General features: G+C 37.6%; 1 protein-coding gene across 5 annotated transcripts; it reads left to right on the top strand.

Annotated features, from left to right (window-relative positions):
- The first annotated feature begins 15,652 nt into the window (after positions 1-15,652).
- Positions 15,653-57,731, top strand: MMADHC (metabolism of cobalamin associated D). Of its 5 annotated transcripts, none has more exons than XM_080798077.1 (8): positions 15,653-15,782; positions 16,310-16,369; positions 21,485-21,629; positions 48,265-48,482; positions 51,844-51,949; positions 52,500-52,630; positions 56,389-56,475; positions 57,214-57,731. In XM_080798077.1, the coding sequence occupies exons 2-8, from the start codon at positions 16,361-16,363 to the stop codon at positions 57,406-57,408; spliced, it is 891 nt and encodes a 296-aa protein (XP_080654203.1). In that variant the 5' UTR covers positions 15,653-15,782; positions 16,310-16,360; the 3' UTR covers positions 57,409-57,731. The 5 variants fall into 5 exon arrangements, with proteins under 5 accessions (XP_080654203.1, XP_080654207.1, XP_080654205.1 ...); XM_080798081.1 differs by having other exon boundaries at positions 15,696-15,782; positions 48,265-48,392; XM_080798079.1 differs by having other exon boundaries at positions 15,721-16,055.
- The last annotated feature ends 14,358 nt before the right edge of the window (positions 57,732-72,089 follow it).

Consider the following 72,089-nt stretch of genomic DNA (forward strand, 5'->3'; position numbering starts at 1 on the left):
CCGGTTTAGCCTCTGGAGTGATGTCCCTCAATGGAGCAGACTTTCAAAAGTCCTGATTTAGTGCTCCGTTGCTCCGCTGCTTGCCAGGAGCCGGCGCCTCCCCCCGCAGTCTATCTTCCTGTCGCTTTGGATTCACTTCTCCGCCGGTCCTACCTTTCAGAAAGTGGTAGATTTTCTGTTTCTAGAATTGCTATTCTTCTTCTCTTCGATCTCCTGTTGGATTTGTAGGTGTTGGCAATGGTTTGATAAGCTATCTAGCTGATCTCCTGCTACCTGATGTAGTCTCAGCCTGCTACTTCTCCGCCATCTTGACTCCCCCTCCACATATTTTTTTAATTTTTCTTTTGATTTATTCCTTGACTTTTTGGTGGTTCAGGAGGATGTTGTTTAATTTTCACATATTTGTAAATTTTCCAAATTATATTATTATATTTGAAGTGTCCAGAATAAGCAAATTCATAAAGATAAGAGGTAGATTAGTGGTTGCTGTGGGCTGGAGGGGAAAGAATAATGGGGAATGACAGCTAACAGGTATGTAGTTTGTTTTGAAGTTAATTAAAATGTTCTAAAATTAGATAGGGATGTTGTACAACTTTGTGCATATACAACAAATACTGAATTATGTAGTTATAAGGGTGAACTTCATGGTATATGGATTATAACTCAATAAAGCTGCTATAAAAAAAAAATTAAATGCCCTAGTGATTCAACTACAAAAGATACTGAGTAGGACCAACCTCTGAAATAGAAGAAAAGCCAGAACAGCATGGTGTCACTGAGGCTGAGAGAAAAAAATAAGTGTTTCAAGAATTACAGAATGGTCAACAAGGTCAAATGCTGTTAAGCAACTGAGTAAGAAGATAATAAAATTACTGCTGGGGGTGCCTGGGTGGCTCAGTCAGTTAAGCATCTGACTCTGGCTCAGGTCATGGTCTCAGGGCCCTGGGATGGAGCTCTGTATTGTTCATCTCTGAGCTCAACAGGGAGTCACCTTGTCCCTCTCCCTCTCCATCTGTCCCTCTTCCTGCTCATGCTCTGTCTCTCTCCCAATAAATAAAATTTTAAAATTAATCAATTAATTCACTGCTGGATTTGATGACCAATGCCAATAAAAAATAATATATTTGACTTCTCTTTGTGATCTTTACCAATGCAATCTATTAACAAATATTACTACAAAATATGGCAAAAGTACTACCTTTATAGTATTTGTCAGCTTTCTAAATTTTATTTTCTTCGTCTAAATAAATATTCATTGCCACACCTATAAGAAAACTTAAGGGTTGGAAGAAAAACTAAGGACATATTTCAAAAATAGGATGAAAAGTTTAATAATAGAAATACAAAAGAAAAATAATGAAATTAGAAGAACACAAGAAGTCAAACATTTGAATGTTACATATTCAATGAGAAAAAAGGGAAATGGAAAGAAGATTATCAAAGAAAGAATTCAAGAAAATTTTCCAAAGTTAATGGACATGAGTTTCCACATTAGAAGAGCCCAGTGAATACGAAGGAAATTAAGCCACACAACAAATACCATCACTGTGATATTTATAGCACAGTTGCAAAAAAAACAAACAATCCAATAGGGTCCTGAAAGGAGGGAGAAAGGAATTTCACACAAAGTTTTAAGAATCATAATGATGGAGATCTTTCAAACACTGAAATAAGAGAACAATGGAAGTATGTTTTCAGAATTTTGAGGGGGCATTATCTGCAATCTCCAACTCAATATGCAGTAAAAGTAACAAAATGTTACTTTTTTGGTAGAATAAAGACATTTTCAAAGGTATGGACATGAAAAACTGTACTTGCCATGCAAAAGCTCAAAAGCAACAGGAGAAGTTGTTCCTCTGATACAAGAGAGTAAACTAATAAGGAGGAGATAAGTAATTCAGGAAGCAAAGGATATAAAACAGGAAAAGAAGGCTTGTGAGGGAAAATACCAGGATTTGGGAAAATACCAGAGCTAGTGGGCAACTGCTCTAAGATCAGAGCAAGCAAAAGGTAGCAGGAGAGATTCCTTCAAAAAGTTGAATCTGATAGAAACCTAATGTGCCTGGAAGTGGAGACACGGTATTTCCACAGTTAGGGAAGGGTTTAGTCTAGGACAGTGATAAAATCATAGAACACTAAAAGAACAAAAACAACAATAAAACCAGACTCATCAACTTTAGGGAGAACAAAATATTGTTCAGAAAAAGAAAACAGATCATGGTACACTACTTAGCTCATCCAAGATTAACAATTACATACTCACAAAAATAGAAGCCCTGACTACTTATCTGATCAAATAGCCATCGTGAGAGGTAGGTAAGACCAGAAGTGGACTGACCATAGTCAAGGCAGGTGGCATTAAATCAATATCCTCCAGAGTAGTAAGACAAATATAGTGCTAAAAATATTTACCATTTGAATGTCTCTTTTCATTGACCTTGTATATGGTAACAGTCTATATACTCCTAGACTTATAGCATAATATTGAACATAAAAGAGATGCTAAGAAAACAGTTTATGGTAAATCAGTTATCTAAGTGCTTATTTATAAAGGGATTATATATTGATAGTCAGGAAATATGAAAATGTTTGATCTTAATTTTATGTAAAAGTGTCCTCAAATATAGTTCCAGAGAGAAAGTATCTTGAAAGTGTATGTTAAGATTTTGAACTACTTTTTGCAATTCAGCTTATGATATTTTCCTCACAGAAAAACTATTCTCAATATAACATACAAGAAAACACAATATTTTAACACATTTAAAACTTTATATCATCTGTCCATGTTTGCTGGTGGATGGTCAAGTAAAATACAGAGAAACAAGTCAGTATGAAAGCTACTGAAAATCTCACTATTCTTTCTATTTATGAATATTTCTTTTGATTAAACACACTAACAGCTTCATCCTTATTTATCTGCAAACCTATCCTCTAACACTTAATCATCAGTACCAGCTCATGGTAAGACTACAGAAGCATAGCCCACACACTGAAATTCTGAATGCAATGGCTATCTGAGTCATTCCTATTTCTTTATCACCAAATCCTTCAGAAATCTTTAGCTGTTATCTCTCACTGCCCCCAGAGCTTTCTAATTTTTTCCCCTAGCAAGTGAAAAGTCTCCAGAAATTTGAAGGAAAGAGAAGACATAAGCCTAATCAAAGGAAGACTGATTACTTTCTCGACATTCTGTAAAAAGAGCAATAGCTTCTTAAGGGGCTAAAAAGCTTTCCTTAGTCATTCATTTTTAAAATAAACCTGTAATTGGGCCATTTTGGTTTTAATGGCTCCTTTGATTTAGAAAAAGCAGATTCATTATAATTAGTATTTATAAATTCATGTCCAAGAGAAATTTATTAAGAATCATGGTTAAAGTTTGCAATGGACCAACAGAAGAAAATTTTTCTATTAATCCTGAGATGATTTTGCAGAACATTTAAAAAAGTTATTTAACACTAAGATATTGTAACTGGGGATTTAAACTATTTTTTAAAGATTGTTAAAACTGCCACAAAACAGAAAAATCCTCCCAGTGTATTATTCCACATAACACTGGAAAACCATAGCAAACTCTGAAGAAGCAAAGAATTTACATATCATTGCCTCGAAAAATATCTCTAAGTGCACAATAATAGAGAGTAATTTTATTTGAAAATTCAAGACACTTTAAAAGACTAATAAAAAGAAAATGTTAAAATTATAATCATTTTATAGAGTCTGAAGCTATATACATATATTCATGTGTGTACATTTATATCATTTCTGAATTGTATTACTATGTTCATAAAAATGCTGTTCTCTTTTTAAGGGAGATTTAGATACTAAATTTTGCACTGAATCTTTAGGGATTTGTGCCAAAGCTAAAGCAATATACCAAAGCAAAATTCAAGGAAGAGTAGTTTTTAAACAAAATGAATTGAAAGGTAATAAAGTGTTTATCCAGTACGAAGCTACACATATAATCTTCTAATTTGAAGTCAAAAGATTAAAGCTGCTTTTCACTAACCTATACCAATACACAAACTATTAAAGTAGTTGGCATATTAGTTCTACTTTCACTCTTCCCAAGAATTATCTGCCAGAGAGAAAGGTAATGACCTCTTTGTACTTTAACTACTCCACATGAAATAAGGAAAGCAATACTTTAAGATTCTAAGACCCTGGAGAGATTGTAGGAGAAAAGGACACCACATTTCATGATATTTTTCCACTATAGTCGATGTACAGTTCAAAGAACTTTCTAATTCAGAGAAGCTCTGTGACTCTTTTATTTATCACGGCTTAGATGAACTACTGGACTACATAGACATAAGTGGGTCTTATCAATAATTTTCTGGCTATTCTCCTCTATCATAAACTCTGTGGGGTTCATTTGGTCTTTAATAGCAATACATCTAAAAGTAAAAATGACCTTCAAGCTCCATCAGTATATCCAGACACTTTTCCCAAAATGGAGTAAGAAGGATGGATTTAGCACCATCACCACTCCCTGTGTTATAAAGTGGAAAATCATTTAAAAATACAGGAACAATGGCTTACCAATACTAGAGTAGAGGCATTATAAGATTATGACCTCTGTGAGAAGAAAAAAAAAGACAATGGGACCTCAACATTCACCAGTTTACTTCCTAGAGACAATTTCAAGGCAATAAGCAGAGTGTCAAGCAGTTTCACTGAGCTAAAAGAGCAGAAATCAGAATTCAGGTAAACCAAGAAAGGTAGAACTCATGGAGTGTAGCACCACAGAGGAAAAAGCTGCATTAAAAAGGACTCCAGAGATCTATAGTGGGGTCCACTTAAGACTTTGGATACTTATCTGTGCATGCATACAAGAAACAGCCCAAGGCTGGGGAAAGAACCACAAGAAAGTGGTCAGAAAAACCCTGTGGCTCACATGAGGCTAGGAATTTGTTTTACCATAAGCCAGAACAGGGAAAAAAACAAACAAACAAACAAACAATATAGAAAACAGCAAGTAGAATCCTCAGAAGAATACTGCATGCCAAGGCACAACATAATCAAATTGCTAAAAACCAGGGATGAAAAGAAAAATCTTAAAATCATTCAGAAAAATAAGATACATTGTGACGCATTACATACAGAGCAATAAAGAGAATGACCTCAGACTCTTCATCAGAGCCTATGCAAGCAATGTATTGAAAGAAAAAAAATAAAAATGTCTATCGACAGCTCTTTCCAAAGGGAAAATATCATTCAAGAATGATGAATAAATATGCATTTCCAGATGAATAAAACTAAGAAAATTCATCATCAATAGAACTACACTCCAACAATGTTAAAGGAAGTTTCTTAGGCAGAACAAAAATAATACCAGATAGAAAGTTAAACTTTCACAGAGCATGGAAGAAAGCCAGAAATTATATACATGTGAAGAATATAAAAGACAATTTTCTGATTTTTTTAAACTACCTTCAAAATATAATTGATTGTTTAATGCGATAGTGTAGTTTGCAATTCATAACACATGTAGAAGTAAAATATATTACAATAATACCACAAGGATAAAGAGATGGAAGTATACTACAGTAAAGTTCTTATACCACACATGAAAAAGTATAATACTCGGGTTCCCTGGTGGCTCAGGTTTTGGCTTAGATCATGATCTCAGGTCCTCAGATCAAGCCTGAAGTCAGGCTCCCCACTCAGCAGGGAGTCTGCTTAAGATTCTCCTCCTCCTTTTTTGCCCCTCCCCCCAACCTGGGCACAGAGGCCTGCATGCGCTCTCTTTCTCTCAAATAAATAAATAAATCTTAGGGAAAAAAAAAAAAGAGAAGGTACAATATTATTTGACGTTAGACTAAGTTGAAGTTACATATTGTCAACCCAAGAGAAAATAATAAAAAGCAAAACAAGGAGGTAAAAATACAACAATGGAAATAAAATGTAATTATAAAAAAAATCAATTAATGTCCATAAAAGAAAGAGGAACAGGAAAAAGAAACATAAACAGGTGAGGCATAGAAAACATTGAGATAGGTAGATTTAAATCTAACCATATGAATAATGACATTAAATATAAATAGTCTAAACATTTCTAATAAAAGGCAGATTCCTATATTGAACCAAAAAAAAAAAAATGACAAGAAACTCTCTTTAAAGAGACATAAATAGCTCAAAAGGATGGAAAAATATATGCCCAATTAATACTAATCAAAAGAAAATTTGAGTGGCAATATTAATATTAGACAAAGTATACTTCTGAGCAAGAAATATCATCATATGAAATCATATTATCATATGACTAAAGGAGAACTTATCATAAGAAGAAATTTATCAGCAAGACATAATAATCCGGGGTGCCTGGGTGGCTCAGTGGGTTAGGCCTCTGCCTTTGGCTCAGGTAATGGTCTCAGGGTCCTGGGATCGAGCCCCGCATGGGGTTCTCTGCTCAGCAGGGAGCCTGCTTTCCCCTCTCTCTCTGCCTGCCTCTCTGCCTACTTGTGCTCTCTCTCTCTGTCAAATAAATAAATAATCTTTAAGACATAATAATCCTAAACGTGTATGTATCTTCTAATAGGACTTTCAAATGCAAAGTGTAAAACTGACAGAACTGAAAGGAGACACAGACAACTCTTAGTTATATTTGGAGATTGACACCTCTCATTCAGCAACTAATAGAATATGTAGAAAATCTGGAGGACATAGAAATTTGAACAAAGCTATCAACTATCTTCACCTAAAAGACATTTAAAAATACTATACAGAGCAGAACACACAAATTCTCCAAACTGAACATTTGGATTGGCAAACTGAACATTTATCAAAAAGATCATATTCAGTTCCATAAAATGTCTCAATAAATTTAGGAGAATTGAAATCTTATAAAGTGTGTTTCAGGTCTACAAAATAGTTAAAATAAAAATCAATAAGGGATATATGGGAAACCCCCAAATACTTGAAAATTAAACAACATATTTCTAAGTAACTCATGAATAAAAAAAAATTACAAGGAAAAATTGAAAATATTTTGAATTGAATAAAATAAAAACACAAAATATCAAAATTTATGGAATGTAACTAAAGCAGAGGTTAGAAGGAAAATTAGAGCAAATGCTTCTATTAGAAAAAAAGAAAGGTCTCGACTTAATTAATAAACTTCTACCTTGAGGAATTAAAAAAAAAAAAAACCAGAAAATTAAGCCAAAAGCAAGCAGGGAGAAGAAAATAATAAAGAGCAAAAATCAATGGCATTAAAAACACAAAAACAATACAAAAACAATGAAACCAAAAACTATTACTAGGAGAAAATCAATGAAATCAATAAATCTCTAGACAGACTGATCAGGAAAAAAAGAGGATACACAAATTACCAATATTTGGAAAGAAAAAGAAACATTACAGATCCTAAAATATTAAATGAAGATGACTGCCCCTGAAGAGTTTAATCTAGTTGGTAGCACAGGCTCTATGCACAGAAAACAATGAACAATCATACTCATATCAATAATGATAGTAGTGGGGCGCCTGGGTGGCTCAGTGGATTAAAGCCTCTGCCTTCAGCTCAGGTCATGATCCCAGGGTCCTGGGATCGAGCCCCGCATCAGGCTCTCTGCTCAGCAGGGAGCCTGCTTCCTCCTCTCTCTTTGCCTGCCTCTCTGCCTACTTGTGATCTCTGTCTGTCAAATAAATAAAATCTTTTAAAAAAATAATAATAATAATGATATTAATAATAACAACAACAATAATCCATCACCTATTATATGCCAGGAGAACTTCTAAGTACTATATATATATATATATATCAAACTATTAAATTGTCACAACCATAAAAGGTAGATACCATTATTAATTACATTCTACAGATGGGTATCTTAGGCACTCACCCAATGTAGATATGACAACAATAGATAAAAGATAATTTAGTAATTCAGACTCAGAAGGAGAAATCAGGACAAAAAGGAGAAAAGAGGATTGCACTGACCTTGCAAATTTGTCATGGAAGAGATAAAGCTTAAACTAGCTCTAGAAGGTCTAGAGTGATGTCTACCAAATTTTTAACACTAGGTGTCACAATCTTGTATTAGCAGAGATCTAGTACTTCAACAGAGTAGTTTAAATCAATGTTTCTGCCATTCAACGAACATTTATTGAATACATTTATTGAATGTGCTTTTGGCTCTGGGATCATAGACACAAACAAAAGATGGAGATCTATTGAATATGTATACACAATATGCAGCATACTGGCAGATGTCATTGAGGTACAGTCTTCACTCTCAAAAAGCTCATAATCTAGTTAGTCGTGTGTGTGTGTGTGTGTGTGTGTGTGTGTGTGCATGTGTGCAAACAAATTAAAAAGCAACTGAGACTAGGTAATTATGAGCTAACCTGAGCGACATTATATATGAGTCAGGAAAATAGAAGATTAGCGTGTTATCCAGACATAGTTTCATGAAGGAGATGCTTTGTAGCTGAATACTGAAAAACTAGTCACATATATAGAGAGAGGGAGGGAAAAAAGAGGGGCAATACCAGCTGTTGATAAGATGAGGAAAATTCAAGTGGGAATAAGCAGTCTGCTTAGCTAAAGGTAGGTAATGCCAGGAGATAGCTGAAGATAAAGGTAAATGTGAAAAGGGGGCAGGAGCGTTATAAAATGGGGTGTTGAAAATATAGGCTTGAGAGGTTTCTCCCCCAAATTCTAACAAAATCATTCTAGTTTAGTCAGGCAATGAGAAAGGGCATAAATACAAGAGGGAGTGCAGAGAATTCCCAAAACAATAGAGAAAAATGTTTCAGTGATCATTTGCTATGCACGCAATTTCCTAGGAACTCAGAAATATCAATAAAAATTAAAATAGAGAAAAATATATACCTAATCCAAGATTTTATTGATTTTTAAAAGACAAAAGCTTCTTTAAGCAATTAATCAATGAGCATCACTAATGCGACCAAATATCATCAAAACCATATAAAAGAAAATAGGAAGCTAGAGTAATATAGTCATTGATATTCCTGTGGGCTGATAAAGTGTCTGCTCCACTCAAATGACAGGGCACTGGGTCTTCAGTGTGTCCAAGGGATATTCCCATTGCAATTTGTCAGCAGACTGGCAAATGTTCTTAGTGACAGGAACACACAGCCCAGGAATAGTCTTATCCACATTCATGACTCAAAGCACCTCTGCGCAGTGTTGTTCTCCTGGCTCCCTCTAATGGCCCCAAATACCAGTTAAACAGCTTCACCAACTCAGGATCTAAATTTGGATATAGGTATCAAGTTTGAATGCCTGATGAGACTAACTAAATTACTTGCAGAAGTGTGAAGTAATTAGTCCTAGAAAAAAAGAAAAAAGAAAGGAAATCCCCAGAAGTGGATCTGACATGGTTCCTGTCCCTGTGTAAGTTTCATAAGATCACAGCTGAGAGAACATTCTACCATAAATTGAAAGGCTCTGCATTAACAGCAGGAAACAAAAACCCATTTCACAACTCATCCCCCACTAATTCAGAATATCCGCCACAAATTCTCAAGTCATCACATTGTCGTATATCGCCACCTAGTGTCCACAGGCAGGTGCATGTTAACACCAGCTGATCCCAAAGGTGGCATTTTTCCACAGGCACCTTCCCCTGCTAGACTTGTCTGTTCACCACATCAGGATTCCTAGTGTGATTCCTCATTCTACTTCAGGGCATACCAATGAAAGTGTAATAAAGAATTTATTTTATTGTAGTTAAACTCCTATTTTGTGGATTGTCCCCAAATACTTTGAAACTGCAAAGTTCCCAGTTCCAGACAACTTTCTGTCCCCACTCCACTCCTCTTTTTTAAGAGACTGGGTGGGCAGGGGGAGAAGGATCCCAAGCAGGCCCCACATCCAGCACAGAGCCCCAACCAGGGCTTGATCTCACAACCCTGAGACCATGACCTGAGCCAAAATCAAGAGTCAGAAGCTCAACCGACTGAGCCACCCAGGCGCCCCAGGATGACTCTTCCTTGACATTTAGCATACATCTGACTCCCCACAATTCCTTCTTACTGATCTCTATTATTGGGCTGTAGACTCTATAATGGATGTCTCTAGAGTACATACATTTTGACAGCATTATCTGCTGCGTGAGATATAAGTGGAAAGAGAGGGTTGTATCATAAATGCATCCCATTTTTCATAATATCAACATTTCAGTGGCTTTAGAATTGTTTCATTTTGTAGATTCACCCTTTCCCTCCCTCTACTCCAAAAACCACACAGTGGGAAAGAGAAAGAGATGTTAATGAATAATCAAGACCAAACATGATAACAGAATATAACAAAATTAAAATAATTACAAAGATTATTTTACTTCAGAGACCCCACTTCTTTCCAACCAATCTTTAGAGTATAAGCCCAAGGAAGCCATTTCTAGACAGGAAGTATGACACATTTTTAAAGATACAAGCTATTAGACGGCAATAAATTCTCTCAAAGCATTTTAGACCTACATTATAGTCTGAATCAGACTTTTTCTGTACTAGTAAAAATAGAAGATGTGAGCAATTAGATGGGTGTAGACACATGAATACAGGACAGCTTTCTTAGTTTGCCTTGGAGTTAGATGTGCTAAATTGACATGTAAAATTTAGGGCACACTTACACTAGAAAAATACTCTTTGTTTATCTGAAACTCAAATTCAACTGAGTGTCCTGTATTTAATCAGGCAACTCTCCTTAGAATGAAACAGAAGACCTTGGTGGAGAAAATAACCAGGCTCCTAGCAAAACCAGAGTCATTTTTATGAAAATGGCTGCTTTGGTGGGGTTCCAGAGACCAGTATCAAAGCAAAGGCCCAACACTGTAAGCCTTCAAATAATACTCTGTATTAGTTTAATACTTTAAAATTTATGAAACATTTCACATTTATTATATTATCTGGATTCTCCTAATGACAATCTTTATGTGGTTATTTTTATGCCTGTCTCAAGGCTTACAGATATTAAGGAATTGTCACGGTGATCCAAAGGAAACTATACAAAAAAAGCCAGAACTTGAATCCAAATCTCCCAGTATGGTACAATGTCTACAAATAAAGAAAATGTTTGTATGGACACTACACAAGACTCTCCATTGTGACATAAGGCCAGGAAAATGAAGATATTCTCAGTCACTGAGCAGTCTTACATACTTTCAGACTAGAGTCCCATTTGATTTTTTAAAGCACAGAACATTCACTTTATTTCCCCAAGTGCGATAAGGTATCATTCTCCTGATGTAGGTTTATTCACACATACACAACCACTACACTTTGTGAGTCATTAATATGTCCTAGAGACCCTTAATAAAATCCAAATTTGTTTAACTCACAGTTCACTCTCCCTGGATCTTTACATTTGAAATTTAGAGAATGTTCTTGTAATAGTCCCATTGGCTGTTAAGGATCAAGTCTGTTTTTAAATTGTAGAGTAGTGACAGCTGGTGTTCATAGTGCGTATTACACTTCTTCCTAGCACAGTTTTTTTATCTTTTACTTGTGGTCCTCAAATTCTAGTTCTCACAAAAATTCCCTGGAGAATTTCTTAAAATGCAGCTTCCTACACCCTCATAGATTCTGATTATATACATCTGGGGTAATGTACATTATGCAAGCCCCAATGCCACCATTCCTTTCCTCCTCCTGGTCAATCTCATGTAAGAGAACATTATTGTATCACCCCCACAAGCACTGTGCACATATACGGAAACCAAAGCTGTTTAAGTATAAAGTTCAGAGGAGTTCACTGATGATGATAATGCTGATAATGACGACAAAGATGATCTCAGCTAACATTTATTGCACACTAAGTGCTGTGCACTGTGCTAAATCCTTTACATGGATTATCTCATATAATCTTCTAAATGTATCTATAAAGTAGATAATATTAAGGGTACCTGGGTGGCTTAGTCAGTTAAGTGTCTGACTCTTAATTTCAGCTCAGGTCATGATCTCTGGGTCCTGAGACTGAGCCCCATGTCTCCAGGCTCAGCACAGTGTCTGCTTGTTCCTATCCCTCCGCTCCTTCCCCAGCTCATGTGCGCGCGCGCGCTCTCTGTCTCTGTCTCTCTCTCTCTCTCTCTCTTCCCCTCAAGTAAACAAATAAAGTCCTTTTAAAAAAGTAGATAATATTATGGTCTCCATTTTAATGACAAGGAGGCAGAAAGATGAGCAGATAGATCATTGTTATATCTAATATCACAATTAAAGTCCAATGATTGTATGTATCACATTCAAACTAAAAACCAAAATATTAAATAGAAGGCTTCTCTTCCATTATGTCCTAGAGATACAGGTCATTCACTCTCTGTAATATTCATGTGTTGCCACCTAGCAATAGGTGGCTAGAACATACAAGGTGCTTCCAGGAAAAGCTTGAGTTTTCTAGAAATGACTAAAATATATGCCTATCTTAACATATCAAATACTAAAGAGATAGTCCATCACTGATGTGGGCAACTTAAAAAGATGTGTTCTTAATGGTAATGTGATTGAGTTAAATAATAAAAACCAAGTGTTCACAGATTTTTACATTTATCCACACCCTTTTGAAATTTCTATTATTATCATTTTACATGCTGTTTTCTTGCAACCAGGTAATAGCTCCATGTAGCATTTTTTTAAATAACATGAAATATTGTCTTTGAACTTCTTATGTGCTTTAGATATGCTTGGCTGAGCAGAAAATAGTCCATTTTGTCTTTTGGTTTTATAATCCTACTGTTTTTACAGAAAGAACCAGCTAAAACAGAAGTCTTGCCAAATTGAGAACTTAGTGATTACTATATATTTCTTAGTTTGCGTAAGTATACATCTTTTGTTATTGAGAATTAGTATTTCTAGAATAAAAGGGAAGCCATATGTTTACCAAAAAACATCAAGGCAGGCAGCTATAAAAGTCAGATGAGAAAGAAAACCGAAAACCCCCCAAAATTACATATTGGCCTCTGAATAATCTCATAATGTGGTGAATGGATCAATTTTTACAATTCTTTGAAGGTCCTCCTTCATCTCTGTAGAATAAGAACAATCCAAGAGAGAGGGGAAGGGAGAAGGGAAATAGATAAGAGTAAATTGAAATAAACTGAGAGACAGCTACTTACCTCTCTGTCTTCTGAGTTTTATTGTTGTGGAAGGCATGGAGATGTCGGAGCCAGACAAATCCAAGGTTTAATTTCACATTCACCACTACACGTAATTGTACATCATCGAGCAGTGTACCTAACCTGAGTCTCATTTTCTTCCCTTATGCAGTATAGACACCACTACTCTCCCAGCCCAGTTGTCGGATAGATGGATGTCATGAAGGTATGGAGGCTGGAAACAGAAAAACAAAAAGCAGCTGTTGTTAATGGTAGCTTGTTATTAGTGACCCACAATTCTTCATCTATTCAACTTCACGTATTCAGCAAACATTTATGATCACCTCTCTGTGGCAGGAATACAGTAAAATCCCAGAATACGGTGAACAAACAGATGAAGTCTCTGTCCTCAAGAAGTTTCCGTTTCATCCTCTGAATACCCAGTTATCAAAATTCCACCTCCCCTCCATCAAATAAGATGAACCTCAATAAGAACTTTTTGTAACATCTAATAATATTGAGCAATAATAACAGTAATTCTTGATGTCTAGAATCCTGTCTCCTGATTTCCTTCTACTTTCTGACTGAAACTTGCCAGTTTCCGTTGCCAGGTTTTCTTCTGTTACCCCTTTAATTAATATCTCCTAGTATTCTGACTTTGCCCTTTTTCTTTTGTACTCTACACTAGAAGTTCTTGAACTTTCAGAGTCATGAACTCCTTCAAGAATCTGAAGAAGCAATGTACCTTCTCCCTATGGAAAAAAAATGAATCTACTTACAAATATACAAAAATCTGCATACATTTCAGAAGTGTCAAAGACACTCCCTTCCCATAAAGCCTATTGTTGAACTTGAGGATAAGGGGTTCCCATGGCTTGAATAATTACCCCTATGTCAAGGACCCTCAAATCTCTGTCTCCTACATAAACCACTTTCCTGAGCAATAGGCCTACTTTCAAATGACTTATTGGAAACTCCACATGAATGTCCCTTAAGCATCTTACAACTGAAGTTATCCCAAACCAAACTCTTCATCATTCTCCAAACATCCGTTCTTCTGGAGGACAATATGTGTGGGAGAGAGAACACTATTTTGAACCTAACAGACCTTGATTTAAGCCCGGCCCTGGAAGCTTCAGAAATACACTTAGCCCCTTTCTTCTTTCATTTCTTCTTCATATTTAACATGAGGATAATAGCTCTATTTTCTATATCGTTATGAGAATTAAAACAAAGAATGTGAAAATCCTTATCCAAGTGCCACCACATAGAATACATTCCACAGATACTAATATTACTGAATTCCCAATAAAACAAAAGCAACTCTATTCACCAAATATCCTAAGTCAAAAATTTAGAAGTCATCTTCACACACCCTTCCAACCCATCCTCTAAATGGCAGCCAGAGGACCTTCCCAAGATACAAATCTGGTAACGCCATGACTCTGCTTCAGTCTTCCCAGTTGTTTCTCATTGCTTCCAAGATTACATCTATCTTAGTACTGCACTAAAGACTGACTATGATCATGGCCCCTGTGCATGCCAAACTCATTCCCTTGACTACTTGTAGATCTCCCCAAATGTGCACAGTGTTTCAGATTCCACAACTCTGTTCACACTGCTCCCTTTGCCTGAAGTGTCCTCACCCCTCCACATCTTTTCTTGGCATTCTAGCAAACACCCATTCATCTTTCAAAACACATACAAGCATATGTGCTATGAAGTTACTCTTGACAGCTTCCCGCCATACTGTTGATCACTGACTCCTTTAATCTCCCACCTGCACCTGGAAAATGATTTCTATCGTGACAAAGATGAATAGCATATGCTTCCTGATCTCAAAAAGCTTACAATCTTCATTCAACCAGAAATCCTCTTATATAACCGGGACAGGTAAACCAAAGAGAAATTTCCAAGGCATGAAAAAATGAGTTGTATGTAACTTTAACACTCAGCTCAGTGGTCCTTTCTTAGAAGCCTTTCTGTGACTCCCAAGCTCCTAGCTGTGTGTGCATGTGTATGCTTTAAGTGTTAGCTATATATAAATTCGTTTGATCTTTACAGTGTGTGGAGCAAGCACTATTATTATTCTCCTTTTACAGGTGAGGAAACAGAAACAGAGACCAACTTGCCTAACATTACCTACCCAGAAATATTGGTATGAATAAAGTATGGACTTCAGTTAATTAAAAAACAATTGATAAATGAAAATGATATATGTTTATAAATAAATCGTTTGATAAACACCTATTGAGCCTATTAAGGGCCGGGGACATAAATAGAAAAACCTAAGTGTCCTATGCTCGAAAACAGTGATTCGTGAAAAACTAGTAACTATGATATAAGGAAGTTAAGATTGTATCTCTTGGCGGCAGTAAGAAAGCCTTGTGGTGGAGGAATCTAGCAAATGGACCAATGAGTTAATGAAAGAAACAGAACGAGCCCTCAACCCAGATAAGGAACCCTCCTCCTTCCACGTCACCCCACCTCACCTTTTCTCCTCCTACATGTTTGCCCGCGACTATCCAATAGAAGGTAGGCTCTATAGTCCTATTGTGCGCGTGCGCATCATTAATTCGACGATCCTTCCCATCGGTGCTTTCGGGAGCAACTTCCTCAGCCTGGTCACTGGCCAGCGTCTAACGCTACCCCTGCTGCCGCCGCCGCCGCCATTTTGACGGCGCAAAGAGTGAGGGTCTGGGACAGCTGGAGGCGGCGGCGGGACTGGTACGGATGGTTTCCGCCCGCTTTAGCTTCTCCAGATTCGCCGTCTTTTTGGTGCCACGGTATTCGGTATTGCCCCTGTTCCGACAGGGTCCCTGTCGGTCTCCCGAGTCCTGTCACTCCGTCTGCAGGCTCTTCTCGCTTCCTCACCGTCAGCTCCGTTCGAACCCTTGTTTGGAGCTGTGGTCAGACCCCCCCTGATTTGTGTTAAAATGCCCGCTTCGACCCTCGGAACTCTGTCTAGGCCTTCGGCTCCTCGTTCCCCGCCCGCATCTGGTCCGAGTTGCTTGCGGGGGCCGGGGCGGAGGGGTGGGGGCACAAACGGGAGGGCTGGGTACTTCACGGCCTCCTCTGGGCAGGGATCTGTGCCCGGTAGGGACTGGAGGCCAATTCTGGCCTTGGATTTTAGGGGGAGCTTGGACTTTGGTCGTGGCGGAGTAACACATGGTAGAAGATAGTGGACGTTACCCGAGTTGTGTGTTATTACAGCTTAATCGCACACTGGCCTGTTTTGTTTTGTACGTTCTCAGGAATAACTTTACGAAAGGGAAGATAATTTGCGTCTGCCGTCCCCACTGGAAATGGCCACTGTGAGTAAATTAGTTTCTTACGCAGTATAGTGGTTTGGGAACTTGTTAGAAAATGGAGGGACGGGTTTAATTATGATAACATTGGTGGCATGTTTCTTGTACTTAGACGTAGTTGTATGAAAAATGTCAAGGGAAGCAAGGGGTGTGAAATTATGTTGGTATGCTTCGAAGGTAGTTTTGAACACAAAGGTTTTCTACGACACTCGTGTACTTGTTTCTACAAATTCATCTTTGGAAATAAATTCAGTGCCAACAACCTTTCAATATTTTTGAAAGACCTTTTGAGTAAATATTTAGGATCTATTTTTAAACTATTTTTTCTTTTGTTAGCTAAACTGAAGGTTTTTAACAGCTTCAGTCAAGCGAGTAACCTTCCAAATCCTACAAAATGAGAGCAAGAGATATGATTCACATAGACCAGAAATATTGATTGTAAGTCTCCAGTTTAGACTCATCCTACTGTAAGGACTTCATATAGTAGGGGACAGTAGAAGTACATGAAATAGCTATAATAAAAGTGTAGAGTAATTATTTCTTAAAAGCTACACAAAAGTACATCCAGATTCAAAGTTTTGTGAAGAGAAGAAACAAGGGGTTCGGGATCACTTAATCAGAGAAGCATTTAATCTGAGTTTTGAAAGGTGGTAGGATTTAGATAACGGAAGACTTGAATGGAAGAATCAGACATATTCAGAGACATCTCCCCTTTCAAAAATCAAGAAGTCATTTCCGCATTCTGCAATGTTAGATATCTAAAGAGATTAGAGGGAAATAAGGTTGTATTGTGGAGTTGGAATCGAGTAATAGCTTGAATGTCACACTCAGTATTTAGATTTGATTCTTTAAATTGTGATCAAAATTTTAATCAAAGCTGTGTTAGGAGGATTAATATGGCAACAATTAGGATAATATTGGTGTAATTGAACATGATATGTTAAGAGTCTAATGACGTGACTGTAGGGTCAAGTCATAAAAGTAGACCACTAGTTTTGGACCCCATTTTCTTTTTTTTTTTTGAGATTTTACTTATTTATTTATTTGACAGACAGAAATCACAAGTAGGCAGAGAGGCAGGCAGAGAGAGGAGAAAGCAGGCTCTCCACGGAGCAGAGAGCCGGATGCGGGGCTCGATCCCAGGACCCTGGGATCATGACCTGAGCTGAAGGCAGAGGCTTTAACCCGCTGAGCCACCCAGGCGCCCTTTGGGCCCCATTTTAACATGAATTTTTACTTAGCCAGAACCCCAGAAAGGGAATGTTGTAATAGAAGCATGGGGTACTCTCAAAGTAACTAGAATAGAATGCTAATGTTTAACCTGGCTTTATTTTTATTTAAATGAATTAGATCAGCAGGGTGAGTATTTTGAAAGATGCTTTCACAGATCTTTTACTGTTAGAAAGAAGTTCATATGAAATCTTTTTTTTTTTTTTTAAGATTTTATTTATTTATTTGACAGACAAATCACAAGTAGGCAGAGAGCCAGGCGGAGAGAGAGAGGAGGAAGTAGGCTCCCTGCTCAGCAGGGAGCCTGATGTGGAGCTGGATCCCAGGATCCTGGGATCATGACCGGAGCTGAAGGCAGAGCCTTTAAACCACTAAGCCACCCGGGCGCCCCTCATATGGAATCTTAATATTCAAATATACTTTAAAAATTTGTGATTATATGCATTGTAAATACTGAATGTCAGTTAGGAAATATGCAAGTATGTGTGTCTTCACCTACTTAATTAGCATACATAGCAAGAGTCATGAATGTCCATGCTTCAGAAGCTGGACAGGTAAATCAAGATGCCTCGGTGGGAACTTTGACAAACTGAAATTCTCATTTTTGATATAACAGGAGCAGCCTTTCCTTAGCTACGGTGATTTATTGCTAACTAATGCCATTTGGGAATATGAATCTAGTGCTGCCAGCTCTTCTGAGTTTTCAGGAATAGCCAAAAATCTGGACTTCTTGTGTGAAATCTGTAATTTCTCAATGTTTAGATCCAATTCAGATTTTTTTTTTTTATAATAGTGTGGACTACACAGAAATGTCTGTAGCTGGATATGAATGAATTTTCTTGATGGGTATAGATGAATTTCCTAGACAACCAGTTCTAAGTCTTTGGTATAGAACCTGTATTCTACTCACATGACCAAAAGCAGGACTTAATCCTAAAATAGTGTCTAAAAGACAGTTTCTCTATTTACACTAGTAAAGACTTTAAAATTATATTTGATAACCTGTCATCTTCCCAAGTCTAAAATCCTAGGTTTGAAGTAGTCATATATAAAATTGTACTTATCCTCATACTAAAATAAACAGGCTATACTAATTTTTGAATTATTTATTGGGTGTCATATTTAGTTATATTTATCAGCTGACCCAATGTCATAAAATCTGCCAAGTAACAAATTTGAGGATCCTGTAGGTTAAAAGGGAAACTTGAAACACATTAACACTGTCATCAGCTATTCCTTTCAGTGGACAAATTAGATACTGGCTTATTTTGCCATTAAAATGAAATATAAATAAAGTAACATGAAACTCGGTGATTAGGTTTTCTTAGATGGGCAACAAAACTCACATTTTATTATAACTTTTGTTCAACGCTTTACCATCAAGGAAGAAATCTAAAGTAGAATCTAATGGCCTTGGCATTCACGGACTAAAATAATTCCTAATAATATTGGGAAGTTGTTAAAATAATTTGGATAATACTACTTCTCCTTTCTGCTTGTGAAGCAGTTTATTATCAAAAATAATATTTTGATAATCATACTTTAATTTTAATGGTATATGGAAGTATTTTGTGCAGATTAGTAAAACAGTGCATGTAAAGTACTTAGCACAGAACCTAGCCCACAGTAACTAACATCTGTTGAGTATTTGCTATTTAATATTGCCCCTTTCAGATAATCTTCTGTTGAGCCTGTTACTATTTTGAGGCCTTGCCCAAAATACTTTTGGGGTTTAAAATTTTATATTGCCTTTAGATCCTGAGCCATATTCTGTTAAATGTAAATGTCTTCATTTGTAAACGTAAACTTAAATTATAGAAACACCCGAAAGTCTAAGTTTGTCTAGTAGGTTAAAATGTAATAATTATCACATTTATTTATCTATTTGGGCAGGTTGGGTCCTGACCCAAGGCAGGTGGCCATTTTTTGGAGACAGGCCTTGTACTTCGGAGAGGGTTCTGTTTATCCAGGTCTTGAAGATAGAGTTGAAATTTGCTAGACCTAGGAGGAGAGGGAAAAGGACATTTTAGTGGAAGAAATCTTATGGCAGTATAAAAGAAGGCAGAGAAATGTGGGAAATGCTGCAGGTATTTTTATGTGACTAAAAGAATTGAAAAGGGAAAGGTCGTAAAGTTAGTAAGAAATTCCAGAGGTAGAAAAATAAGTTAGAATGTTCTCTTTTACTTATGATAAAAGTCAGAACACATGGGTTGGAATTCAGACTACTTTTTGAAAGGGAAAAAGAATGATGCTAGAGTATCAAATGGCTAGACTATTTCAACATCCTGGTACCTAATTTTCATACCACAGCAATCCCCATTCTCTAATCCCACTCCAGTCCATCCTGCCCTAAGTGGTACATTCCTAAAAACATTCTACCCCTCTATTCTTCCCTGACTCCAGATTAGAATTCTGATTTGTTGTCTTGTAACAAGCCTTTTACTGTGTCAGATATAAAGCCTTTTATAATTGCCCACAATTTCACTTTCAAGCCTGTTTTTTACTGCACTCCTTTAAATATCTAACCTAACTGAATTTATCACCTTTTGAATATACCTTTTATGACTGTACGTTTGTTCCAGAAAGTCACTCACTGAAATGCCCCTTTCCTCTGCAAATTTCTGCTATTTCTTCAAAACCTAGTATATTCTCTATGAAACTTTTTCCTCCTCTCTCAAGGATCTCTTAATTGTTTAAATCTTTTAATAGCATTTCACAGGTCATATGGTATTTGTTCTTACATATTTTCTACTAAATTAAGAGTTGGCATTTTGTTTTGTTTTGTTTTGTTTTTTAATTTATTTATTTGACAGATCACAAGTAGGCAGAGAGAGAGAGGGAAGCAGGCTCCCTGCTGAGCAGAGAGCCCGATGTGGGGCTCGATCCCAGGACCCTGGGATCATGACCCGAGCTGAAGGCAGAGGCTTAATCCACTGAGCCACCCAGGTGCCCCGGCATTTTTGTTTTTTAATGTGAAGGAACAGATAAGTAAATATTTTAGGCTTTCTGTACCATATAGTCTCTGTGCAACTATTTAACTCTGCCATTATGGCATGAAAGCAGCTACAGACAATACATAAATAAATAGGTATGGCAATGTTAGAATAAAATTTATTTACTAAAATAGCAGGGTGTATTCAGCTATACTTTGCCAACCCCTGCATTAAATTACTCTGATGCGGGGCAGTCAGTTAAGCATCAGACTCTTGGTTTCCACTCAGGTCATGATCTCAGGGTCTTGAGATCAAGCCCTGCATCCAGCTATGTGTGGGGAGTCTGCTGGAGATTCATTCTTTCCCTCTGCACCTCCCCCTTTGTGTTCCTGTGTGTGTGTGTGTGTGTGTGTGTGTGCGCGCGCGCCCACGTTCTCTCTCAAATAAATAAAAATATCTTTAAAAAATAATGAAAGTACGAATTATATCTGACCCAAGCATTTTGCTAGAAGTTTATGTGTGAAGGACATTTACACAGTCACCTGTTACAACTGACCTCAGAGTCCAGGAAATGAACAAAGGAGCAAAAAATTTAGCACAAAGCTGTGTACTAAAGGTGTTGAAGTTTCCTTAATAATAGAAAAATTTATTTATACTACCTTTTTAATGTTGTTCCCTAATAGGGCAACTTTTAGAGGTTCCTGTTCTCTCTTGTGTGGCACTCTTGATTCTACCCTTTTTTGGAAAGGCCATATACTTTTACACAAAGTAAATTATTTGGTTTTTTTGTTTTGTTTTTAAAATTATATACATAATGCTTGTTGTATGGTAGTTGCTCAGTAATAGAATAAAATTTGTTTTGAAAGATACATTGCAGAGTGAGAATTTGCCAGATTGTCTATGTAAGTATAACACATATATCCAGAACAAATAATGTTAATTTTTGTGTTATTCTTAGGTGCTCTGTAATAGAGCCAGACTGGTTTCCTATCTCCCAGGATTTTGCTCTTTAGTTAAAAGGGTTGTCAATCCCAAAGCCTTTTCAACTGCAGGATCTTCAGGTTCTGATGAGTCTCATGTGGCCCCTGCACCTCCAGATATATGTAAGTAAACGTTATTATGATTTACTTATACTTGTTGCAAAACACCCACCTCCCTTCTGGCGACTACTAGTTTATTCTCTGTATTAAAGACTGTTTTTGTTTGTCCTTTTTTTTCTTTTTTTCTTAAATTCTATATGAATGTAATCATATGGTATTTGTCTTTCTCTGACTAAATTATTTCACTTACTATTACACCCTGTACATCCATCTATGTTACTACAGATAGCAAGATTTCGATATTTTTTATGGCTGAGTAATATTCCATTGTGTATTTATACCACATCTTTATCTATTCTTCTGTGGATGGATATTTGGATTACTTCCATATCTTGACTATTCTAAATTATGCTGTGTTAAATACAGGGGTGTGTATATCTTTTTTTGTGTGTTCTCATTTTCTTTAGGTAAATACCCAGTATTGCAATTATTGGATCATTTGCTAACTTTGTCTTTTAATTTTTTAAGAAATCTCATACTGTTTTGCACAGTGTTTGCATGGTTTGCATTCCCACAAACAGTACACAAGAGTTTCTTTTTCTCCACATCTTTGCCAACACTTGTTATTTCTTGTATTTATTTTAGCTATTCTGACAGGTATAAGGTGATGTTTCATTGTGGTTTTGATTTGCCTTTCCTTGATGATTAGTGATATTGAGCATTTTTTCATGTGCCCACCAACTGTATGTCTTCCTTAGAGATATGTTTGCTGATGCCCTCTGCCCATTTTTTCAGTAGGTTTCTGGTTTGGTTTGGCGTTGAGTTGTTTAAGTTCTTTATCTATTTTGGATATTAACCCCTTATCAGATACAGCATTTGCAAATATCTTTTCCCATTCAGTAGGTTGCCTTTTTTTGTTGTTGATTGTTTCCTTGACTGTGCAAAGATGTTTTATTTCAGTATAGTCTCAGTAGTTTAATTTTGCTTTTCTTTCTCTTGCAGAGGAGAAATATTATCTGGAAAAAAGTTTCCATAGCCTGTGTCCAGGAAATTACTGTCTATGTTACTGAAGCGTAAATACTTACTGAAACTACATTAGTTTCAAGTGTACCACATAGTAATTTATTAATTTTATACATTACACAGTGCTCACGATGATAAGTATAGTTACATGTGTCACTATACAACTTTACTGCAGTGTTACTGACTATATTCCCTGTGCTGTACTTTTAATCTCCATTACATACTTATGTTATAACTGAAAATTATGTTATAACTGTTTTAATCAACATCATGATTTGGTCTTCTCCCAATGCCCCTTCCCTCTGGCAACTACTAGTTTGTTCTCTGTATCTATTAGTATCTTCTGGCTTTTTGCTTTATTATTTCTTTGGTAATTTGTTATGTCCCACATGTAAGTGAAATCACTTAGTATTTGTTCTTCTCTGACAGATTTCTCTGATCATAATACCCTCCAGGTCTATCTATGTTGCTGCAAAGAGCAAGATTTAATTCTTTATGGCTGAGTAATAGTCCATTGTGTGTGTCTATACAGTGCGCACACGTGTTCTTTATTCATCATCTGTCAGTAAACAGGTTGCTTCCATATCTTGGCCGTTGTAAATAATGATGCAGAAAACATAGAACTACATATATCTTTTGAATTACCATGACTATTTTTGTTGGGTAAATACCTAACAGTGGAATTTCTGGATTGTCTGGTATTTCTTTTTAATTTTTTGGAGAATCTCCATACTGTTTTCCCTGGTGGTTCCACCAGTTTACATTCCCAAGTAACAGAGCGCAAGGGTTCCCTTTTCTTGATATCCTCTCCAATGCTTGTTTCTTACTGTTTTTAATTTTAATTCTAGAAATTCTAACTGGTGTGAGAATGTTGTAGTATGAATTTATTAATATCAGGCTTACAGAATGCTTGTTTTGTGATTTTTGTAATGATTTCAATTTTCTCCAAAAGTGAGATACCTCACAATGAGAAACTTCTAAAAGGATCTTGGTTTTGACAAACTCGCACACACGCGCGCACAAAAGCAGAGGTAAAACTATATAGCATTAAAACAACACCAGAAACGAAGTTGTATACCGTATGTGTGTGATTCTAATTACTCACCGATAGAGAAATGAAGAGTGAGATAGGAGATATTATTATGTATTTTAGGGAGAATTTTTGGAGGTAGCTCCACTCATGACAGAAAGCACTCTAGAGCCCTCCTTTGTGTTGCATGTTGTACTCAGAGGGAGAAGGTTGTTTGGGTCACAAAAAATGATCTGGAGGTAGTGATGATTTGTGAATACAAATATACCTGACAGACAAGGTAAAGAAGCATTCCAAGTAAAGGAGAGCAGAAATGCCAAGGGAAAGCTTTAAGATATGACTAATTATATTGGGACTGCTGCCATGCAGGGTGGCCTGAAGGCTATTAGAAAATTAACTGAAAGGTAGGCAGGAGGCTGATGATAACAGGAGGGCCTTATGCACCATGCTGATGACTTTGGATGTCACCATTTAGAGTGGTGACTTCTAAAGAAATTCCGTGGGGCTCTGGATATTTCCCTAGAAGGGGAAACTATGAAAGACAAGGGTATAGCAGAGGCTTCCAACATCCTCCCACTACTCAACCAAAACTTACAATAAGAATTATATTTTATTTGTTTATGCACTCACATGTAAGTATGCAAATAAAGGTTTGCAAGGCTAAAATCATTAAAAAACTACTAGAAGCAAAAACAAAAAACTGGAGGCAAAAGGAAGCTATGGAAGGATTTGGGGTAAGACAAAATCTGATGCATTTCAGAAAAATCGCACTCAGTCCAGATTAGAGTATCCGTCCCCATCCCGAGGTGGCCGTGTTCCAAGTATGTTGTATAGGAATGCTTGTTGTCAGCTGACACCACCATGTGTCATCTCCTAAGGCTGGGAAGCAGATTTCCCTTATGGCCTTCCCAGTAGTTAAGCATTAGCTCTGTGACGAGAGGAGCTTGTGGAGATTTAGCAGGCCCAGGTGAAACGCAGTGCATTATACTCAGAAGGTTGTGGGAGTCACGGTGACAGTCCTGTATAAGTGTTTACAGGAGCCCTGTGTGGGAGCGCCCATTTCACTGGCCTCGTCGTGGTCAGACCCGTTGCTCCTCAGACTCCTGTAAACCCCAGGTTTTATGCTTCCAGTTGAGAAAGTGACTGTTTTCTGTCACTCTGACTACCCCTTTGCAGACAGACTTTCACTTCCCAGCTTCTGCCTCATCCAGGTGAGCTGTAATTCTTCTGTTAACCCCTCAGTCGTGTAATATTGTAGCGTTTTAAGAGACCGGACAGAACCCAGACTGATACAGTTGTGTATCAAGTAATCCACTGGGTGGAGAAGAGCATGTTAAAACTCCTATTTCTGGGGGCGCCTGGGTGGCTCAGTGGGTTAAAGCCTCTGCCTTTAGCTCAGGTCATGATCCCAGGGTTCTGGGATCGAGTCCCGCATTGGGCTCTCTGCTCAACAGAAGCCTGCTTCCCTTCCTCTCTTTGCCTGCCTCTCTGCCTACTAGTGGTCTCTGTCCGTCAAATAAATGAACAAAATCTAAAAAAAAAAAAAAAAAAAACTCTATTTCTATATATATTTTAATATCATAGCATTTTAGGACAAACGTAATGGTGAAAGAGTAAGCATACATGACTTATAACGAAGTCAAAGTGCACGTGTTGAAATGTATGTTCGGTTTGTTTACTAAGAGAGGTATGACGTTTTCAGAATTTGAGAACCTTGGTAGAGAAGATGGCCCTGGAAGAAGGACAAAGCTGTAGACCAAATGCTCAGTCAGAAGGCTGTTGTAGACGTCATCCAGGAAGGAACTGATGAGGCTCTGAAGTGAGGCTGTGGCGGGGGATTTAAGTAGTACTCAGGAGATAGAAATAGGGAGCAGCAGCTGATAGATGACCTTTGCGGAGGAAAGAGAAGGACAGCTCAAAGATGACTCCTAGGTTTGCAGCTAAGGTGCTTCCATTTGCAGAGCAAGACCTGCCAGTTGCTTTTGTTTGTTTTTCCTCTCCAGCTTGGCAACTTAGAAAAACCACCATCCACCAAAAACAAGTAGGGTTCATTTAGGAATGTGAAGGATGGTACAGTATTAGGAAAACTTCCCCCAGCTCTACCGTGCAAAGGCTCTAAGAGAAAACTTGTGGTAGCTACAGCTAATTGTCCACCCAAACTTTGTGCTCTCCACTCCACTGTATAGAGTTGTTACTGGGAAGTAATGCCCAGATGGGACCATATGACTCATTCTTGCCAAAGGAAATGTTTTTTGGGGGGAGGGAGGTGAACTCTGGGCCAAAGCTTTTTAAGAAGCTGGAGTGCTGGTTTCACACCCTCTTCCCCTTCTATCTGCAGAATTTAGACAACACCAAGGCCCTAGATGTGAATGGGAAGAAATCTGGGCCCTTGAATTACATGACGGAGGAGAGCCACCTGCCTTAGTGTTCTATGCCTGAGAAATAAGCCTTCCACCACATTAGACACCAAAACATGTGCCTGCTTGTTCTTTAAAAATGTTTAGTCTACTTTAAATATTATGAAGATACTGTAGTCGAAGCCCCATAGTAAACAATAACAGCAAATAATCATTGTTGATACAAACTTTTAGAAAACCTATTACTTACAGGCTTTCTGGATGTGGGGTCCATGCATAGGATGAATTTGGGTGGAAAAGATTACATTTATCTTTTTACTAACATTCCGCTGAAATTTAGCATGTCTTCATTATGGATATAGGCAACATGTCCAGTGTGATTAGCAGTTGCTGGACTTGTCACCAATAGAGAACAGATCTTTTCCTATCACATTAAAGATGTTCCTTGACTTAGGATGGCATTATGTCCAGATAAATCCGTTGAACATAGTTGAATGAGTTGAACAGCATAAATTGAGAGTGCACTTAGTACACCTTACCTGCTGAACTTCACAGCTTACCTCACCTACCTTAACTGTACTCATTACACTTACTCTGAATACTTATATTTTCCCACAGCTGGGCAAAATCATCTTCCCACAAAGTATGTTGTATAATGAAGTGTTGCGTATGTCATGTGATAGCTTGAATGCTGTACTGAAAGTGAAACACGGAATGGCTGTATGGGTACAGAATAGTTGTAAGTGGATCGGTTGTTTGTCCTCATCATCAAGTGGCCATATGGGAGCTGAGGCTCACTGCTACTGCCCAGCATTACAAGAGAAGATTGTACTGCCTATCCCTAGTGCAGGGAAAGCTCCAAATTCAGAATTCGCTGAAGTGTGGTCTCTACTGAATGTGTGTTGCTCTTGAACCATAGTAAAGTCCAAAATCCTGAGGTGAATCCTAAGTTGGGGACACTCTAATTGTTGCCAATATATCAAGACCGTTTGTACTGTCAGTATTTCATATCTTGTAATACTAAACCTTCATAAGAAGTTCGTATATTCTATCACAACTTCTAAAAATATTTTGATATATGTATTAATGATTAATCAACTTTTTAATATGTGTACTTTATGCATTTAAAAACATTATTGTGAAAGGAGGCCTATTGCATGAAAAAAAAAACCCACGTTGAAATATATTTCTTAAATGTAGAGATGACTAACTTATAACAACAGGGTTTCTGCTTCCAAACTTTAAAAGTTTAGTTTGAATACTAGCTAAAATATGATTAAAGACACATAGAATTACAACAGATTAAAAGAATCTCATGGTAACTCTAACCGTCCAAATATTTTAAATAATAAAATAATATCAGTAAGAAATCAAATTTGTGCATATGTGTTTGGACACATGCACATAAATGTCGGTAATTTTTTTTTTAGAGCAACCAGAACCATTCATACTTATCAAGACTACCATCAGTACATTTCTTTCTGATTCATTCAGATGATCAATTTGTAAATAGCGAAATTCTGGTAAAGGTATTTTAATATTCTGAATCTTGATAAACCATGAAAGTATTTGCCTATGTCGAACAGGATATGAATTATATATGATAAAGATCTTCCACTATTTAGGAATCATTCTGGGGGTTGCAATATTAAGAATTTTAGTTTCATCTACATTTTATTAGTGGGTCTGAGAATAGTGATCTTCTAAAACCAGAACTCAATGGCATCTGGAACTTGCAGTTTCCGAAGGCAGCAAAACATACTCTGAACAGCCTGCCATATATTCTTGTACCATCATGTCTTTCCATTTATGACCTAAAAAATACCTAAAAATAATCACCCCTGAAATCACTTCAAAGGACATTTAAATCACTCCCATCATCAACAGCCCTTCCTCCCTGTATATTTTAATACAAAAGCTATTGCCAAAAGTGAGAATCTTGGCCAGTAATTTTCATAAAGCAATGTAATATGAAAGAAGGGAACTTTCATATTGAAAAAAACCTGGGTTTGGGATCCTAGCCCATTACTTAAAAACTTTGTGTCCTTAATTTTTTTTTTTTTTTCTGAGTTTGATTTCCTCCTCATGAATTGGAGATAGGAACACTTACCCCATACTGTTTTGTGAATATTAAATGAGATACTTGTGTAAATTTCATCAGAAAACGTCTGTGCAGAAAACTGTTAATTCTATCCCTTACTGACTTATAAATAGATTCATCACAATAGACCTGAACAAAGGGTCCAGCCTGCACAATGACCTAGCAGAATCTCCCCAAAGGGAACTATTTTGCCTCAGGTAGGACTTTTTAAGACTTGGCTACACAAACAAACAGCATCTGTCCCTATAAATATACTTTTCAAATCTCTGTTTTTCTTAAAGCCAGTGTATGTGTAGATCTTTTTAAATATTTGACATAGAATTCTGTTGGATCCAGCGTTTGTGTGTTGGGTTTAGAAGTACTGCCCACCTAACTAAAGGAAAACTATTTAAAAGAGCAGTCAACAATTTCTGATGAATGTTTCTGGGCATGTAATGGCTGAATAAATCTAAAGCAGTGAATTCCATGATTACCTCCGTTAACACTCTATCTGTGTATTAATGGCTGGTGGGAGTATTTGCTTGTTTGTTTTGGATGTCCTGAATTGTGTGTGATGGTATAGTTCCCTCTCCAAAGTTGTAGTTAGATTAAGTACTAAAATATCCTGTCACCCATCCCTTGAAGTGGTTGTATTACATTTTTAGGGAAATCCATTTGGGGGATAATTTTTACTGCTTCTATGTCCATAAAAGTGTACATCTTTAGAGATCAGATAATAATAGCAGCTCAAACTTACAGACCTTCTTCGTGGGAAATTTAAGAAATGACTCATGTATGTCATTTCCTCTAAATCTAACAGTACTCCCATTAGATAGGTGTTATTACAGACAGAAAGTAACTTGTCCAAGAATGGAAAACTTACGAGTGGCAGAACTAAGGTCCAAACCCAGGTGTTGTGCAAAGCTCTTTTTTTTTTTTCTAAAGCCATGATGCTACACAGTTCTTTGATTTCCTGATGATGTCTAGATACTGGAACTCAGTATTTTGTGGCATGATGTTTGAGATTTTCAGAAGCCTAAAGCAGTTTAGAACTTTTAAAATGAGCATGAAAATATCATGAGTCACCTGATTTCCTAGAACCAAATGGAAATGAATATAGTACTTGATCCAGTAGCAGATTATTAGAACTGCAGTGTGAGAGAACAAAAGATAAGCAGACCCTTACTCCTGCGAGCTCTGATGAGGAAGTCTGTGGGCACTATATCCAATGGGGCTGAAAATCTTTTTTTTTTTTTTTAAGATTTTATTTATTTATTTGACAGAGAGAGATCACAAGTAGGCAGAGAGGCAGGCAGAGAGAGAGGAGGAAGCAGGCTCCCTGCTGAGCAGAGAGCCCGATGCGGGGCTCGATCCCAGGACCCTGGGATCACGACCCGAGCCGAAGGCAGAGGCTTTAACCCACTGAGCCACCCAGGCGCCCCGGAGCTGAAAATCTTTATTGTCTCACTACCAACTCCATCAGGTCCCCTCCCCTGGAGTATAGAAAATCAGTGGGTTACATTCATTCATTCATTCTTTATTTCTGTATTTTTCATTATGTTATGTTAGTCACTGTATAGTACGTTATTAGTTTTTGATGTAGTGTGCCAAGATTCATTGTTTACATAAAACACCCAGTGCACCATGCAATATGTGCTGTCCTTAATACCCATCGCTGGGCCAACCCATCCCCCCACCCCCTCCTCTCTAAAACCCTCAGTTTGTTTCTTGGAGTCCATAGTCTCTCATGGTTTGTCTCCCCCTCTTATCTCCCCCTTCATTTACTCTTCCTTCTCCTAATGTCCTCCATGGTTGCTTATATTCCACAAATAGTGAAACCATATGTAATTGACTTTCTGTGCTTGACTTATTTACCTCAGCATAATCTCCAGTCTCATCCATGTTGGTGCAAAAATTGGGTATTCATCCTTTCCGGTGGTGGCATAATACTCCATTGTATAAATGTAGTATCGTCTTTATCCATTTGTCTGTTGAAGATACACATGTAGTGAAAAGAAGGGCCATATGCATCCCACTGTTCATAGCAGCAGTGTCCACAGTAGCCAAACAGTGGGTTAAATTCTAATGTCAAATTCAGTAATGGAGACTTTCAGGGATTCAGGTTAGTTGAGTGAGGTAAACCTTGCATTCAATTCTGTCTCCTCAGTACTGACCTCCGAGTTCTAGATTCCCATCTCCCCTCCCAGCTAGATGTTCCCATTTGAATATTCACCACCATTTCCCCCATCAACACATTTAAAGTTAAAAGAGCTAAAACCCACAAGGGAGTACTTGCTAATGGGACCATCAGGAGAGGCAGTAGATTCTGGGGCCACATCACTGGTATTCCAGTCCTGTCTGTCCCTCATGATTCTGTGACTGAACACATCCTCTAACCTCTATTAGCTTCAGGTTTCCTATCTGTGCAGTGGAAATACTACTACTGATGTCATGGGGTTATTATGACGGCTAAAGAAATTATTACATGTAAAGCCCTTAGACAAGTGCTGGGCATCCAGTAAGCACCATGGAAATGTGGTTGCTATTATTATTATTATTGTTAATATTATATCATGGATCGTCCAGGCTAAAAACTGATGTCATCTGTTTGGATTGCTAGATGTTGGGAGGATGTGGGAGCAAAGCAAGGGAGCAGTCAGCCACCAACTTCTTTTAATTCTACTTTTGGAAGACTCCTCTCATTTTTAACAGCTACTGCCCTAATTCAGGCCTCTCTTACCTTTGATCTTCTCCATTACAGTAGTGGTCTGCTCATACTTCTCTCCTACAATTTATGCCCTATGCCAGCAGATTTATCTTTTCAAACTTGAGTTTATGGAAGTATTCTCCTACCCAACAACTTTCAAAGTCTAATGCTATCACAGGTAATGCAGACTTGTCATTCTAGGACAGAAAATCCTTTCAGTCTAGTCCCAGCTTATTTTGCTAGCCTCCTCTTCCTCCCTTGCATGTCGAGGATTCTCTAGGCAAAGCAGTGCACTCACAGCCGTATGTTCTTCTTCACAGAACATTCCTAGGGCCTGGAGTATTCTTTTCTCACTATTTCTCACTATTCAAATCCAACCTGCCTCATGGGCCAGCACAAATTTTGTCTCCTCCAAAGACTAGTCATGTAGTAAGCTCAGTGAATTGGAGCAGACATAAAGGGCATCAGTATAAAAATTTGAACTTTATTCAGTCAGAGTGCACATATATTGGGGCTCATTATTTAAAAAGCCTGGGGATTACAAATTTTACAAAACTGTGGAATGATTTTTGTAATTATATAGTGACAGCAGGCAGTGATTGTAACTAGCAGAGGGCATGCTGTAACTTAAGAAATATATCTCACCATGTATAACACAATTCTTGAAATTACTGCTCAAGATCAAATTAATAGCACTCAGGATCTCAGTTGTCCCTTTTGGTATAATGTGATAGTTGCATTCCTACGAGATCTTGCATGCAGTAAAAGAAATGTCAATGGAAAAACCAGGAGTTCTCAGATCATAACATTATTGAATAAGGAATTTCAACAATAAAGGTGCTTTCTCATAGCCTACTTGAATAATTATAAAGCCTAAGCATTACTGAGCAAATCCAGTGTTTTATTAACATCAGCAATATTGGCCTTTCTTTCTCTATTACTTCTAGCACCATCATTAGTCAGAACTTACCATTTCTGTCATCACTGATACAATAAATGAAGTAGAGCTGCTCAAATAAAGTAAGGGTATTGTGAACAACTTAAAGTTTGCTCTCTGAAAAGTGGAAGATTAAGATTGCATTAAAAATAGATGATGATGTAAGGAAAATTAATCTTACAAAAGCTCATTCCATGCTTGAAAATTCTTTTTTACAGAAGAAAAATGTTAATTTCAGAACCACCTGGCTGAGTTATTAGAAATTGCCAATTAGAGAAGTAGTTCAGCGAAGACCCAGCAAATGGGAATTCTAGTCTGACCTTGGTCAAATCACTTAAGACTCTCAAGTCTTGCATTTTCTCATCTAAAAAAATAAAAGGCAGGACTAGATGATTTCAGACACCCAAGATGCATCAATATCTCTGTGCCTATTTCCTTTCTTACCTGCAAGGCTATAAATTATTTTATAATGTAAGGTTCTGTTACTTACCGTGACCTTAAAGTTTAATGAATGTGTCTATTCCCACATACCTTACTTTTCAAAGAATTAGAATATAAATTCTTAAAATAATTACAACTTTAACTTTTCTTTTATGATTCATAGACACTTTGGATCATCAGTGCCTTGTCCCAAATACAGAATAATATAAAAAAAAAAAAAATCCCATCAGTTCATTTTTTCCCATAATCCACAGTATTGTCTGTTTTTAATGACCCTAAAGCCATAATATATTACTACAGTTCCAAAACCCAGCAGTTACTTTCATTGACTTTTTACTTTCATAATGTTTCAAAGATAAAACCTCTTTTGATGGAGCCAGGAGGCAGCAAGTAAGTATTTAACAACTGGAAATTAATTGGAAACCTGAGACCATATACACATCATATCTTTTGGCTAAATCAAACATTCCCTGATTACTCCAGGATTCTTTGGTTGTCTTGCTGGTGAGGATGAATTTGACCACCTACACCAGGTCTCATCTCTGGCCCTTTCTTTAATTATTAATAGCTAGGAGTCGTCCTCCCTATCATAATTCCAGCCATGATTAGCCTGCATTAGACAAACTGAACTTTCACAGAAAATCACAATTTTAAAAATGGGGGGGGAAGACCTGTATTGAACAGTTTGACTTACTACACTGGAGATTCATTTTCTATTACAGGATACTATAATTAGTTCCATAGACCAAATAATGGCATCTGGGTAATAACATTAGGGACCAACCAGCCAACCAAGTCACTATCAATGTATGAAAACCTCTCTCTCTGAACAGAATAGTTCAAATTTGAAACTGGCAGGATTGATAAGATAGGACATTTACAGAATCAGAAGGCCCAAATTCTTTGCAAAACTCCCAAGATACAAATTTGAGGAATTTCTAGGCAATTAGGTGGTGACATCTGTTGGTGCAATGTATCACTGCATTCCATCATTTGAAACATCTAGGAGCAGAGGGTTGGATAAAGTTGGCAAAATCCCAAGTGCAAAATTAGAGATTCTTTTCCATTTGAGATGTTCACGTGGATACCTTTGAATGTGATATTTTAAATTAGATAAACATATCGTGTGTGTGTGTGTATGCCTATTTTGCTCTTCCCTGGGAAGTTTTTCTGTTCACAAAGTGTTCACAAGCTTGTCCCCACCCCCCCCACACACACACTGTGTATTTGTTTGTATATATGTGAAAGGACAGGGATTTTTAGGATTAGCTTATTTTGCACTGTGAGATGGAGAGGCATAGTGGAAAGGCCAACAGCTAATGGCTGCCCTCAACTTCCAGAGTCTTTAACTTGCCAGTGAAAATAAACTTAATTTTAAGTGAAAAACAGGATTAATTTGAGAAGCGGGCCAGGAATTGTTAGCCCTAGGTAGACTAGCACATCTTTTTCACTTTATTGCCACACCTCTAATTCGCTTGGAGGAGTTTACCTTAACTACAGACTTCTGTAACAAAGTCCCTAAAGCTTTTGATAGTCTCAATTTTAATATGTGTTGTATCTCCATTGTGGACTCTTTGAACAGTGTTCAGGTTTTCTCCAATATGCTGAAACAGTTTTTGCCACATGGAGACTTTATTGTCTTGAACCACTGTAGAGCTTTGGGTTTAGGTACATAAAACAACATACACTGCATGTTGACCTATGTGTGATCATATAGGGATATGAATACAGAGCAGTCTGAAAGCCAAGTGCTCACCCATTTGAGATTAATTGCCTCTTCCAGGTCACTAATTCATACCCCAGTGTCCCAGGAGAGTTCATCTATTTCCCATGAGTGACCACTTGACTCTGCAAAGGTATTTTTAACTCACCAGGGCTTAATAGAGGACAGATCTTATTATTATAACCTAGTTATTGCAAGAAAAAAAAAAAAAAGCAGTTTCCCTGTCTCTCTCCCAGCTTGTTTCCTCTTTGCCAAAACAGTCTTCCTTTTGACCATACCAGTGATTTAACTCTGAACAGCTTCAGTCTCTGGTCATTTATGTTAAGATTGTATGACATTAGATATGGAATTCATATTACTTAAAATAGCTTTTTTTTTTTTTCACTCAAGTATAATTAGCATACAGTGTTCTATTAGTGTCAGTGTACACTATGATGATTCATCAGTTCTCTGTATTTCTCAGTGCTCCTCCAGATAAATGTACCCTTGAACCCTTTGTCTATTTCACCTAATGGCCCAACAGCTTCCCCTCTGGCAACCAGAGGGGATCTTTGTACTCACAGGTTTGGGTTTTTTGTTGTTGTTGTTGTTCAATGTGACATGTTGTTCAATGACTGGATGAAGTCATATGATAGTTGTCTTTCTCTGACTGACTTACTTCACTTAGGATTGTACCTTCTAGGTCAATCCATGCTGTTGCGGATGGGAAGATCTCATCCTCTTTTAGGGCTGAGTAATACTCCATTGTATGTATACACCACACCTTCTTTTATCCATTCATCTGTGGATGGACACGTGGGTTGCTTCTATATCTTGGCTATTATAAATAATGCTGCAGTAAATAGAAGGGTGTCTGTATCTTTTCGAATTGGGCTTTGGGGTGTTTTTTTGGTAGGGGGTGGGGAGGGATTAACTCCCCAGTAGTAGAATTATTGGATCATTTGGTAATTCTATTTTTTTTATTTTTTGAGGAACATCTATAGTGTTTTCCACGGTGGCCACACCTGTTTGCATTCCCACCAACAGTGCACGAAGGTTCCTCTTTTGCTCCACATTCTTGCCAACACTTGTTATTTCTTGTGTTTCTGATTGTAGCCATTCTGACAGGTATATTGTAATAGCTGTGATTGTCATTTTACTTTCCCTGGTGACTGGTGATGTGGCGCATCTTTTCATGCGTCTATTGCCCATCTGTATGTGTCTGTGGAAAAATGTTCAGGTCCTCTGCCCAGTTTTAATTGGATTCATTTGAAATTTTTTTGGTGTTGAGTTGTATAAGTTTTTTTATATGTTTTGGATATTAACCTTGTATTGGATATATCACTTGCAAATATCTTCTCCCATTCAGTAGGTTGTCCTTTGGCTTTGTTGATGGTTCATTTCTCTGTGCAAAACCTTATTTTGGTCTAGTAGCAGTAGTTCCATTTGCTTTTGTCTCCCTTGCCTTAGGACACGTATCTAGAAACATGTTTCTACAATGGGTGTTAAAGACATTACTGCCAATGTTTTCTTCTGGGAGTTTTATGGTTTCAGGTCTCACATTTATGTCTTTAATCCATTTAGAGTTTGTTTCTATATATGGTATAAGAAAGTGGTCCAGTTTCATTTTTTTGCATGTAGGTGTCCACAAAGGGTGTCCAGCAAAGCAAGCACCCTTTGTTGAAGATGCTGGCTTTTCCCCATTATATATTCTTTTTTTTAAAAAGATTTGTTGAGTGAGAGAGAGAGAGAGCGCACAAGTGGGTGGCAGAGGACGAGGAAGGTACAGACTCCCTGCTGATCAGGGAGCCTGAGGGTGGGGCTAGATCCTAGGACCCTGGGATTAGGTCCTGAGCTGAAGGCAGATGCATAATCGACTGAGCCACCCAGGCACCCCTCCCCATTGTATGTTCTTCCTGTTTTGTCATAGGTTATTTGACCGTGTAAGTATGCATTTAATTCTGTGCTCTCTACTCTGTTGCACTGATCTGTGTGTCTTTTTTTTTTCGGCCACTGCCATACTGTCTTAATTACTACAGCTTTGTAGCATATCTCAAATTCTAAGATTGTGCTATCAAGCTTTGTACTTCTTTCTGAAGGTTGATTTTTCTATTCAGTTTCTTTTTGGTTCCATAAATATTTTAGGATTATTTTCTTAAGTTCTGTGAAAAATTCTGTTAGTAGTTTCATGAGGATTGCTTTAAAGGTGTGGATTGTTTTGGGTAATAGGGAAATTTTTAACAATATTGGGTCTGCCAATTCATGCACATTATATATCTTTCCATTTAATTGAGATAGTCTCAGTTTCCTTCATCAGTGTTTTAAAGTTTTCAGTGTACAGATCTTCCACCTCCTTGGTTAAGCTTATTCCTAGGTATTTAATTCTTTTTGGTGCACTTATAAATGGGATTGTTTTCTTAATTTCTCTTTCTGCTACTTCATTATTAGTGTACAGAAAATTCAGATTTCTCTATATTAATTTTCTGTCCTGCAACTTTACTAAATTATCAGGATAGTATTTTTTTGGTAGAGTCTTTAGGGTTTTCTGTATATGGTATTATGTCAGCTGCAAATACTGGAAATCTTACATCTTCTTTCCTAGTTTGGTTACCTTTTATTTCTTCTTCTTACCTGATTGCCCTGGCTATGTCTTCCAATATAATATTGAAGAATACTGTTGAGAGTGGACATCCTCATCCTATTCTTGATTTTAGAGAGATAGCTCTGTTTTTCACCATTGAGAATGAAGATAGCCTTTGTTATGTTGAGATACATTCCCTCTGAACCTAGTATATTGAGACTTTATTATGAAGAATGTTGTACTCTTCCAAATGCTTTTTTGTGTCTGTCCAGATGATCATATGGTTTTTGTCCTTTCTCTTGATGTGATGTATCACTTTGATTTGCATATACTGAATCACACTTGCGTACCTGGAATAAATCACACTTGATCATTGTGTACGATTTTTTTTTTTTTTAAGATTTATTTATTTGCAAGAGAGAAAGCATGTGAGCATGGGTAGGAGAGGAAGAGAAAGAATTTTTTTTAAGATTTTATTTTAGAGAACACATGAGCGGTGGGGTCAAGGAGGAGAGGTAGAAGCAGAGAGAGAAGTAGACTCCTTGCTGAGCGGGAAGCCCAGGTTGGGGCTTGATCCCAGGGACCCAAGTTCATGACCTGAGCCAAAGGCAGACACTTTTTTTTTTTTTTTAATTAACATATAATGTAATATTTGTTTCAGGGGTACAGGTCTGATTTATTAGTCTTAATTCACAGCACTCACCAAAGCACATACCCTCCCCAATGTCCATCACCCAGCCACCCCCTCCCTCTCAACCCTCTCCCCTCCAGCAGCTCTCAGTTTGTTTTCTGAGATTGAGTCTCTTCTAGTTTGTCCCCCTCTCTGGTTTCATCTTGTTTCATTTTTCCCTCCCTTCCCCTATGATCCTCTATCTTGTTTCTCAAATTCCTCATATCAGTAAAATCATATGATAATTGTCTTTCTCTGATTGACTTATTTCGCTGAGCATGATACCCTCTAGTTCCATCCATGGTGTTGCAAATAGCAAAATTTCGGGGGTTTTAATGGCTACATAGTATTCCGTTGTATATATATACCACATCTTCTTTATCCGCTCATCTGTTGGTGCACATCTAGGCTCTTTCAGTAGTTGGACTATTGTGAACATCGCTGCTATAAACATTCAGGTGCACGTACCCCATTGGATCACTACATTTGTATCTTTGGGGTAAATACCCAGTAGTGCAATTGCTGGGTCATAGGGTAGCTCTATCTTCAACTTTTTGAGGAACCTCCATACTCTTCCAGAGTGGATACACCAACTTGTATTCCCGTCAACAATGTAGGAGGGTTCCCCTTTCTCCACATCCTCGCCAACATCTGTCATTTCCTGGCTTGTTAATTATAGCCATTGTGACTGGTGTGAAGTAGTATCTCATTGTGATTTTGATTTGTATTTCTCTGATCCCGAGTGAAGTTAAACACTTTGTCATATGTCTGTTGGCCATTTGGATGTCTTCGCAGAAATGTCTGTTCGTATCTTCTGTCCATTTCTTTATTGGATTATTCTTTGGAGTTGAGCTTGATGAGTTCTTTATAAATTTTGGATACTAGTCCTTTATCTCATATGTCATTTGCAAATATCTTCTCCCATTCTGTCAGTTTTCTTTTGGTTTTGTTGACTGTTTCCTTGGCTGTGCAAAAGCTTTTGATCTTGATGAAGTCTCAGTAGTTCATTTTTGCCTTTGCTCCCCTTGACTTTGGCAATGTTTCTAGGAAGAAGTTGCTGCAGCTGAGGTCACAGAGGTTGCTGTCTGTATTCTCAAGGATGTTGATGGTTTCCTGTCTCATATTGAGGTCTTTCAGTCCACTTTGAGTCTATTTTTGTGTATTGTAAGGAAGTGTTCCAGTTTCATGCTCCTGTATGTGGCTGTCCAATTTTCCCAACACCATTTGTTGAAGACACTGTCTTTTTTCTGTGGACATTCTTTCCTGCTTTGTCAAAGATTAGTTGACCATATAGTTGAGGGTCCATTTCTGGGCTCTCTGTTCTGTTCCATTGATCTGTGTGTCTGTTTTTGTACCAGTACCATATTGTCTTGATGTTTATAGCTTTGTAATAGAGCTTGAAGTCTGGAATTGTGATCGAAGGCAGACACTTAACCGACTGAGCCATCCAGGTGCCCCAAGGGAGTAGTTCTTCTCTGTTCCTTCTCTTGCTCTCTTGGCATTTGGGGCTTTCTTTAGTGATGTGCAAAAAAAATAGAGAAATCCAAGTAAATCTATTAAATGTGTTTGATTTTTAGTTACCATTAGGTTCATATATAATATCTTTTTTTTTCCAGTGTTCCAAGATTCATTGTTTATGCACCACACCCAGTGCTCCATGCAATATGTGCCTTCCTTAATATCCACCACCAGGCTCACCCATCACTCTACCACCACCCCTGTAAAACCCTCGGTTTGTTCCTCAAGAGTCCACAGTCTCTAATGGTTCATCTTCCCTTCTGATTTCCCCCAATTCACTTTTCCTTTCCTTCTCCTAATGTCTTCCATGTTATTCTTTATGCTCCAAAAGTAAGTGAAACCATATGATAATCGACTTTCTTTTTTGCTTCTCTTATTTCACTCAGTATAATCTCGTCCAGTTCCATCCATGTTGATACAAAAGTTGGGTATTTATACTTTCTGATGGAGGTATAATACTCCATTGTATATATGGACCACATCTTCTTTATCCATTCATCTCATGAAGGGCATCTTGCCTCTTTCCATACGTTGGCGACTATGGCCATTGCTGCTATGAACATTGGGGTACAGATGGCCCTTGTTTTCACTACATCTGTATCTTTGGGGTAAATACATAGTAGTGCAATTGCGGGGTCACAAGGTAGCTCTATTTTTAATTTCTTAAGGAATCTCCACCCTGTTTTCCAAAGTGGCTGCACCAACTTTCATTCCTACCAACAGTGTAAGAGGGTACCCCTTTCTCCACATCCTCTCCAACTCTTGCTGTTTCCTATCTTGTTAATTTTAGCCATTCTAACTGGTATAAGGTGGTATCTCAGTGTGGCTCTGACTTCAATTTCCTTGATGGGTAATAATGATGAACATTTTTTCATGTGTCTGTTAGCCGTTTGTATGTCTTCTTTGGAGAAGTGTCTGTTCATGTCATCTGCCCATTTTTTGACATGATTATGTTTTTTGGGGTGTTGAGTTTGAGGAGTTTTTCACAGATCTTGGATATCAGCCCTTTGTCTATAGTGTCATTTGCAAATATCATCTCCCATTCCATGGGTTGCCTCTTTGTTTTAACTGTTTCCTTTGCTGTGCAGAAGCTTTTTATCTTGATGAAGTCCCAAAAGTTCATTTTCACTTTTGTTTGCTTTGCCTTTGGAGACATGTCTTGAAAGAAGTTTCTGTCACCGATGTCGAAGAAGTTACTGCCTACGTTCTCCTCTAGGATTTTAATAGATTTCTCCCTCACATTGAGGCCTTTTATCCATTTCAAGTTTATCTTTGTGTATGGTGTAAGAGAATGGTCGAGCTTCATTCTTGTATACATAGTGGTCCAATTTTCCCAACACCATTTGTTGAAGAAACTGTCTTTTTTCCATTGGATATTTTTTCCTGCTTTGTCAAAGATTATTTGACCATAGTGTTGAGGATCCATATCTGGGCTCTGTGTTCTGTTCCTATGACCTATGTGTCTGTTTTTCTGCCAGTACCATGCTGTCTTAGTGATCACAGCTTTGTAATATAGCTTGAAATCAGGCAACGTGATGCCCCCAGCTTTGTTTTTCTTTTTCAACATTTCCTTAGCAATTCGGGATCTCTTCTGGTTCTATACAAATTTTAGGATTGTTTGTTCCAGCTATTTGAAAAATGCTGGTGTAATTTTGATTGCGATGGCATTGAAAGTATAGATTGCTGTAGGCAGTATAGATATTTTTTTTTTTTTAAGATTTTATTTATTTATTTGTCAGAGAGAGAGCGAGAGAGAGCGAGAGAGAGTGAGCACTGGCAGACAGAGGCAGAGGGAGAAGCAGGCTCCCTGCCGAGTAAGGAGCCCGATGTGGGACTTGATCCCCGGACGCTGGGATCATGACCCGAGCCGAAGGCAGCTGATCAACCAACTGAGCCACCCAGGCGTCCCGGCAGTATAGATATTTTGACAATGTTTATTCTTCTGATCCATGAACATGGAATGCTTTTCCATGTTTTTATGTCTTCTTCCATTTCTTTCATGAGTGTTCTGTAGTTCCTCGAGTATAGATCCTTTACCTCTCTGGTTAGGTTTATTCCCAGGTATCTTAAGGTTCTTGGTGCTATAGTAAATGGAACTGATTTTCTAATTTCCCTTTCTATATTTTCATTGTTAGTGTATAAGAAAGCAACTGATTTCTGTACATTCATTTTGTATCCTACCACATTACTGAATTGCTGTATGAGTTCTAGTCGTTTGGGGGTGAGACTTTTGGGTTTTCCATATAAAGTATCATGTCATCTGCAACGAGAGAGTTTGACTTCTTCTTTGCCAATTTGAATAACTTTTATTTCTGTTGTCTGATGGCTGTTGCCAGGACCTCCAGTACCGTGTTGAACAACAGTGGTGAGAGTGGGCATCCTTATCATGTTCCTGATCTCAATGGGAAGGCTGTCAGCTTTTCCCCATGGAGAATGATATTTGCTGTGGGTTCTTCATTTTAATGATTTTAAGATTTTATGAAGTTAAGGAATGTTCCCTCTATCCCTATACTTTGAACAGAGTTTTAATCAGGAAAGGATGCTATATCTTGTCAAATGCTTTTTCTGCATCAGTTGAGAGGACCATGTGGTTTTTCTCTCTTCTCTTATTGATTTGTTCTCTCACATTGGTTGATTAGCAAATGTTGAACCACCCCTACATTCCAGGGATAAATCCCACCTGGTCCTGGTGGATAATCTTTTTAACGTACTGTTGGGTCCTGTTAACTAGGATCTTGTTGAGAATCTTGGCATCCATACTCGTCAGGGATATTGGTCTGAAATTCTCCTTTTTGATGGGGTCTTTGCCTGGTTTGCAGATCAGGGTAATGCTGGCTTCCTAGAAAGAGTCTGGAAGTTTTCCTTCTGTTTCTGTTTTTTGAAACAGCTTCAGGAGAATAGGTGATGTTTCTTCTTTGAATGTTTGATACCCAGGGAATCCCATCAGGTCCTTGTCTCTTGTTTTTTGGGAGGTTTTTGATGACTGCTTCAATCTCGTTACTAGATACTGGTCTGTTCAGGTTGTCAATTTCTTCCTGTTTCAGTCTTGGAAGTTTATAGGTTTCCAGGAATGCATCCATTTCTTCTAGGTTGCTTAACTTATTGGCATATAACTGTGGATAATAATTTCTGATGCTTGTTTCTATTTTCTTGGTGTTAGTCGTGATCTCTCCCTTTTCATTCATAATTTTATTAATTTGTGTCCTCTGTCTTTTCCTTTGGATTAGTTTGGCCGGTGTTTTATTGATCTTATTGATCCTTTCAAAGAATCAGCTTCTGGTTTTGTTGATGTGTTCTACTGTATTTCTAGTTTCTATCTCATTGATCTCTGCTCTGATCTTGATTATTTCCCTTCTTATGCTTGGGGTTAGCCTAATTTATTGTTGATTTTCCAGGTGTAAAGAGAGTTGGTATATTTGGGATTTTTCAGTTTTTTTGAGTGAGGCTTGGATGGCTGTCTATTTCTCCCTTAGGACTGCCTTTGCTGTATCCCATAGGTTTTGGACTGATGTGTCTTCATTCTTCATTGGTTTCCATGAATGCTTAAGTTCTTCTGTGATTTCCTGGTTGATCCAAACATTCTTAAGCAGGGTGGTCTTCAGCTTCCAAGTGTCTCAATTCCCTCCAGACTTTTTTGTGGTTGAGTTTCAGTTTCAAAGCATTGTATTCTGCGAAAATGTAGGGAATAATCTCAATCTTTTTGTATCGGTTGAGCCCTGATTTTGACCCAGTATGTGGTCTGTTCTGGAGAAAGTTCCATGTGTGCTCGAGAAGAATGAGTAGTCTGTTGTTTTAGGGTGGAATGTTCTGTATATATCTATGAGGTCCATCTGGTACAGTGTGTCATGTAAAGCTCTTGTTTCTTTGCGTTTCTTCTTAGATAATCTGTCTGTTGCTGAGAGTGGTGTGTTAAGATTCCTTACCATTAATGTATTCACATCAATATGACTCTTTATTTTAACAGTTGGCTTTTGTAGTTGGCTGCTCCCATGTTGGGGGCATAAATATTTATAATTGTTAGATCTTCTTCATGGATTGACCCTTTAAGATTGGTGTAGTGTCCTTCTGTACTCTGACTACAGTCTTTAGCTTAAAATCTAATTTATCTGATATGAGAATTGCTACCCCAGCTTTATTCTGAGGACCATTGGCATGAAAAATGTTTCTCCACCCCTTCACTTTCAGTCTAGATGTATCTTTTGATTCAGAATGTGTCTCTTGAAAACAGCATATGGATGGGTCCTGTTGCTTTAGGCAGTCTGCATCCCTGTGCCATTTTATGAGAGCGTTTAGGCCGTTTATGTTGAGAGTGATTATTGAAAGAAGTTTTTATTGACATCATGTTGCCTGGGATGTCCCTGTTTCTATAGGTTGTCTCCTTAAATTTCTTTTCTATTCTCTCTTGGGCTCTTTCATATTTCTTGTAGTACCAGCTTGGTGGTCACATAATCTTTTAAATCTTGCTGGTCTTGGAAGCCTTGCTGGATAAAGTATTCTTGGCTGCAAGTTCTTCTCATTTAGTGCCCTGAATATGTCTTGACAGCCCTTTCTGGCTTGCCAGGTTTCTGTGGACAAACTGACATTATGATGGTCGTTCCTCTGTATGTAAGAAATCTCTTCCCCCAGCTGCCCTTAAGACCTCCTCTCTGATTTTATGATTGGTGAATTTCACAATTACGTGTCCAGAGGTCTTTCTAGACTCATTGATCTTGGGAGGTGTCCTCTCTGCCTCTCGGACATGAACACTTTTCCATTTTCCAGATTAGGGAAATTTTCTTCCAGTATCTCTTCAACTCTATCTTCTAGTCTTCTCTCTTTCTCCACCCCCTCAGGGATCCCAATAATTCTGACATTGGAATGTTTCATGCTGTCATTTATTTCCCTAATTCTGTTTTCATGGCTTCTAAGCTGTTTGTTCCAGGCCTCCTCCTGATCCTTCTTTTCTATCAGTTTGTCTTCTAGATCACTAATTTGATCTTCTGCCTTGGTTACCATAGCTATTAGAGTATTTAGATTAGATTGGATCTCATTGATATCATTTTTAAGTACTGCCGGATCAGCCCTTACTTCCACCCTTAGAGATTCTGTGTTGCCACTAATGGTCTTCTCCAGCCTAGTCATTGCCCGGATAATTGTTACCTTGAATTCCATTTCTGACATATTGTTTATGTCCATATCCAATATTTCTGTGGCAGAGGGCACAGTCTCTGAACTTTGCCTCTGTTGGGTGTTCTGCTCCTAATCATTTTGGTGAGAGGTGGTTGAGGGAATGTATAGCTGAATGTATCAACCACAGTCCAGTTAAGGTGCACCTTGGAAAGTCTTGGAGCAATTGGAAGTCACCACCAAAGAGAAAGAAAAAGAAAAAATAAGAAAAAAGCCAGGCAAAATGAGCTCCAAAAGTAAGATTTATAAGGTACATAAGCAAAAAAGAACAGACTGACAAAAGTAAAAGGCCGGGGGGGGGGGGGGTGAGGAATAAAACCCAGCCAAAATGAACTCCAAGAATAAGATTTATATAGTACAAAAACAAATACACAGAAACACTCACAGAAGAACAGGTGGTTATAAACCCTGGACGTGAGTGAGGAAGGTTAGTTTGGTTCTTCCTGGGTGAATGTTGTTATCTTTGTTAAAGGACTCAACTTTCCAGAGATAGAGGGAAATTAAAACTGGTTTTATATATAGGGGTAAAATTGAACAGGGAAAAAGGAATACCTTGAAGCTTATATCTATATATATTAATTTTTAAAAAGGAAAGAAAAACACAGGTATATGTATGAGAAGAGTTCAAGTTAAAAAGTTATTATGTAATGTGTCATATTAAACACCTAGTTATAGTAGTAAGTAGGTTAAAAAAAAGAATCACGAGAACAAATTTAAAACAAACAAAAAAGTTGTATCTGTGAAATATACAGGTTTTGGGGCAATACCAGGGGCTTAATATATTGTTTTCCCCTGACGTTTGGGTTTTACAGTTTTATGGGGACCCTGTGGTTATTGTCCTCTTGGTCTTTTGGCTTGTCTTCTGGGGGAGGGGCATTGTTTTTCATTCACTCTTGCTTGGGCTGAGTCGCCCTGCCCCCTAACAAGGGCTGGGTTCTGTGGAAACCGTTTTTTCAGGCTTTTGTTCTCTGGAGGTTTTTGTTCTTCGGCGGCTTTTTGCGGCTTTTTGGAGGGTTAGTGCAAAGTATACCCAGACCTCCGCCTCAGAGAGAAGCCTCAGTCTGCTCCCCTCTGGGTGGTCCAGAACACACAGACTCCCCCTCTGCAAACTCCACTGAACACTGCAACATCCCACAGGTGGTGCACACTCCCAGCCACCGTCTCAGTGGTCGCCCAAGGCACCTGCTTGTCTCTGCACCCCAGTGCCACTAAAACTGCAAACGATACTGGTCCAGGTGAACTGGATCCCAGTGGCTGCCATTGCCAGGACTGCTATCTGGAGTCCACGCCCACGCCAGGTGCACTCAGACCTGGCTGCAGTTCAGGTCACAGAATGCTGTGGGTCCAGGGACCTCCAGCAGGAGCCTCCTCCAGGCTCTCTCAGGTACCGTTGGGTGCCAGCTGTAACCACCCTGGGACCATGGGTTTAGTCTGTGCCTGTGGCCACCTGATTCCAGCAATTGCCCCTTAAGACCCTTTGTTCTTTTTGTGTGCTTTTAACCAGAATCCAAGTTAATGCTGGTCCCCAAACATAGGGCACTTTCATATTGGGGTATTACTTTCCAGTGAGTCGCTTCTTGTTGCTCTGTCCCCCACCTGTATATCCTCCAATATGAGTCCCGAGTGCTCCCACTCTGCTTTACCTCTCCGTTGATGTCTTCTGCCTTCATAGAGATCCAGAAGTGTATAATCTTACATTTCAGGCTGATTTCATATGTGTTCAGAGTGTTCTGGTAGATATTTAGCTCAATTCAGGGGACGGGTTGAAAGAGGGTCTTCTCCTCCTCTGCCATCTTGCTGAGTCCACCCAAATCACTCATATATAATAATTTATGTGTATAGCAATCTATATGAAATTGATGGTTGCTTATGTTTGACTTCATTCTAAAAGCACTAAGTTTAAAAAAAAATAAAAATAAATAAATAAATAAAAGCACTAAGTTTATACCCATCCCCACATTTTATGTATGATGTCACATTTTACATCCTTTTATTTTCTGATTCTATTGATTATTATAGACAAAATTGATATTACTGCTTTTGTGTATTAAACTCCATATTGATTTTGTAAATGATTAATATTTTTATTGTGTTTGTATTTATAAGATTTTTTCCTGATTTCTTTGTTAGGGCCTTTTCTTTCCACTCAAAGATTCCCTTCTGGTTTAATGATGATGAACTCTTCACTTGTTTGGGAAATTTTTATGGTTCCTTCTGTTCTGAATGAAAGCCATGCTGGAAAGAGTATTCTTGGATGCAGGTTTTTTCTTTTCAGCACTTTGAATATACATGCCACCCCCTTCTGGCCTGCAGTGTTTCTGCTTAGAAATCAAGTGATAACCTTATGGGATTTCCCTTCTGTGTGACTGCTCTCTTTTCTCCTACTGCTTTAAAAAGTCTCTATCCTTTTTCCATTTTAACTATTATGTGTCTTAACATGGACCTCTTTGGGTTGAATTTATTGGTGGCTCTCTGTCTCCTGGATCTAGATAATGTATTTCCTGCCTCAGGTTTGGAAAGTTTTCAGCTGTTGTTTCTTCAAATAAATTTTCTGTCCTGTTTTCTCTTCTCTTTCTGGGATCCCTATGACTTATTACACTTGTGATGTTGCTGAGTTCTGTTTGTCTGTCTCCTATTCAGTTTGGTTGCTTTCCATTACCCTGTCTTCCCATGCGCTGATCCATTTGTCTACCTCCTCAAATGTGCCATTCATTCCCTGTAGTGTATTTTTTATTTTAATCATGGAGTACATCTCTGACTAGTTTTTTTTTTTTTATATTTTTATCTCTTTGTTGAAGTTCTCACAAAGATCCTCCACTCTTTTTTCATCACACATATTGCTTGTCTGTATTTCATTTAACTCTTTTGCTTAGTATTATCCTGTTCTTTCATTTGGGACATTGCTCTTTCTCCTCATTTTGTTTCTTTGTTTTTTGCTATTTAGAAAGTAAGACGTATCTCTTGAAAGTCGTGGCTTTGTGAAGAAGAGGTCCTGTGGTGCCCTGTAGCACACTGTCCCCTCTTCTCCAGAACTAGGCGCCTGTGGATTTTTATATGAGTTTTGTGTACCATACTGTTGTGGCTCAGCCACATTTACCTTTAGTCAGCTCCAAATGTCCATTTTCTTATTATGGGCAGGGGCTGGTCCCTGTGCTGTTAAGGGCCTGTTTGGGGCAGAGAAGGGCTTATAGTTGGACAGTATCAGTAATCAGTCCAGATGCCTGCCTTCAGCCTATTAACAGGGGCTGCAATTGTACAGAAGTGCAGGGCACTATCTCTGTCTTTCATTTGAGAGGCTTTGTTGATTAGTGGGGCCAAGAGATCAGATGTCTGTCCAAGTCAGTCTGCTGGTGCTGCAGTCAGGCAGGTGTACATGGTTATCTTCCCCACTCCCCAGGGCAAGAGTTATTTTGGAATGATAGTGTTCACTGTTAGGGCTGCTTATAGGATGAGACCTGTCTGGAGCTGCTTTGCAGGGACTCCTGCCCAGTGTGGCCTCTTGAATGGAGTGATTCAACAGGAGAATGTGGGAGTGCATACGCAGTGTTAGCAGGTTATGTGGAGAGTGTTCACATTGGTTCCACAAATGTCTGGGTACCTAGGCTGAGGTGGGAGGGAGATATATTGCACCTGCCAGCCCTTTTGTTCTTGGAGAAATTTCCTACAGATCCTTGCTTCTCCAACACAGATTCTTCTCAGCACAGATTGAAATAAGTTACAAAAACAAAAAACCTTCTTGATGTTTTACCCCAGGCACTTTTCAGACTTCTGCCTCTATGCTATATCTGGGTGGGATTGTTCCTTTCGCTCTCTAAGGGTGGGAATGTGGTTTCCTATTACCCTCTGGCTCTCCGAGAGCTAAACCCACTAACTGTAAAAATCTTTGAAATTAAACCCCACTGATTTTCAAAGCCAGATATTATGGGGACTTGTCTTCTCAGTGGGGCTTCCTCATGTCTGGGGTACCTGGTATGGGGTCTTTTCCTTTCCCTTCTCTGTGCTTGTCCCTCCTGTTTGTGGTTAGTCTTGCTGGGAAGTTTGGTTTCAAACTCTGTCTGCCCCTTCTATCCTTTCTGATTGGCCTCTTCTCTTTGATTAACCCAAAGATTTCCTGTGTTAGTTCACTGTTGTGGTTACCTAGGTGTTTCTGTGTTAACAAGGTGAACTTAGGATTCTCCTACTCTGCTTTCTTCCCAGGCTCCTTCCAAAATTTACTGTATTCTTTTTAATGACTATCAGGCATTACATAGTTTGGATTATTGTACTTTATTATATCCTTCTCCTTATAACAGACTTGCCTTTGAGCTAAAAACTGGTTACTTTGATTTTTTTTAATGACATAAAACTAATTTACATTCATACAAAAAAGTAAATTTCAAAGATCTCTTGGTTTTATAAAAAATACCTAATTAGAAGAATATTCTTTCAGTCCACCAATGCACTTGACTACTGGAGAAAGTGGATTCATTTTGTTGTTCCTCTTCAGGCTCTCGAACAGTTTGGCCTGATGAAACTATGGGACCATTTGGACCTCAGGATCAGAGATTCCAGCTTCCTGGGAACATAGGTTTTGATTGTCATCTCAATGGGACCACGTCACAGAAGAAAAGCCAGGTTCATAAAACTTTACCTGATATTCTAGCAGAGCCTTTATCAAGTGAAAGACATGAGTTTGTGATGGCACAGTATGTGAATGAATTTCAGGTAAATCATTAATATCATTTATTCTGTTTTTCTGATCATTAATACTGTATTAATTTCTGATAATTGTGGGCATATTACTTGAATTGAAAAAGTTTTTTAAAAACTTCTTAATTCCAGCATATTCAGAAACAACATGTATAGCTTTTAAAAACTTGGCATTGTTCTATACATGTTTGCTATAATTTTCTATACATTTGCTATAATTTTTTTAAAAGGTTTTGTTCATTTATTAGAGAACCCAGGAAGAGGAGCTGGGGTAGGGGTGGTGGCAAAAGGAGAGGGAGACGCAGGCTCCCCCCTGAGCAAGGAGCCCTGATGTGGGTTTCAATCCCAGGACCCCAGGAATATGACCTGAGCAGAGGGCAGATGCTTAACCAACTGAGCCACCCAGGTGCCTCTATTTTTTTTTTTTTTTAAGAGTTTATTTATTAGAAAGAGAGCAAGCACACAGAGGAAGAGGGAGAAGCAGACTCCCCACCAGCTGGAGAGCCTGACTCGGTCTATCTGAGTACCCTGAGATCATGACCTGAGCCAAAGGCAGATACTTAACCAACTGAGCCACCCAGGTTACCCACCCCCCCCTTTTTTTTTACTTTAGATTATAATCTCTTGTAGGTAAATAATTCTTCATAAATATATTAATAACTGCTTATTTCAAATATAATACCGGTATTACTAAAAATTTAGATTGTTTGCTTTTATAGTTTTACACTCCTCTAGACATTTAAAACTTAAGAAAATTTTGATATCTCTGAAATTCTTCAGATACAGTAAACTAAAAAAGATTTAAAAAAAAATTTTTTTTTTAGAAAAACCGTGTCTTGGGACGCCTGGGTGGCTCAGTGGGTTAAAGCCTCTGCCTTCAGCTCAGGTCATGATTCCAGGGTGCTGGGATCGAGCCCCGCATCAGGCTCTCTGCTTGTCGGGGAGCCTCCTTCCCCCTCTCTGTCTGTCTGTCAAATAAATAAATAAAATCTTAAAAAAAACCATGTCTGAATGTTTGTTTTTGTTTTTGTTTTGTTTTTTAATGAGTTCTTAAACTGGTATTGTAGGGGTGCCTAGCTGGCTCAGTCAATAAAGCATGCTGCTCTTGATCCAGGGTCTGTGAGCTCAGGCCCCACATTGGGCATAGAGCTTACTTTAAAGAGGGGGGTGGGGAATGTATTTGGGTGGCTTAGTAGGTTAAATGTCTGCCTTTGGCTAAGGTCCTGGGATTGAGCCCTGCAGCAGTCTTCCTTCTCAGCAGGGAGTCTGCTTCTCCTTCTCCTTAGTGCACACACGCTCTCTCAAACGAGTAAAAGAAGTAATAAATAGAAAAGGGGGGGGGAGTAAAAATAAATAAACTGGTGTTGCTCACCTAAATGGAAAGTTACATGCAATTCAGAGTTTCTATCAAACTCCTAATCTGTATCATTTTCTGAATTCCTGCATAGTTTCAGGCTGATTTTTTTATCAAAGCCATAATATTTATAGCAACAGCTCCTCATAGTTATAATGATTTATATCCAATAACCTTACATTTGGAGATAGCTGTCCTCCCCTGACATTTTATCTCCGATAATTACTTCTCTGTCTTCTTGGCTCCTCTTTCTGCCATTTATGTGATTTTCTTTTTTTTTTTTTTTTAAGATTTTATTTATTTCTTTGACAGACAGAGATCACAAGTAGGCAGAGAGGCAGGCAGAGAGAAAGGAGGAAGCAGGCTCCCCGCCAAGCAGAAAGCCCGATGCGGGGCTCGATCCCAGGACCCTGAGATCATGACCCGAGCTGAAGGCAGAGGCTTTAACCCACTGAGCCACCCAGGCGCCCCCATTTATGTGATTTTCTATGTGTCTGTCCATCTTATGTAATTACTCATTGGTCACTTAATTCCTTGGCTTCCTAACTTTTTCTGACATTTCTGATTCTATGTTTCTATCTGCTCACCAGACATCACTATCTGAATGTCTTAAAAGTCCCTAGATTTTATATGTCTCATACTTAGGTCCCCCAGCCTCCCATACCTCAAAATCTGTCCTTGCTCCCATGTTATCAATAGCATAAGTGACTTAGTCATTCTCCCACTGTCCCAAGATAAAAATTATACTGCCAAACTTGGCTTCTCTCTCCATCGTATCACCATACAGAGTGACAGAATTGCATTGCTTCCCCCTCTGAAGTAACTTTTAAATTATTTGTGTCCTTTCACTTCCCACTAATAAAGCCAGAGTTCAAGACCTCTGTAGCTCTCCTCAATTCGTAGAGCCATTCTAGTGAGATGGACTATGAAGCTAGGATAAATCTTGCTTCAAAGGTTACTTCTGCCTTTTACTTAATTTTGGGACCTTGAGAAAGCTACTTAATATTTCTGAGCCTCTTTCTCTATATGTAAAATGGGATAACAATAATACCTAGCCCACAATGTTGCTATGAGTATTAAATGTAAAAATATACGTAAAACACCTAAATACACTTTGATCAGTAAATATTGGCTGTTACTGGTCTATTGCCTGCACAATAATACTGGCATTATTTTTTTATGTCTGACCTTGCTATTCTTCATTGTTTATAGACTAAAGTCAAAATTCTTTAATGTGGCATAAATGACCTTATGCAATTTTGAGCCCTTACCTTTACCACTTTGCCTCCTGCTACTCCCTGCTCCCTCTGCACTCAAATTACAGTATACCTTTTGGTTCCTTTTTTTTGTTTATTTTAATTGTACCATATTCTTTGACCATTGCATGTGCTTGCAGTGTTTCTGTCTCTTGCTGGACTGTTTTTCCTCCTGAGTTTCTAACCTCCTTTCTACCTATTCATTACACACCAAACATACACATTAATTCACATGTAGTTTAAATACGATGTTTCCCCATCTATACTACCAGAAGACTTCCTTTGTAACTCTGAAGCACTTTTCGTGTTGGATTACATTTACTTGTTCATGCTTTTCATATTTTCTTTTACTCGCTCTTTTAAACCTAAGAGTAAAGGCCAGATTTTTTACCATTGAGGGGCTGCTCTTGTCGTAGTGTCTAATGTATAGTATAAATTTCAGTTGAATAGAAGCCTCTAAACTTGTCCTGTAGGAAAGGGTATATATTTAATATATATAATATATATTTTAGTTTAGGCATTTTAGTTTCTTAGCCAACTTCTCATATCAAGTCTTAGAATATTAGTGTATTTATATGTATCTATATATACCTATATACATATGTATATGTATATAGTATATTTATATGTTCATTTTGAAGTTTTTAAATCCTTATTACCCCATCTCCAGTTAATTATTTTTTAAACTTTTCAGGGAATACAGGTTTATAACAGATCAGATATTTTATTTGAACTCCAGCTTTTATTTATGTCCTATTCCTCTTAGGGTAGTAATGCACCTGTTGAACAAGAAATCAGCAGTGCAGAAACTTACTTTGAAAACGCCAAAGTAGAGTGTGCAATCCAGACATGTCCAGAATTGCTGCGAAGAGGTACAGTGTGCTTTATACATTTACACTAATCTGTATTATATAATGTCACTAATTTTCTTAAATAATGGACTCCATAGGCATTGCAGTACTTTGTAACTTAATATTGTAATATGTCTAGCCAGAAAAGATTACATGGCCAAGGTGAGGTCTTTCAGATATCCCCTCATAGCTGTAGACTTTTCAGTAACTTTTTCCCTGAAATCCTTCTACTTCTGGGTGATTACTATAGCTATAATAGCTATAATTTCATGAACTAATACATAATACTGAGAAAATTTTAATACTTATTTTGAAGATTACAAGATCAATAACAAGTAATCTTATTTGCTCTTCAGAATTGTTGACAGCAGTATTTCAGTTCAACAAGAGCAGAAGTTAACCAAAAGTTCTCTTCAGATTTTTTCAAAAATAGTATGCATTTATCAACCTAACATGTACCACAATAATTAAACTTACCCATCACTTTTCTAAGAAGTACTTTTATATACTGCTTCTTTAAAAGAAAAAAAAAAAACTTTTTTTCTCCCTGGAATTTTATTCTTTTTTATAGATTTTGAGTCACTGTTTCCAGAAGGAGCTACCAACAAACTAATGATTCTGACTATAACACAGAAAACTAAGAATGATATGACTGTTTGGAGCGAAGAGGTAGAAAATGAAAGAGAAATGCTTTTAGAAAAGGTAATTCTATTGCTGACAATTTAAATTTTGTGATGTTTAAATACCAGTGAACCAGCATTTTTAAATGATGAGTATCTTTTTAGCATTTATTAATTCTCTGTTAATGTATGTCCATACTAAAGGACTTCTACATCTTAGAATAAAAATGCCATCATTTTTTGTTTTTAATATCTTCGAAAAACTTAGATCCTATCTAGTACTCTCATCAGATTTTTTTTGAATTTTGGAAAATACAGTAAAAATAACAAAAAAGTAAGATTAACTCTTCATACCCATCACTCTCTCTCCTTAAAGCAAGTCAGGTAAAAAGTGGAAAACTAGGGGCGCCTGGGTGGCTCGGTGGGTTAAAGCCTCTGCCTTCGGCTCAGGTCATGATTCCAGGGTCCTGGGATCGAGCCCCACATTGTGCGGGCTCTCTGCTCAGCAGGGAGCCTGCTTCCTCCTCTCTGCCTGCCTCTCTGCCTACTTGTGATCTCTCTCTGTCAAATAAATAAATAAAATCTTTAAAAAACAAAAAAAAAAAGTGAAAACTACTCCAGTCTTCAAGGAATGAACCGTAACAGTGTACAGTACAGTAACAATGTATTATATACCCACTTTTTTCCTGTCCTTTGCTTTTTACTAAAAAATGTTTTGACACCTTTCCACAGCATTACAGATTTCATACTATGTAAAATCTGTATAGTATTACATTTCATGAGCAAACCATAAATTTTTTATGTTAAAAATTCCCTTGATAATTTGTAAGTTGAAAAACTTTTGCTATTATAGGCAGTGAATATATGTTTGCATATATTCTTATGCACACACTTATATCTGTAGATTCCTAAATAGGGAATTGGTGAATCCAGGGTGTATAATCATTTTATGTTTTGATGGATGCTGCCTAGATGGCCCTAGTATATATGTTGTCACCATAACTTACTGACCCTGGATAATATTAGCATCTCTTTCTATTTCACCAACCTGAGTAATGTGAAGTGGTAAATTAAAGTCTTCAATTTAAAAAAATACATAAACATATAATTGTCTTAAGAGTTTGATATTGGGTTATGAGTTTCTGTAAAATATGAAAATATTCCTTTGCCTGTGTGACAGGTCAAGATTAGCTCACTTGGGTATTTTAGTTAAGGGAATTTTTTTCAAATATAGTTAGCTAATTTCCATGTAAAGTAATATTAGCAATTTTTTAATATTTTCTTTAGGATTGGATATATGTTTCTCTTCATTTGTAAATTATAATTTATATACTGAACAGAATCCCTTAGGATAATGACTTCTGACTTCATATTAAAATGTCCCACATAATAGCTTTGCCAATAATTGGATGTTATCATGATCATGAGCAAGGTGCATGCTAGTTAATAAAGAAGTTACAGAGAGGCATAAGAACTGTCTGATTTTAAAGAGACCTGAATTTAGAGTTGAAATTCAGGCAGTAATTCAAACATTTTCTCTTTATCTACTAAGGCAGTATTTACTAATACATATATACTTACCATTGCTATCATTTAGTCACTAGAGCACTCCCAAATGTGCATTGCATTATTGGTCTTAATTTCCAATGAGTTAAACATTCTGAACCTCATTTGATACTGACCCCAATATAATTGTCAGTTTTTTATAACCAATTTCAGGGTTTTGAAATGTCCTATTGTTTTTAATTTTATAATGACTAAAGCGATGAAGATCTTTCTATTTTAGTATGTTAGTGATTATTTTAGAACCACCTGTAGTTTACTGTCAGTAGATATTTTATGTTCTGTAGTTTAAATCTATTGTAGTTTTTTTCCACCAGGTATCAGTGTTTGCTGTTGATGAGCAGAAATCTTAAAAGAAATACTTTTACCAATATTTGTATTGTTTTGTTCTTATAGTTTAGTGTAGTTTTGTTTCTGTTCATTAAATTGATGTATTTTCTAATGATTTTTCTAGACCATATTTAGTTGTTTCTTATTTAAGAATTAAGATTAATGTGATTCAACAATAAGTATAAATATTAAGTATGAAGATAACCTAAAGAATACAATATTAATGTTTTTCATTATTTTATAAGGAAGTGCTGGGAAAAAGTAAGTTAGCTTAAGTTGTTTCCTCTATACAGAAAAAGTTTGCTGATCCCTGCTAAAGAGCCACATAGTAAATTTTTAGGCTTTATAGGTTATAGGGTCTTAACTACTGAACTCAATCCTCGTTTTGTTAAAGCAGCCATTGACAATATATAAATGAACAGACATGGATATATTCCATTGAAACCATATTGCACTTACCGGCACCCAGCTGGATTTGACCTTCAGGCTGCAAGTTGCTAACCTCTTTTTTTAGGATATGGCCCATCTTCCTCAGGCATAAACTTTGGGGGATCTCAGCTAAATGCCCAACATGCTCAGTGAGGTCTTAGCGCTTTGTGTGAGCCAGAAATTCATGTTACCTAACTGTGCACCAACCTCTGGTGACACTACTGACCTCTCAGATGCCAGTTAGCACTCTTCTGTGAGGGCGATTCCTCAGGGAATCTTGCCTTGGGGAAGTGCACAGTTCCACCCTTGGTTACTGTACCAGGGTGAATTACTCTGCATTCTACTTGGGAATCCCATTTATGCCTCTCTTTTCTAGTACCCTAACCCACAAATTTCAGATGCTTTAGTAGAACTCTTCCTTTCTACCTCCTTAGCTTAGGACACCATCACTTTGCTTGGAATCTTCTCCTTTGCCCTATGACAATGTTCCAGACAGCTGGAACAAATAAGGGCATCACCTAATTTGTTGCCCTTCTCTCCAAGATTACAGTTTTGGCTCACTCTTGTTCAGGATTTAAAACCATTGTCTCATATATTTTAGTTAGTTTTACAGCTTTCAGCAGATGGCAAGCTTGATAGCTGTTATACTATATGACCAGAAGTGGATCTGTGCCCTTGTTTTTAAACATTTATGGGTTGTTGTCTTTTTTTTTTTTTTAAACACAATAATCTGGTCCTAATATTTGTTACTGTCTTTTTCGCTGCTTAGACTTCTGAGAAAGGTAGTAAAAACATCATAGGAATTACAAAGTAGAATGGTGAGACCAAGATTTTGAATAGGTGATACAGATGCATGGTTTGTAATAATTACTGTACAAAAAATAGGGTATATAGTGAAAATTATGTATCATGTGTTTCTGTAACACAGATAACATTTTTTTAAAGATTTTATTTATTTATTAGAGAGAGAGAGCATGAGAGGGGAGAAGGTCAGAGGGAGAAGCAGACTCCCTGTGGAGCTGGGAGACCGATGCGGGACTTGATTCCAGGACCCTGGGATCATGACCTGAGCCGAAGGCAGTTGTTTAACCAACTGAGCTGCCCAGGCGCCCCACAAATAACATTTTAAACAACATTCACATGAATGGTTCATATCTTTTCATTGTATTTTGTTTTCTTACCTTATTTTTATAATACAAAAATAGTAACTATTTTCCAATTCGTGGCAAATTTGGGAGTTAATAGCACAGAATTAGAAATTGTTCCTAAAATAAGGAATAATTTAGTAGAAAAAATACACAATTTAGACTTTCTGAAGGAAATGAAAGTGTTAAATGAACTATATTTTGGACTGGCAAAAATAATCTTATGACTTTATATCTAATTTATCATTAGTTGTATTTCCTTATTAATCTTACTGAGTTCTCTATCTGAAGCAAAAGATACTTGAAAATGTTTTATTTTTCAACAGTATGTAAGGATGCTATCTTCAGAACATTTTTTTCTTTTTCTCTGCAGTTCATTAATGGTGCTAAGGAAATTTGCTATGCTCTTCGAGCAGAAGGCTATTGGGCTGACTTTATTGACCCATCATCTGGTTTGGCAGTGAGTAATTACATCTTGAAATTAATTTGAAGTAGGAATGTTTTTTTATTATAAAATTGTTAAATGACCTATTTCTAACAAAGTTATCATTATTTAAGACAGTTTTTAAACCTCACAACTTTATCCAAAGAAGTACCAGTTTGAGTCAGTTCCATTCACAACCTTTGAGGGACCAGTCACTGACAATTAAGTTTTTCTGTCTTTATTAGTTTTCATTCTCACTAGTAAATACTTTTACATTAATGAATTTGGCAGTTACAAATTAGCAGTCATAGTTTAAGAAAGAAGACTTTTTAGAATTAAGAAAATATGGGTGTTAAATATTTATAAATGTTAACTTCCAGGAAGTATGTCTCTTACATTATACTTTGAAGAAAATAAGAACCACTGTTGTCACATTTTAAATTCTGGGCATAGCTTTCAGTTACAAATAATAATGAAATTTTTTATATCTTTAAATAGGAATATATAGTTTCTTTTCAAAGTCAAAATCTAGAAAGATTGTGTAATGTTAAGTGTTTGGTTCAGGATAGCGTGTAATTTGCTAGATTATTGGTTTCACAGGTATTGGATGAAGAGGAAGTGCTTGGTCACATGCAGTACCTAAAAACTGCCCTTTTTAGGTCCTGATTTTTTAAATAACTTGAAGTATCCAAATAGGTGTGTTATTCATGTTTATATAAAAACTATTACATCATTGTCTTTCTTGCTAATGAATATGACTTTTATCTCCTCCAGTTTTTTGGACCGTATACAAACAACACTCTTTTTGAAACAGATGAACGCTATCGACATTTAGGATTCTCTGTGGATGATCTTGGCTGCTGCAAAGTGATTCGTCATAGGCTCTGGGGTACTCATGTGGTTGTAGGAAGTATCTTCACTAATGCAACACCAGACAGCCATATTATAAAGAAATTAGGTGGAAACTAACAGTAATGTCAATTTATCAGCTGTACTATTTGTATGTACCATTTGGGTTGATCTATAAACACTGTCAAAAGCTTCAGTTTTAAAATTTACTTATTTCTGGGTATTTATTTTGACACTTACTGATTTACAGCATTGGCAAGTGGTATGTGATTTTTAAATCTCGACTGTTTATTCATACTATCATTGAATACATGTTGATCACATCCACATTGTATGGAATGTGGTAATTGACATGTAATCAGGACGTGATCTCATATTGTTATTCTTCCCTTTATTGGAAAAACCTGTTTTATTTTTCTCTAAAAATAAATCACCTCTTTGGATCTGTGTTTTTTCATTGCAATATGTTTAAAATAGAGTTCTTTAAAAAGATTAATGTATTTTCTTATTTTTAAGCATTTTTTAAAAATGCAGTCGAATTCTAGATTCAGTGTAGCTTTCAATTTTATTACTTGCTAAGTGTTGGAACATGTATTACTTTGAAGTAGTGTTTGTGCAGGAAAATAAGGATTAATACTATATATGTAAAAGAATATGGATCTCAAAAAAGGATCCTTAACTCCTGGATTGAGGCATATAAATATGGGTTATTTTGACAAAACAGTGCCTTAGCTGCTGCTTAGCATATTTCTCCATTTTAGTAAGAGATAGAAACTATGGTACTTTACAGAAATGCCTCATTTGTGACAGACCTTGTTTTTATAGCATTTTAAGCTTAGAAAGAATCATCTTAGATTTGTGAGGCTTTTGCCAGTAGGAATCTCAGAAGAACAAGTAACCGCTTAGAAATGAATTAATGAAATGGATTTTTCCTGTATTTTTCAGTTAAGTGACTTTTTAAAAGGAACACATGGAGATGATTAGCTCACAGCTTGATTTAAAACTCTGCTTAGTTAACATGTAGCTAAGTGTTGCTTAATAATTCAGAGAGTAATGGGTGCTGAGTTTTCATTCACTATGGAAACTACAAAGTTAATAGGTGCACTTTTCCACATATATACCCTGTATCAAAGTGCTCAATAAATTTTCTTCTACGTAAGCAGCACCCAGATCAAGACAACATTACTGGCACTTCTCCCCTCACTTTCCCTCCCGAGGGTAACCATTATCCTGATTTCCTGCTGCCATGAATACGGTTTGTCTGTTTTGATGCTTTATGCTATATGAAGTCATATATAGTATGTTCATTTTTATGTCTGACTTCTTTTCACTCAGCAGTGTGAGAGAGATCAGTCCTTATTGTGTATAATTATAAATGTTTGCCTATTTTTTTTCCTTCTCAGTCGTTCTGAATTGGGACAATTTTGCCCCACAGCAAATTTAGCAATGTCTGGCCATACTTCCCTCACAGCGTGGGGCCGAGTAAAAAAGAGTGGTGCTTTAGGCATCCAGAAGGTAGAGGCCAGGGGTGCTGTTAAACATCTACAATGCAAAGGACAGCTCCCACCAAAAAATTATTTGGTCAGTGGTCTTGCAGCACTCTCATTGTTTCTACCATGCATGTTGCTTATTCAAGCATTTTCTACCTTGCCCTACTGTTTGAGCCTTTTTCACTTGGAATTTCAATGTTGGCTTTAACAATTCTGAAGTGCCACCTACTGGTTGAAAAGGATACTTAGTCCCAAAAATGGCTATGGTTATGTGTTATTGTATGGGAGCTAGGGTACATGGTGGCAGGGCTCCCTTTTATCATTAACAGAATCAGAAACAACATGAGAAGCAGTAATTGCCAATTAAAATATTTTCTATGAAATGTTATGGCAAGATTCAGGTTCAGAAAATAAAATCCAAGGGACTCTTACTGATAAATAGTGTAAAGTAGTTGATTATGTACTATAGTAAGAAAACATAGGTATCACTTTTCTCATACTTACTCAGGACTCCATAAAGAAATCCTACATAAAATTATCCATCTTAAACATAAATTTTCTACCTTTTAAAATAAGGTTGGGCCATTGAAATTAATTTTGACCTATCACTAAGAAATAGGTTTTGTTGTGAAATTTGTATTTTGACAAGAGCTTAGGAATTACTGTATGGACGTTAACTGTGGAAAGAGACCATTCAGATCACCTGACCTACATCCCTCATTTTATAATAGACAAAATGGGAAACAGAGGTGCATGCTTTGGTTACACAGCTAGTGTTAAGACCCAGCACTGGAATTTGGTTTGATTCCAGTGTGTGTGGAATCAAATCTATATCTTCATATATATATATGTATATATACATAGATATATAAAAATACATATATGTCTATATACATATATGTATATATATACACACATATATATGTTTGTTTGACTCCTTGTGATCATTGTCAAAAAGATTAAGTGATTAAAAATATCAAAAAGAGTTGCAGAATTTAAACTGAAAGAACTTTCAGGTTAACTACTATTACTGCCACATTTCATAGATTAAAGAAACTTCGACTTCCATTCTACTGAACTCTGCATGTTTTGAATTTCACTGAAAATGTACTGAAGCCTATCTTAAAAATTCAGTTATGGATACTACACTTCAAACAGCAATTCTCTCGCTTCAAGTATAAAACTTTTTTTAGACTTCTGTCAGTTGTAACATCAATATAATCCTTACATTTAAACAGAATTGTGCTTTTAGGTCCAATTCTATTTCCTCTTTTTTTTTTTTTTTTTTTTTTTTTTTTACAATTTTATCTATTTATTTGTCAGAGCGCACAAGCAGACAAAGTGGCAGGCAGAGGCAGAGAGAGAAGGAGGCTCCCCACTGAGCAAAGAGCCTGATGTGGTACTCAACCCCAGGACCCCGGGATCATGACCTGAGCCGAAGGCAGTGGCTTAACCAACTGAGTCACCCAGGCATCCCTCTATTTCCTCCTCTTAAACTGGTTCTCAATGTGCTCCAAAGCAAGATTTATCTACTTCTACATTGTGGACATTTTGAGGCTGGTAATTGTTGGGGATGCTCTCCTGTGCATTGTATGCTGTTTAGCAGCATTCTTGCCTCTACTCTCTAGATGCCAATAGCAACCCGTGATCATGGCAAAAATATCTAAAGACATTGCTAAAATGGGGGATCGGGGGGTGGGGGGTGGGCACTGAATGTTTATCTGAAAAAAAATTTAACAAAGTGTCCTGAATTTATTGCAATAAGCCTGTCCCCAGTTGAGTACTACTGAATGCACATTCTACTTCAGTGGTCCTCAGTTCTGTTTGTACATTTGAATTACCTGGGAAGATACTTAAACATGCTGTGGATTTGGCACCCACACCCACAGATTGATTTTATTAGTCCAATGAGGCCTGGGCATCAGTATTTTTTAAAGTTTCCCAGGTGCTTCAGGTGTGCAGTCAGCATTAAAACTATTAAGTTTTATTACTATTTGAAACTAATAAAGAGGCATCTAAGGAAATAAAGAGGATAGAATAGCAGATTTAATGTATTAATGAGGTGCAGGAAACAAAGATGAAGGCTGCATTGAGAGTGACCTAATCACTTAGAGATGGCAGAGAGGAGGACATCTCCCACATTTACAACTAGGTATCATTCACATCTGAGTAAATAAACTAGAGCAATCTGAAGACTGACAGAATAAATTCCACAATAAAACGTAGAGAAGCCACATCTGAGGTTAGGGAAAGCAGAAACGGAGGTCAGGAACTGCCTAAAGGGAGAGGGAGCTGCAGGCACAGACAGGAGAAAGCATCAGGGAGCCCACATGGGGAAGAGGAATCCCCATAATGACTGGGTTTGAAAAACCAGAGGGGCTTAATTCCATGAGTGTGTATAACCAACAGGACTTGGAGCTTTAAAAATCAGTTCACTTAGAGCTGGACCAGCAAAGGCAAGTGGTAGCTGGGTCCCCACACTTAAGGACAGCATCTTGCAGAGGGGCACCACAGAAGTGACAGTTTGCACAATGCCTGGGACAAACAAGGAGGAGATCTTTTTGTACAGAATTTGGAACATGTTGGGGAACTTATCCAGGAACAAAGAGGCTGGCAGGTGCCATTTTCCTCCTCTGCCTCCCAGGCATAAGTATAAAGCCACTCCGGCTGTGGCAGCTGTACACAGATACTTGCTACCTAACCTGCTGGCTATGTGCCCCACCCATGAATTCTCCTGAAGACTTCCCCCCACATCAAGCCTGCTGACCTCAGCACTGGGCTCAGCACAAACTTTGTTAACCCCACACACACCCTGCCCAGCCAATGCATGCACAAACACTGGGTGCACCCAACCACCACACAGCCACCACACACCATGGCCCTGGTGGCCACCATGCTTTGCTGAATTCTGCGCAGGACTAGCAGCTCAGCACAAATTTAGATAACACTGCTACCCTGCCCTCAAGCACTCTTGTGGCTATTTCCCTCAGAGCCAGCCTCCCTGGGTCTCATACCACAAAGAGCAAGGACATCCCACAACAGGCAGAGGGGACAGACATCTGGGCTGAAAGAAAAATGATCCAGACGCAATAGCAGGATCCAAGCAGCACATAGGACACTTCCCTGAATTGCCAGGTTATGGTGAACAGGGGACACTGCACTGCAGGGCACTATAGGAACTATCCTTCATAAAGCCCCTACTTTTTTTTAAAAGATTTTACTTAATTATTTGACAGATCACAAGTAGGCAGAGAGAGAGAGGGAGGGAAGCAGGCTCCCTGCCAAGAAGAGAGCCCAATGCGGGGCTCAATTCCAGGACCCTGAGATCATGACCTAAGCAGAAGGCAGCTTAACCCACTGAGCCACCCAGGTGCCCCATAAAGCCCCTATTTTCAAGAGCATAAAATGTAACTGACCTTCCTAACAGAAAAACAGAGAAAATGAGACAGAAGAATACATCCCAAATGAAAGAATAGGACAAAATCATAGCAGTTCTAAGCAAAATTGAAATAATATGCCTGATAAGAAAATTTAATGATCATAAAGATAATGAACTTCAGAAAAGGGTGAAGGAAATCCATGAGACCCTTGACAGGTTAAAAAACATCATAGAGGGGGCGCCTGGGTGGCTCAGTAGGTTGAGCCTCTGCCTTCGGCTCAGGTCATGATCTCAGGGTCCTGGGATCAAGCCCCGCATCGGGCTCCCTGCTCAGTGGGGAGCCTGCTTCTCCTTCTCCCTCTGCCACTCCCCCTGCTTGTGTTTCTCATGCTCTCTCTCTCTCTGTCAAATACATAAATAAAATCTTAAAAAAAAAAAAAAAGTGCAGCTGAGACATGTGGTCAGGCAGTAACCAGTTTCCCTGACAGAGGGTAAGGAGAGGAGTTTGCATTTAACCTACGTTGAAACAATGGGAAGATAACCATTGAAGGATTTTAAAAAAAATAAAAAACATCATAGAGAACTCAATACATGAATAAATAGCTACAGGAAGTAAAGGAAAATATATGTGACCTGGAGAATACAGTAATGGAAAACAAAGCTGAACAGTGAGAGACGAATATCACATGAGAACAGACTTAAGAGAACTCATTGACGCCATCAAACCTAAGGATATATGCATTATAGGGCTATCACAGAAAAAAAAGAGGGGAGCAGAAAATGTCTTTGAAGAAATTAAAGCAGAAAACTTACCAAATCTGGGGAGGGAAACAGAAATCCAGATTCTTGAGGCAGAGAGATTTCCCTAACAAATTCAACCCAAGGAGCTGCACACCAAGACATGTAATTAAAATGGCAAAAAATAGCTTCCAAGTATTTGTATTCCTTCAAAAGTTTTTCTTGTGTTTCAGTTCCAGTTTCAAAGCACTGTGGTCTGAGAATATGCAGGGAATAATATCAGTCTTTTGGTATCGGTTGAGCCCTGATTTGTGACCCGGTATGTGGTCCATTCTGGAGAAAGTTCCATGTGTGCTCAAGAAGAATGAGTATTCTGTTGTTTTAGGGAGGAATGTTCTGTATCTGTAGACCATCCTGCTCAAGAATGTTTGAATCAACCAGGAAATCACAGAAGAACTTAAACAATTCATGGAAACCAATGAAGAATGAAGACACATCAGTCCAAAACCTATGGGATACAGCAAAGGCAGTCCTAAGGGAGAAATAGACAGCCATCCGAGCCTCACTCAAAAAAAATGAAAAATCCCAAATACACCAACTCTCTTTACACCTTAAAGAACTGGAAAGTCAACAATAAATTAGGCTAACCCCAAGCATAAGAAGGGAAATAATCAAGATCAGAGCAGAGATCAATGAGATAGAAACTAGAAATACAGTAGAACACATCAACAAAACCAGAAGCTGATTCTTTGAAAGGATCAATAAGATCAATAAAACACCGGCCAAACTAATCCAAAGGAAAAGACAGAGGACACAAATTAATAAAATTATGAATGAAAAGGGAGAGATCACGACTAACACCAAGAAAATAGAAACAAGCATCAGAAATTATTATCCACAGTTATATGCCAATAAGTTAAGCAACCTAGAAGAAATGGATGCATTCCTGGAAACCTATAAACTTCCAAGACTGAAACAGGAAGAAATTGACAACCTGAACAGACCAGTATCTAGTAACGAGATTGAAGCAGTCATCAAAAACCTCCCAAAAAACAAGAGACAAGGACCTGATGGGATTCCCTGGGTATCAAACATTCAAAGAAGAAACATCACCTATTCTCCTGAAGCTGTTTCAAAAAACAGAAACAGAAGGAAAACTTCCAGACTCTTTCTAGGAAGCCAGCATTACCCTGATCTGCAAACCAGGCAAAGACCCCATCAAAAAGGAGAATTTCAGACCAATATCCCTGACGAGTATGGATGCCAAGATTCTCAACAAGATCCTAGTTAACAGGACCCAACAGTACGTTAAAAAGATTATCCACCAGGACCAGGTGGGATTTATCCCTGGAATGTAGGGGTGGTTCAACATTTGCTAATCAACCAATGTGAGAGAACAAATCAATAAGAGAAGAGAGAAAAACCACATGGTCCTCTCAACTGATGCAGAAAAAGCATTTGACAAGATATAGCATCCTTTCCTGATTAAAACTCTGTTCAAAGTATAGGGATAGAGGGAACATTCCTTAACTTCATAAAATCTTAAAATCATTAAAATGAAGAACCCACAGCAAATATCATTCTCCATGGGGAAAAGCTGACAGCCTTCCCATTGAGATCAGGAACATGATAAGGATGCCCACTCTCACCACTGTTGTTCAACACGGTACTGGAGGTCCTGGCAACAGCCATCAGACAACAGAAATAAAAGTTATTCAAATTGGCAAAGAAGAAGTCAAACTCTCTCGTTGCAGATGACATGATACTTTATATGGAAAACCCAAAAGTCTCACCCCCAAACGACTAGAACTCATACAGCAATTCAGTAATGTGGTAGGATACAAAATGAATGTACAGAAATCAGTTGCTTTCTTATACACTAACAATGAAAATATAGAAAGGGAAATTAGAAAATCAGTTCCATTTACTATAGCACCAAGAACCTTAAGATACCTGGGAATAAACCTAACCAGAGAGGTAAAGGATCTATACTCGAGGAACTACAGAACACTCATGAAAGAAATGGAAGAAGACACAAAAACATGGAAAAGCATTCCATGTTCATGGATCAGAAGAATAAACATTGTCAAAATGTCTACACTGCCTACAGCAATCTATACTTTCTTTTTTTTTTAATTTTTAATTTTTAAAATTTCTTTTCAGTGTTCCAGAATTCATTGTTTATGCACCACACCCAATGCTCCATGCAATACATGCCCTCCTCAATATCCACCACCAGGCTCACCCAACCTCCCCCTCCCCAACCCTCCAAGACCCTCAGTTAGTTTCTCAGAGTCCACAGTCTCTCATGGTTAATCTATACTTTCAATGCCATCCTGATCAAAATTCCACTGGCATATTCAAAGAGCTTGAACAAACAATCCTAAAATTTGTATAGAACCAGAACAGACCCCGAATTGCTAAGGAAATGTTGAAAAAGAGAAACAAAGCTGGGGGCATCACGTTCCCTGATTTCAAGCTATCTTACAAAACTGTGATCACTAAGACAGCATGGTACTGGCAGAAAAACAGACACATAGGTCAATGGAACAGAACAGAGCGCCCAGATATGGACCCTCAACTCTATGGTCAAATAATCTTCTACAAAACAGGAAAAAATATCCAGTGGAAAAAAGATAGTTTCTTCAATAAATGGTGCTGGGAAAATTGGACCACTATGTATAGAAGAATGAAGCTTGACCATTCCCTTACACCACATACACAAAGATAAACTCAAAATGGATAAAAGGCCTCAATGTGAGGCAGAAATCTATTAAAATCCTGGAGGAGAACATAGGCAGTAACTTCTTCGACATCAGCAACAGCAACTTCTTTCAAGACATGTCTCCAAAGGCAAAGCAAAAAAGAAAAAAAAGCGAAAATGAGCTTTTGGGACTTCATCAAGATAAAAAGCTTCTGCACAGCAAAGGAAACAGTCAACAAAGAGGCAACCCATGGAATTGGAGACGATGTTCGCAAATGACACTATAGGCAAAGGGCTGATATCCAAGATCTGTGAAAAACTCATACTCAACACCCCAAAAAACATAATCATGTCAAAAAATGGGCAGATGACATGAACAGACACTTCTCCAAAGAAGACATATACATGGCTAACAGACACATGAAAAAATGTTCATCATTACCCATCAAGGAAATTGAAATCAGAGCCACATTGAGATACCACCTTACACCAGTTAGAATGGCCAAAATTAACAAGATAGGAAACAGCAAGAGTTGGAGAGGATGTGGAGAAAGGGGTACCCTCTTACACTGTTGGTGGGAATGCAAGTTGGTGCAGCCACTTTGGAAAACGGTGGAGATTCCTTAAGAAATTAAAAATAGAGATACCCTGTGACCCTGCAATTGCGCTCCTGGGTATTTACCCCAAAGATACAGATTTGTGAAAAGAAGGGCCATCTGTACTCCAATGTTCATAGCAGCAATGGCCACAGTCGTCAATGTGTGGAAAGAGGCAAGATGCCCTTCAAGAGACAAATGGATAAAGAAGATGTGGTCCATATATACAATGGAGTATTATGCCTCCATCAGAAAGGATGAATACCCAACTTTTGTATCAGCATGAATGGGTCTGGAGGAGATTATGCTGAGTGAAATAAGTAAAGCAGAGAAAGTTAATTATCAAATGATTTCACTTCCTTGTGGAGCATAAAGAATAACATGTAAGGCATTAGGAGAAGGAAAGGAAAAGTGAATTGGGGGAAATCAGAAAAGGAGATGAACCATTAGAGACTGTGGACTCTGAGAAACAAACTGAGGGTTTTGGAAGGGAGGGAGGGAGGGGGATGGGTGAGCCTGATGGTGGGTATTAAGGAAGACACATATTGCATGGAACACTGGGTATGGTGCATAAACAATGAATCTTAGTACACTGAGAAAATTTAAAAAAACAAAATGGAAAAAAATAATGATAATTTGAAAAGTTGCAGGAGTTGAGAAGACAGTTACATACAAAGGAAATCCATTAAGGCTCTCAGCTGATTTTCAGCAGAAGTTTTGTGGTTCAGAAGGGAATGGCATGATATATCCAAAGTGCTTAAAGGGAAAACCTGGAGCCAGAAGGCCATCATTCAAAATAGGAGAGAGTTTCCCAAACAAAAGTTAAATGAAGTGACAACCACTAAATCAGCCCTATAAGAAAGGCATCTATGAGTGGAAAACAAAATTCATAAGTAAGAGTAAGAAAAATAGGAAGCACAAACACAGAAACAAGTTTATCTGTAAAAATCAGTCAAGAGAAGCACAAAATAAAAGAATGAATGGGGCACCTGGGTGGCTTAGTTGGTTAAGCATCTGCCTTTAGCTCATGTCATGATCTCAGGGTCCTGGGATCAAGTCCCACATCAGACTCTCTGCTTCTTCCTCTGCTCCTCCTTCACCACCGGTGTGTGCACATTCTTTCTCTTCCAAATAAATAAAAATCTTTTTTTAAAAAAGATACAAAATATAATACCAAATATCTGAAACACAGAGGGGAGATGAGTAAACAATGAGTTCAAAATTAAGCAAGCATCAGCTTAATATAGACTGCTATATGCAGAAGATTTTATATATAAACTGAATGGAAACCACAAATCAAAAACAGTAATAGATATTTTTTAAAAAGAAGGAATTCAAGTATTTCACTAAAGCCAGCTAATCATGAGAGAAAGGAGCAAGAGAACAAAGGAACAGAAAAACTAAAAAACAACCATAAGTAACAGAATGACAGTAAATACACACATCAATAATCACTTTGAATGAAAATGTACTAAATGCTCCAATTAAAAGGCAGGGTGATGGAATCAATAAAAAAGCAAGACTCATCTGTCTATATCTGCCTACAAGAAACTCATTTCAGACCTAAAGAAACATGCAGATTGAAAGTGAAGGGATGAGGAATGATTTATCATTGCAAATGAAAAGGAAAAAAAACTGGAGTAACAATGTTTCTATAAAGCAAAACAGACTTAAAAACTATAACAAGAGACAAAGGACTCTATATAATCATAAATAGTACAATCCAACAAGATATAACAATTGTAAATATTTTTTAAAAACTATGCACACAAAATGGGTGTTCCCAAATACAGCAGCTAATAACAAACATGAAGTAATCAATGGTAATACAATGATAGTAGGGGACTTTTTACACCTTATTGACATCAATGGGTAGATCATCCAAAAAGAAAATCAATAAGCAAACAGGCTATGAAGGACACATGGAACCAGATGGAACTAACAGATATATTCAAAACATTTTGTTCTAAGAAAGCAGAATACACATTCTTTTCAAGTGCACATGGAATACTGTCCAGAACATATCACATATTAGTCCACAAAACAAGTCTCAATAAGTTAAAAAAAGATTGAGGTCATACCATGTATCTTTTCAGTCCACATGCTATGAAACTACAAATCCACCACAAGAGAAAGTCTGGAATGAACACAAATACATGGAGGTTAAATAACATGCTGCTAAACAATGAATGGGTCAACTAAGAAATCAAGGAGGAAATCACAAAATACATGGAGACAAATGAAAACACAATGTTCCAAAATCAGTGGAATTCATCAAAAGCTGTTCTAAAAGGGAAGTTTATAGCACTTCAGGCCTACCTAAAGAAACTAGAAAAATCCCAAATAAACAACCTAACTTTACTTCTAAAGGAACCAGAAAAGAAACAAAACCCAAAACTAGTAGAAGGAAGGAAATTACAAAGATTACAGCAGAAATAAAATAGAAACTAATAAAAACAATAGAACAGATTAATGAAACCAGGAGCTGGTTGTTTGAAAGATCAACAAAATTGATATACTTTTAGCCAGACTCTTAAATAAATGGGTGTTAGGGATAGGGAAAGACTCAAAATCAGAAATGGAAGAGATATACCAAATGATAGGACAGAAATACAGAAGACTGTAAGAATATTCTGAAAAATTATATGCCAACAAGTTGGACAACCTAGAAGAAATAAGTACATTCCTAGAAATATATAACCCCCAAAATTGGACCAAGGAGAAATGGAAAATTTAAACCGATTACCTGCAATGAAATTGAATCAGTCAAAAAACTCCCAGGAAACAGAATTCCAAGGCCAGATGGCTTCATGGGGGAATTCTACCAAACATCTTTAAAGAAGAATTAATACCTATTCTCAAACTATTCCAAAAGGAGAAGAGGAAGGAAAGCCTAATTCATTCTATGAAGCCAGCATTACCCAGATACCAAAACCAGATAAAGACACATGCACACACATACACACACACACCAACTACAGGCCAGTATTGCTGATGAGCATGGATGCAAATTCCTCAACAAAACTATCAATCTCAATCTAATGATACATTTAAAGAAAAATAATTCACCTCAATCAAGTGGGATTTATCCCTGGGTAGAGGGGTGATTCAATAGTCACAAGTCAGTCAATATGATATATCACACCAACAAAAGGGATAAAGTTGTATCATTTCAATAGATGCAAAAAAAGTATTTGACAAAGTACATCTATTCATTATAAAAACCCTCAATGAAATAGGATTAGAGGGAACATACCTCAACATAATAAAGGCCATATGTGAAAACCCATAACTAACATCATACTAATTGGTGGAAAACAGTGTTTCCCCAAGGGTCAGGAACAAGACAGGGGTGTCCACTCCCACCACTATTATTTAATTAGTACTGGAATTCCTAATAGACACAGCAATCAAACAAGAAGGAATAAAAGATATCAATATTGGTAAGAAAGAAGTAAAACTTAAACTATTTGCAGAGAACATGATGCTGTATATAGAAAACCCTAAAGACTCCACCAAAAAACTACTAGAACTGGTAAGTTCAGTAAGGTTGCAGGATAAAAAATTAACATACAGAAATCTGTGGCATTGTATATGCTAGTAATGAAGAAACAGAAAGAGAAATTAAAGCAATCCCATTTACAATTGTACTAAAGATAATACTTAGGAATAAACCTCACCAGGGAGGTGAAAGACTTATATTCTGAAAAGTATAAAACACTGATGAAAGATACTGAAGATGACACAAACAAGTGGAAAGATATTCCATTTTCATGGATTGGAAAAACAAAGGTTAAGATGTCCACTGGGTGTGGTGCATAAACAATGAATTTTGGATCACTGAAAAAAAAAAATAAGTTAAAAAAAAAAAATCTCCATACTATCCAGGGGCACCTAGGGGGCTCAGTCAGTTAAGCATCTGACTGAATTCAGCTCAGGTCATAATCTCAGGGTCATGAGATCAAGCCCTGCATCAGGCTCTGTTCTGGGCATCGAGCCTACTTAATATTCTCTCCCTCTCCCTTTGCCCCTCTCCACCATTTGCTTCTCTCTCTCTCTCTCTCTCTCTCTCTCTCTGAAAAAAAAAAAAATCATGCTATCCAAAGCAGTCTACAGATTTAATGTGATCTATCAAAATACCAACAACACTTTCACAGTACTGGAAAAAAAATCCTAAAATTTGTATGGAAACACAGAAGACCCCAAAGAACCAAAACAATCTTGAAAAAGAAATCACAATTCTAGCTTTCAAGTTATACTACACAGACATAGTAATCAAAACAGCATGGTACTGGCATGAACACAGGCACATAGACCAATGAAATAGAATAAGAAGCCCAGAAAACCCACAATTATGTAGTCAGTTAATCTTGGGCAAAGGAGGAAAGAATATGCAATAGGAGAAAAAGACAGCCTTTTCAACAAATGGTATTAGGAGAACTAGATGGTGACATCCAAAGAATGGGACTGGCCCTGGACCAATGGCTTACACTATACACAAAGATAAATTCAAAATGGACTAAGGGCCTAAATGTAAGACTTGAAACTATAAATATCCTAGAAGAGGGCACAGGCAGTTATTTCTCTAACATCAGACATAGTGCCTTTTTTCTAGATAGGTCTCTTGAGGCCAGGGAAACAAAAGCAAAAATAAACTATGGGACTACATCAAAATAAAAAGCTTCTGCACAATGAAGAATAAAAATCAACAGAACTAGAAGGCAACCAGGGTGTCTGGGTGGCTCAGTGTGTTAAGCCTTTGCCTTCAGCTCAGGTCATGATCTCAGGGTCCTGGGATCAAGCCCCACATCGCGCTCTCAGATCAGCAGGGAGCCTGCTTCCCCCTCTCTCTCTGCCTGCCTCTCTGCCTACTTGTAGTCTCTCTTTCTTTCTTTCTCTGCCAAATAAATAAAATCTTTAAAAGAAAACTAGAAGGCAATCTACAGAATAGGAGAAAATATTTGCAAATGACATATCCAAAAAAGAGTTAGTATCCAAAATATATAAAGAAATTATAAAACTTAATACCACCAAACCAAATAATCCAATTTAAAAAATGGGCAGAAGACATGAACAGACTTTTCTCCAAAGAAGACATACAGATAACCAACAGACTAAAGAAAAGATGCTCATTACTTATCAGGGAAATGCAAATCAAAACTACAATGAGATATCAATTCATACCTGTCAGATTGGCTAGAATAAAAGTCACAAGAAACACATGTTGGAGAGGTTGTGGAGACAAAGGAACCCTCATGCACTATTGGCGGGAGTGCAAACTCATACAGCCACTGTGGAAAACAGTATAGAATTTCCTCAAAAAGTAAAAAATGGAACTATGTGATCCAGTAATTACACTATGGATATTTACTCAAAAAATACAAAACGCTAATTGAAAGGGATACATGCAATGGTATGTTTATTGCAGCATTACTTACAATAGCCAAATTGTGGAAGCAGCCATAGGTGTTTACTAATAGATGAACAAAGAACACATACGCACACAGTAATGTTATTCAGCTATAAAAAAATGAAATCTTACCATTTGCAACAACATGGATGCAGTTGGAGAGTATAATGCTAAGTGAAATAAGCCAGTCAGAGAAAGACAAATACCATATGATCTCACTCATATGTGGAACTTAAGAAACAAATGAGCAAAAGTTGGGGGGTGGGGTGGGAGAGAGACAAATCAAGAAACAGACTCTTAACTATAGAGAACAAACTGATGGTTACCAGAGGGGAGGTGGGGGGGGGGAGATGGGTGAAATAGATGATTAATAAAGTATACACTTATTATGATGAGCACTGAGTAATGTATAGTGTATTTGAGTCGTTATATTGTACCCTGAAACTAATATAACACTGTATGTTAACTATAATGGAATTAAAAT

This window comes from Martes martes (assembly GCF_963455335.1).
Source record: "Martes martes genome assembly, chromosome: 3".
NCBI classification, from domain to species: domain Eukaryota; kingdom Metazoa; phylum Chordata; class Mammalia; order Carnivora; family Mustelidae; genus Martes; species Martes martes.

Bases quoted from the DNA above. Each gene is read 5' to 3' on its own strand.
- MMADHC (XM_080798077.1), top strand. The intron at 48,483-51,843 runs GTAAATCATTAA...TATTCCTCTTAG, and splicing joins AGTATGTGAATGAATTTCAG to GGTAGTAATGCACCTGTTGA. The intron at 51,950-52,499 runs GTACAGTGTGCT...TCTTTTTTATAG, and splicing joins TCCAGAATTGCTGCGAAGAG to ATTTTGAGTCACTGTTTCCA.